This window comes from Eleutherodactylus coqui, chromosome 7, assembly GCF_035609145.1.
Source record: "Eleutherodactylus coqui strain aEleCoq1 chromosome 7, aEleCoq1.hap1, whole genome shotgun sequence".
In the NCBI taxonomy this organism is placed as follows: Eukaryota; Metazoa; Chordata; class Amphibia; order Anura; family Eleutherodactylidae; genus Eleutherodactylus; species Eleutherodactylus coqui.
The window spans coordinates 90,727,523-90,799,611 of NC_089843.1; the positions used below are offsets into that span (position 1 = coordinate 90,727,523).

Sequence of the window (72,089 nt, forward strand, 5' to 3'; positions counted from 1 at the left end):
TTTAGAAGGCAGGGACGACAACCCCCCCCCCCCCCCCCCCCCCCCCCCAAAAAAAAACAACTAAAAACACATCTGATCTTGAAAGGGTTATGAACACACACTCAGGTGTTTCCTTCAGTGTATAGTTGTCAAGCACTATGAAAACCTAGTATAAACATCCACAACCTGTTAGGCTGCCTGTCCACGGGCGATAATCCGGCTGCGGGGAATGCAGTGAACGCTTTCCATAGCGTTGCTATTGAGAGCGCAGCTCCCCCCTGTCCACCAGCGGAGAATCCTAGCGATTCTCTGCTCGCGGGCAGCAAATTGCAGCATGCTACGAATTGCTGCGATTCTGCGTGGTCAGCCTGTCAGATAGGCTCACCGCAGAGATCAGTCTGCAGGCTCCTGCTTCCCAGTGGCGGAGATCCTTCTTTACTTGATCATAAAACCTCCGGTATGGGATTATGTTAGCACCAAACTCATTTTAGCATTTAATTGCACCAACATAAAAACAAAAAAGTGCTTTATTGTCAGTTCTCCAAATCTTGCAAAACATAGAATGGAGCAGCACTGCACTGAATACACAAAGAGAATCCGCCAACGTTGGAGACAATGTACTGTACATTAAGAACCAAGTCCGGAAAGGGTCACTGATGCCGACGAAGATGCTGTCAGCAGCAGTCATTCAGCTAAAAATATAAATAAAACCAGTGCGATTGTCCACAGTAACCAGCAGAACTACGAAAGTCGGGCGAGTTCACACATGGCGGGGGATTTCTTTGGCAAAAGCCTCATGTGTTACAAAGTGTGAAGTCCGTGGCAAAACTCTCGAAACACACGGAGATTTTGCTGCTACTACTAATCCCCTTCATGTTGTAAAGGGTAAAATCCCACTGCATAAAAATGAGTATACATGCGCCAATTTCCACCCCCCAATAGCTGCGGTTTTGAAAACATCCACAGCAATTTACTGTACATTACAAGTGGATTAGTGGCATGGAAATCTGCCGTATTTAGGCTGGCTTCAGATGCTTCAATCTGCATAAAAGAAAATAAAAGAATTTCATTGGCTGCTATGGGGACACCTTACATCAGGTTCCATCACTGAGCCCCAATATAAGCTGGGATGTTCCCCCCCCCCTCCAATGGCAGCTGACATGACTTGGTGATGATCACCACTCCAGTTCCACCGGGTACTCTCCGGTAAGACAAGCCGTACAGTGGCCGTGAGAAGTGGGATGTGTGTTTGTGCCATTTAATCCATTCGGTTGGTCTTTGAAGTGTTTAATGCCTTCACGCACTGCAGAAGTGAGTCCTTCCACGGAGAGGTAAACCACACTGTTTGCACCTAAAATACAAAAATTACAAGTTAGGAGGAATAGGAAGTTCACTTTATTGAAGCTACAAGAAAAGTCACATCAGTGCAGTGTAGAAGGCTGATAGAAAAGGGCTTACCAATATACCCGGCCAGGTCGTTGAACTCCGGGCGGTTTGCAATCAGTTCTTCTTTCGTAGGAATATTAATTCCCATATAACAGGGATACCTTATTGGTGGGGAAGCCACTCTTATGTGAACCTGAGGAGAGAAGCCATGGCAATGAGGCCAAGAGAAACAACCATACACTTTTCCAACTCCCAGATAATCTGTAAGATGTAAAGTAGCAATAACCTGCTAAATTTCTTGCATCTGTGGAGTTTCCTGCCTTGGTCTGTGGCTGCTTATTGTTTCCGCCTCTATTAACCCTTTGCAATCCAGTATCAGACGACGTCCGACATTCAGATTTTCCTGCATAGAAACAGGTGTCGGATCTCGTCCGGCATCAGAACTAACACTATGCAGGACAGTGCAGCTCCGATGTCCGAGGCCGTTCGGTAGATGTATACTACAGTATGCAGGACAGTGCAGCTCCGATGTCAGAGGCCGTTCTGTAGATGTATACTGTACTATGCAGGACAGCACAGCTCCGGTGTCCGAGGCCGTTCTGTAGATGTATACTACACTATGCAGGACAGCACAGCTCTGATGCCCGAGGCCGTTCGGTAGACGTATACTACACTATGCAGGACAGCACAGTTTCGATGCCCGAGGCCGTTCTGTAGTCATATACTACACTATGCAGGATAGCGCAGCTCCGATGCCGTTCTGTAGACGCATACTACACTATGCAGGACAGCACAGCTCCAATGCCTGAGGCCGTTCTGTATATGTATACTACAGTATGCAGGACAGTGCAGCTCCGATGTCAGAGGCCGTTCCATAGATGTATACTGTACTATGCAGGACAGCACAGCTCCGATGTCCGAGGCCGTTCTGTAGATGTATACTACACTATGCAGGACAGCACAGTTTTGATGCCCGAGGCCGTTCTGTAGACATATACTACACTATGCAGGATAGCGCAGCTCCGATGCCGTTCTGTAGACGTATACTACACTATGCAGGACAGCACAGCTCCAATGCCTGAGGCCGTTCTGTATATGTATACTACACTATGCAGGACAACGCAGCTCCGATGCCTGAGGCCGTTCTGTAGATGTATACTACAGTATGCAGGACAGTGCAGCTCCGATGTCAGAGGCCGTTCCATAGATGTATACTGTACTATGCAGGACAGCACAGCTCTGATGCCCGAGGCCGTTCGGGAGACGTATACTACACTATGCAGGACAGCACAGTTTCGATGCCCGAGGCCGTTCTGTAGACATATACTACACTATGCAGGATAGCGCAGCTCCGATGCCGTTCTGTAGACGTATACTACACTATGCAGGACAGCACAGCTCCAATGCCTGAGGCCGTTCTGTATATGTATACTACACTATGCAGGACAGCGCAGCTCTAATGGCTCAGGCTGTTCTGTATATGTATACTACACTATGCAGGACAGCGCAGCTCCGATGCCTGAGGCAGTTCTGTAGATGTATACTACACTATGCAGGACCGCGCATACTAGCTTAATTATATACTGGGGCCTAGTTTAATGAATAAAAATCCACCAGAGTGGCCCTTTCAAGCTATCCGTCCGTTACAAGATTATGGAGACTAGTTATTTGTATGTTCCCTCACGATCACTAGATTAGAGATAACGTAAAGGTCTCTAGAACAGCAGTTTTACTAACTTTATGGCGGTAAATTGCAAATCCCCCTAATCTGGCAAGCTTCACATCACCGCTCAGTGTAGGTTTTCCTAACTACTGAAGCCACCATGTTGTGTGGATACCACAATCAGCACCAACCTCTTTCGCTCCAGAATCCTTCAGCAGTTTAATGATTGGAGAAATGGTGTTTCCTCGCACAATTGAATCGTCGATCAGAACTATTCTTTTGCCAGCGAAGTTGTCTGACAGGACTCCGAACTTTTTTGCAACACCAAGCTGCCGCAGCCTCACGTTCGGCTGAATAAAGGTTCGACCGACATATCGATTTTTGCAGAGCACTTCCACGTACTGAATACCACACTGTAAGGATGCAAGAATATTAGTTACCTACGTACATCTTCATTTTCTTAGTCATTAACCCCTTAGTGGCCGCCCTATAGTGTTTTTACATCCTGCAGCTGCAGGACATATACGGAGAGAGATAGCGCTGCTCCCTCCATAGATTGCTGGTGTCAGCTGTTTCTTAAAAGCTGTGCAGCCACGGCTGTCTTGGCAGTAAAGGAAAAGAGGGACTTGTTATTTGTATAGCGCCAACTTAATCCGCAGCGCTGTCAGGTAATTTAAAAAAAAAATGTATTAATAGATGAAATCTGGGTGCTCAAAAATAAAAAAAAAAAGCAAGATGGGTGCTCATTTTACCGACCTCGGAAGGATGCACCTTTTAAAAAGGGAAGGAAGGCTGGAGGGGGTGGAGGGGACAAATTGAAGAGAAAAAAAAAACAAAAAAAAAAAAAACACAACATCAGCTTTCCCCCCCAAGAGGTTAAATAGGTTAACAAGTTTTACCTTCTCCGCATAGCCCAGAGCTGCAGGTGTTGCAGATTCTGGCACGGTGCTGACCAGGTCAGCGTCTATCGGGGCCTCAATAGCCAGCTGCTGACCGCACCTTCTTCTGACCGAATACACCATTTGTCCTATGGAGAAAATGTAGTGAAATCATTAAACATCTAGAAGATGGTAAACCAAAAGGTGACATTTGTCTGAAGTTTTTCAATCAGCACAGCTGAGAGCAACAGTCATCAGTGAAAGAAAGTCCCGAAAATCCTCACATGTGGTGCTACAAAGTCACGGTAACACCATGGGAAACCGGCGCGATATCGCACGGACCAGCGATTCGATATTGCTGCAATTTTCTCACGGCGATGGCTTGATGCCCGTGTGAATGGGGCCTTAACGGGTTAACCTTAAGTTAAACTTTATATCCCAGTAGAGCCAACTGGAATTTGCTGCTTGAAAAGGAGGGATCTTATTGACAGGCCCCATCCTCGAAGGGAGGATCAATCACTTTCTTCTAACACATGTATGTAAGGTCTATGAAATGACAGGTTTAGTTTAGGTTTATAATGTCGATCAGCTAATACACGCGCTAGTGATTTAGGAAAGTTCTTAAATCCTAGTCTTTAATTTCAATAGTCAATGCAAATATCACGAGCTTTTATGGATAACATGGAACCCATGACAAGGCAATCTAGAACAAATAACGGTAAACTGGGTCATATTACACAGCAAGAAAATACCTTCAAATATGGAGTCTGGCCGAGCAAAATAAACATACTCAAAGATACAGAAGGCAGATGGGTCTCTCTCCCGATATCTGGGCACAATATCTAGAGTCTGTACTCCAGCACAAGAGATTTTAACTATTTCTCCAGGTAGGACTTCACGGTAGTATCTACAAAAACATAAAAGAAGAGAAACATGTCAGGATTCTAGTTTAGTACTTCATTGGTACATTGTAACACACATGCATATAAAATGTATTGGTGGCAACTCACTTAGAAAACTGGCAATTGATTTTGATGGACTGCACCCCATCATTTGAAGAAATGAAACCAGGACTAGACCTGTTTTTTTGCACCAGAAGTATTATTGCTACCGTAGTCTTGCATAAAATACAGTTCAGACTGGATGAATGGCCCATTTACACGCAAGTATATGTTCAGTGCGAATGTGGAAAAAATAAATAAATAACATTCGCTAGTTACTGTTTAAGCTGACTTCTGCCAGCTTTAAAAAAACTTGTTGGCTTCTCGCCCTGCGTAATTGCTCCCCGCTCAGTGATTCCCATAAAAAGGTGAAGCGCTGAGCGAGTAGCTAGCGAGCCGGTGGCAAGTCTTTAAATTTAATTGCGCCGATTACCTTAGCTGTGACGTCAGCACTCCTGCAGTTGCTCTAAAGTCTGTCGGCCCGTGTAAAAGGGCCTTAAGTTACAGCCCAAGGCGTTAAAAGGTTTTCTGGAGATATGGGGAAGATACTGACCAAAGGTGGTTTAACTGTTTTTGGGCAAAGTGTCCCATGGTTAGTGGTGAAAAACCCCTGTGGTCGGATGTTAGCTGCAGGTCAATGACACGTTTGTCATGCAGGATGTTGGGGGTCAGAGTGCTTTTCTTTGCATTTCCAGCAGGTTTTAGGTTTGGTGTCTTTCCTGGTATTTCTGTATGAGCTTTTCTATAGAACATGAAAGATGCAAACAAAAATGCACACTTTGGGACTACAAAAATTTTTTTTTTAAAATTCATCCCACACCACCTAGCTACGACAATGACATGCCCATCTACCCATTTAATCAGTGCAGCCAAGTAAAAAGTCCATCAGCAACTTGGGACATACCAGGTGAGCAATCTTTGTTTTGTTTTATGGCATTTCTTCCATTAAGCTAATTTTTTGCCAATCCCCGAAAACCCCTTAGAACACCGGGCACATATCTGATGCTGCATTCTTCATCAACTGTGACAATCCAATACTTACTCTGCACCTATGGAGAGGAAGCTACAAGACTCCGAGGACACCACCCAACCTTCTGTGTCCGATCGGTTCTTCTCTATTAGAAAATACAAAAGTGATGTTTATACAAACAATGAACACCCACATCTAATAGCGCCATAAAGTATGTTCGCACAGAGTTCATAGCTTCAGGTTATAGTGGATATCATAGGTCAGCGGGCTGTCGTGTCTCCTTAAGGAGAGCACCCAAAAAGGTTTGTGGAGACACCTAGGGGATGAGGGGGTCGGGGGATAATATAGTCTTCTCCCCAGGAAGAGCACCCAAAAGGGGGCATGGGGACACCTACAAGGTGAGTGAGGAGACATAACGCCATGCATGCTCTCCTGGGTAATTCATGCAAATAAGAAAGATGGAAAAGTTTGTAAGGAATGCTGCCATCCATGTGACTTTCTAACAAGTCTTAATGATTGGGATTAGGAAACCAAGCCAGTGAACCATGCACAGCTGTTTCGAGGAGCTTGTCCCTCATTAGTGTGCAGTAGGCTTCTGGCTTAGCTCATGACAGGTCTGTGACATGGGTCAGGAGGGGTATTGTATCTCCTTAAGGAGAGCACCCAAAGAGTGTGTGGAGACACCTATGGGGCGACTGGGGAGATGGATCAGTCCAAGAATGGATCCAAGTACAGACCGTCATACTACACAGTGCACTATTCTTGCTGTAAAGTGTTAATTTCCTACTTTTCCACTATAACTGAGGCATCCATAGGAGCCACAGTTACAGGGAAAATATCTGCAGTGACAATAGCCACTAACAGAGCTGATAAGGGTCTGCTAGGAACCTGCATTTCTGCTGTGACAGAGGGCACCCAGCGGTCATGTGATCGTCGGGTCGCATAGTGGAAGTAATACTTTCTCTTTCACTCCTTAGCACATAGAACTCATTTAGTGCTATGTAGCCTAGGAAGAAGAAGGCAGAAGCGGTTAAAAAAACACTTCTCTCTTGTCCTCCCTCAACTGTGTCTGACAGCCAAAGACCTGACCTGCTTCTGTCTGCTTGCAGGAGCAGAAGCTGTAAATTGCACGCTGTAGTTATGCTATGGGTGGGATTAAAGCAACATTTACGGCGCTTGGTCCTTAAGGGGTTAATAACTACAGATGAAAGTGTAGGAATCAGCCCAACCGTACACATTGTGGAGAACGTACTAGGTCTCCAGACTTCCTGCTATGAATGGAAACCTTTGTGCTTTTGCATGGCTGCATAACAGCACGAGGAAAGCTGGATGACATGTCTTGTGGAAAACTAATGATTGTCACTCCGCTCTCCCAGATACAATGAAGGAACTGCTAAATACCATTATATTGGCATCTGCTGGCAGTTTAATAAGGACTACTAGTTTTTTTGTCATATTTATCAGTTACCTCTACATAGAGTTTAACATGGGAAAAAACAAAAAAAACCTTTCAAACTAGTATAAAAACACGAGGTACACAAAGTGTGATTGCTGCCAATTATTGCAATATGTTGATGCCATCAATAGAGATGAGCGAGCACGCTCAGATAAAGCAGTTACTCGAGCGAGCATCGCTCTTCTCGAGTAACGGCTTACTGGTCCGAGCAGAGTTACTCTCGCTCGAGTAACTGCTTTATCCGAGTGTGCGCGCTCATCTCTAGCTATTAATTATCATATGTAGAAGATGAGATGTGGCCAGAGAAGGGAGATGTTCTCATGGTCACAGTGTTGCACTTTATTTTTGGTAGCGATTGTTTGTTTTACAGATTTATAATCTAATCTTCCCCAGTTGACACACATTTGTGAATACACTGTGGGAAAGTAGAAAACCTTGGAACTCATCAAATAGCCAAAAAAAATACTCAAAAGTAGAAAAGATAAAGAACCAGGTTTTAGCAAACTATTCCACATAATGTGGTGAACGTCAGGAGGATGAGGCAGTTGCCCAATTTGAACAAATACATGACCACCTTGGCCTCATGTAAGGGGCTTCTCTTCTTTTTGCACAAGTTCTTTCCCCCTGTATGAAACAGGACATTACATGTTCCCATTCTTGTAATTAGTGGTGATTGCCAAATTGCATCATAAAAGCGGAGGCATTTTAATTTTACTGACTATACTGTGGTCAAAGTACCTCTTTCTTCACTTGTCACGGGAATGAGTCGGCCAATGCAGAGAGGACGATTCCCATATGGATCCCGTACGGCGTATATAACACCGTTGTGCATGATGAGCAGGGAGTAGGAGGTTGGGGTCTCATTCATCAAGTTCTTTATTCTGCAGTGGAAATACAGAAGAAGTTACACAAAACTTTGCAGTTATGACGACAGGTCACAAGGTTGGCAACAATGGGTATATTGTTGGATATGGCTTATAACATCCCACAAGTTCGAGGGTAACGTTTTTGCATTAAAACTATAGGACGTTGTGTCTATGACTAGACCTCGTCCATGAGCGTGTCCAATGAAAACACTGCAATAAGAGAGTTTACATGCCAAGAATGAAAAACCAATGTGTTCATGTATGTTTACCTAGGATCATTGTTTACCAGTGCACATGCATAATATACATAGAAAAAGCTTTGTAAATGCATTTTGTACCGATACAAAGTAGCAGTCTATTGTAGGCCAGAGCAGCATTCATAATTCTGCACGCCTCAAAACAGAATTATGCCAACATTCTTTGCCAATATGTACATAGAGTTGCTCTGGTAATTTGCATTTTAACACAAGGCAGAGTGCATTTCTGAAGTTAGGCTAAGCACATGACGGGAAACCATCACATTGAACATGCAGCCCATTATGGAGATGGCGTTTAATAGAGCAGGATGAGCTGAGAAAATAAATAGTTCTGTGGGAAAAGATTCAATCTAACTTGTATTTTATTGATTTACACCTCTGCACTTCCTGTTCTTAATAGTCCAGTAGGTGGAGCCATCAGTGATTGGTAGCTGTCATTCACTGATAGCTCCGCCCACTGGACCATTCAGATCAGAAAGAGCAGAGATATAAATGAATATAATACAAGTTATACTGAATGTTTCCCCATAAAACTATATATCAACCTGCTCAGCTCCTCCTGCTCTATAACATGCCTGCCGTTTAGACTGTCGTCCGAGCTGACAGATTCCCTCTAACTCCGTCAAACAATAAGACATTATTATGGGATGTGCGTGGGGATAGTATGAAGTGGACTCGGGAACGCAGCCCACTTGACACCTGCCGTGTATCAGCTGTCAGACACAGATGACACCCCTATGCAGTGGCAGGGGGCAAAGATGGCTCCAATCCCAGCTGTTAAGCCTTTAAATGCTGCTGTCAGCACTAGCATCTGAATCCCTTGACAGAAAGCGTGCTCCCTCGATCCTCCAAACAGTTCTCTTACAACAAGATTGGAGTGCCATTCGACTGCAATGGGAGCGTAGGGCCTCTGACGGTTTCCAGAGCCATCATGGACTTAAGCCCATCATGCCCTGTCCATGGCTTAATAGCATGCTGACAAAATGTCAATATACTGCAAACAAACGAATTGTAGTATATGCAGTGAAAGCGAGCAAATAAGTGGACTAGGGGGAAAACAGCAAAAACACAGTTGGCATTGCTACACCTCTAAAAGGCCAATTTAGGCCTCCTCTCCACGGGCGTAGTGATATCCCACGGTAGATCTCCGCCACAGGAGCCGCCGGGGAGCAGGGGAGAGCTGACAGATAGGCCAACCATGGAGAATCACGGCAAATCGCCTAATGCTTCCTATCCACAGGTGATTTTTCACTGCGTTTCCTGTGGCGATAAACCAGCCATGGGAAACCTAGTGAACGCTTTCCATAGACTTACTATGGAAAGCACAGCAGCAGGCTACAAATTGCCATGATTCTCCTACTGCGGAAAGCTATCAGCTCTCCCTGGCGGCGATCTGCCGCGTGATATCGCTACACCCGTGGACAGGAGGCCTAACATTGTATTTATCCTACACTGTGACCAACTTTTTTTTCCCCAATTTATATGCATTGTCAGAAATGTGCTTTTTTTAGTCACTACTTTTAGTCTCTCTGGCTCCCCAAATTTTTTTTTAATAAAAAGCAATCAAAAAGCTTTTTGCACTCCAAAACCGTACCAATAGAAACTACAGCTCGAATCACAAAAAAAACAAAACAAAAAAAAAATACACAAGAAAATAAAAGTTGTGGGTTGTCTCAGAGGACAACAAAAGCAATTTCTGAAAATCATACTTTTTTTAAAAAGCAGACCAACATTAAAAATATATATTACTTATTCTATGGGTCAATATATATCCATCAGCCCATTTAAATGCTGCTGCTTATATTGCCAGGAGCATCTAAATGGCTATTTACAAGCTAGCAGGAGGAGGAGGAGACAGAGCCGAGCATCTGTGCAAGGGAGGGGGACTGTGCTGCAGCCAATTACAGGCTAGAATACGGAGAGACATAGCTGAGCATGTGGGACACACAGAAAGGTTCTGCACCTTTGAGGCGCATACAACTTCAGCTACTGTCACAACTATTGGCTAAATGACTGTTCGACTGACTTACTTCCCCCGGCTCCCCCATACTCCTGAACGTTTGGCTCGGCCGAGCATTCCAATATTTTGGGAGGTAAGCTGCAACTCAACTCTTGGGGAACAAGAGGACTTGGCGTGGAAATTGAATGCCCTCAAATCAGCTTTCCCTCGACATTATCTGATACAGTTGTCTGGCCCCACAGTTATCAGGGGGTTTGAACATTAATGCATTTGGGGGAACCTTTACTTGCAAAGACAAGAGAAGAGAAGAGAAAAAAAAAAGCAAAGGGAAGTAAAAAAATTGAGAGAAAGGGTCATGTGTGCTCAAATTTTGTATGTTGTGCTCCTTCAAAAAACAGATCCACAATAACTAAAACAGGACACCCCCAATCCAGATTCTATAGAACATAGAAACAAACATTTTTTCCTCTACATGAGACACAGTAAAAATTCCAGTCCAGCCAACCTTTGCTCAATGTACGGACATAGTAAATACCCCCCGCCTGGAACCATGCCAGGACATTTAGTTGTGCTGTGTATTCAGTAAATGGGCAAGGCGGTCACAAGCTTTTTTATCAAGATGCCTTCAATATGCAACAGTTATGTATGTGAAGGAAGAAGACACTGCGGGCATTATTACTACAAGGAGCTGAATGGCAGGGGAGTCTTTCTTGTGAATGGGTGTGAGCTGCAATACCGTACGCAGCTCACACCCAGTAGTGGCGCTGTTTCTTCCCAGCAACCAAGATTTAAAATTGTTAATCATATGCAACATTTGCAAGTCAGAAATGGCAGTAAAAGGCAGGACAGGAGATACAAAGGTGCTAATAAAAGTGGACAGGAGTCCCGTTAGTTTCTACAGAGCTCCAGAAGTCTGCCATTCCTACAAGCAATGTAAGTTTATGGGGAATCTTTTAGCAACTAAACCTAAATTATATTGCTTATAGTTGAGGTGATGTGGAGTCCGGGGAGCTGTGCGACGTACTCACCCGGTCCGGTTTCTGCGCTGTCCACCGGCGAAGTTAGCACGCCAACAGCTTGAATCTGAGTGCAAGTCCCATAGATATGTATGGGAGATGTGTGTGCAGAAAGTCAGCTGTTAGCGCGCCCTCTTAGCCAGGGTACAACACAGGAACTGGGTATTGGGCGAGTATATGACAGGTCCCCGTCACCTATGCTATAAGCAGCATAACATACATGGTGCTTATACATAACAGGTTCCCTTTAACAGAAAGAACAACTACGGTACTAATGGACAAGCTGTACATCTTCAGAAACTGCAAAGCGCTTCATTCCCCTTTACCTACCGTGCTACCCAGTCAGCAGCATGGTCTTCTTCCATAGGCGGCGTGAAGGCCAGGAGCTGTGTGATCAGCTCACTGTCAGAACTGGTGGACAGGCCAATACCATGACGCATCAGCTGTGGAAATGTAAAGGAAGAGAAGTGTGAAGTTGTCTGGGGATGAATTCTAACCCGTACACCTCCCTTATTGTGACCTATACCATATGCAAGTGGAAGCAATGGAGTCATTAAAGCTAGGCCAATAAGTCCAGGAAGCTCACAGCCATGCAGATTAGTGTATAGAAGTGTTACATTGATCTTTGTAGCTACAGAAGAACCAAACTAGAAAGTCAGGTGATTGGCATTCTCGCACATTAAAGGGGTTCTGACAGGAATAACGTTTTTATGCTTTAATAGCCATTGTTCCCTGGTCTGCCTAATGGACACAGGGAACCCACGATTTTTGGCTGTTAAAGCATAAAAACATAATACTTACCTTGTCTTCTGTTGTTGTCATCAGGGGGGGGGGGGCTGTCATCTCGCAGCAGGCTCTCCTTCCTACGACGAGCCGCCCCTCCCTCCAGGAATCCGCGCATGCGCAGAAGACAGGTGCCCTCTGACAGGAGTCAGGAGGGGCCGCCACTGCGCACGCGCAGAATCTCGGATTTCAGCCAGGACGGACGGGCCGCCCACAGCAAGCACTGCTTGTGACGTGCTTGCTGTGGGCAGCCCGTCCGTTCACCTTGGAAGTGGTTGATGGACGGAGTAGAGCAGGAAGCAGTCCTTTTGACCGCTCCTGCTCTACTTCTACAAGCCACAGATGAACAAGCCGGATGGAGGGGACATGCCTGGCGATCGGTCCGGCCAGGCAAGGAGAGTAAATTTTTTTTTTCCTTCATGTCAGAACCCCTTTAAATAAGTTGTCCAGGGGTCTGCTGATGGGAATCCCCACCGATCAGCTGATCCCGGAGCCCGCTCTCAGTACTGGCAGCACTGCAGTGGCCCGTTTGGTACTGTAGGCACAGATTCTATTCAATTCCAGATACTTTTCCTATGTACACATTTTCTGCTCATTGCTCCAGTGTTTCTTCTGGTACCCAGCTTTCCACAGAATGGTGCACTGATTTGTTTGCCCAATAGTGTCTCTCATCAGCATACATCACTATCTGAAATCTGATTCCACCCACATGAGCAGTACAGACTTACAGGAAGACATTATGCACAGATCAGATGTGACAAGCATATGTCCAGCCACGCTCAACTAATTTATCGCATAATATGCACGTCACAATTTGGGTCCATGGATCTTAACACCTTAATGGCTAGTTTTGAATATCGCGCCTTACAAAAAACCCCAAAAAAACACACCACCACAATTCAGGCGTGCGTTATTTTTTTTCTTCTGATGACCTTCACCGTGTTGGGTAAAATAACGCATTATTTTAATAGGTTGCAGACACGATACCATACGTTTGTTTTATTATTTAGATTCTTTTATTATAAGAAAGGCAAAAAGGTTTTTATTTTCTAAACTTTTATTTCATTATAAAACTCTTATAAATTTTAATTCGCCATCTTGGTTTCTCCAGGCCTAAAGGATCGCCTTAAACCTTATTTTTGAAATCATTCCTACTTTGAAAGCGTTTTAGGCTAGTGTGGAAAAAAATCATGCACAACTGTAATTGTCAAAAATCAAAAGACCTGATATAATGTAGTTCCTTAAGTGTTAAAGAAGCCGTCCCACTTAATTTTCTTGCAGTAAGCAGACCCCTCCGTACATTGCATGGTGGTCCGGATTGGTACTGCAGGCCGAGTCCTATTGAAGTGAATGGGACACCGCCAACTCAGCAGGTGCAACCAGGACCACCACACAATGTATAGAGTTGTCTGCTTCCTGTAGCAAGACTGCTAGGAGTGGAACAATTCCTTTAAGAGAAATGTAAGTTTGAAGCTTTGCAATGCAAATACCTTATTCACATTTTACAGTGGCCATCCCCGCAGTTTTCCAAGGTCAAAAGCCATATTGAAATGTGGCTCGTCTCCAAGTTAACTAAAGGGGTCCATCAATGTTTGATATATGGGAGGTCTGATCCCTAGGACCCAGCCCAATCAGCACACTTGAAGAGGAGCGAGTACCAGTTAGAGCAACCTGTACCAGAGGGTCCTGGAGGATGTACATGATGCAAAGTAGCATTATAATGAGCTCTGCCACCCTTTCATGTTGTGCCGCCCCATCATTAACCTTCTTTACGCAGCTCATGATTATACCTCTTGTCTAGGCGAGATCATGAGCAGCATTGGCCAATCACAGCACAGCCTTTGGCTACTAATGCAGTGTGCAACAGATAGTCAAAAGCGGTGCAACCATCTTAGTTTATGCTGGGACCAAAGGAGCCCTGTAACCAGTATGTGTTGTATTGTCCTTTGACAAGAATAGCTTAGACTACAATTGACTATTCTGAGAAATTGAATTGCACTTTAACTTGACCTTATCAAAGTGGTAAATAAAGAGCTGGAAGAGTGAAGACACCATTTCCAAGGTCTTCAAAGATTATTTTCTTCTTGCTTAGTTTATAGACGTTATTTTCTACAACGGGGCTGTATGCTTACCATGGAATACACGGTAAGCGCATGGTCCGAAACTACAGCTGCCCAAATAAGCCCCAAATCTGCAGTCACAAGGCAAAGCTGTTCACAATGTACAGATATAGAAGAGCTAGGGAGCTTGTATTCTGCATGACCAAATCTAAGATTAGCTGGAGAACCTCTTTAGGGCATAACCATTACAACGATGTATTATTTAACAGCTCCGGTAATGCAAATAAACACATCTTTCTTCTTCTAATAGACGGTCAGAAATGTGCAGAGTAAACCCTGGAACCCACAAAGGAAAGATGCAACATTTGAGCATCACATTCACAATTCTCTAAAATACGCCTCCAAGGTAAGACATGGCAAACATTCTGTAGGTCCACCAAGCATCAGAGCTTCCACACAGGACTCCATCCAGACTACTAAATTGTAAGCCTACATACAAACTATTGGGCAGATTTGCCACTTAGTATCTGAGGACCTTGCGAAACCTTTATGACCTTACCTTTCTCTTGAGCCGGGCTGCATTGACAAGCTCCCCGTTATGTGCGACTGCAATCTTTCCATGAAGGGTTTCAACCACAAATGGCTGGCAGTTTTCTAGAGCTGAATTTCCAGAAGTAGAATATCTTGTGTGGCCAATTCCTAGGTTGCTCATGTTCAACTTCTTAAGGCTCTCCTCATTGAACACGTGGTTGACTAGACCCATACCCTTAAAGAGTTAGAAGAATTGCAGACCATTAGGGTTGGCGTTACTCAAGTGGTGCTTCAAGCAATCCAATATTGAAGGCAAATTTTATGTTTGAAGCCTTCTCATGTTTAGAATTTGACATTATTAATCAATTCTCTAAAACCACAGTATTTAGGGTCTTTTACGCAGCCCCATTATTGGGCATGAAAGTTTGTCCAATTGGGCAGTGTAAAACGTCTATCAGTCAAACAAGCCAGCGCTCGCTTGTTTCCTGATCGTGGATTTTTAACTAGCATAAAAGTGCTCACTGGACAGCTTGTGTGAACAGGAAGATGCGCCCCTCAATGAAAGCTGTATGGGAACGATTGCATTAACCCCTTAGTGACAGGACCTTTTTTTGTTTTTCCATTTTCGTTTTTCTCTCCCCCCCCCCCCCCCCTTTAAAAAAACCATAACTCCTTTATTTATCCATCGACATGGCTGTATGAGGGCTTGTTTTTTGTGGGACGAGATGTATTTTTTAATGGTACTATTTAATGTACCATATAATGTACTGAAAAACGTAAAAAATTTTAAGCGGAGAGAATTCGAAAAAAAAAAATTAAATTCTGCCATCTTTCGGTGCATCTTGTTTCTACGGCCCACAAACTGCAACAAAATTGACATAATTTTATTCTATGGGTCAGTACGAATACTAAGATACCAAACTTGTATAGTTGTACTATTATTTTTTTTTCCCCCCAACGACTTTTAATTTTTTGAAATTATTTTCTGTCGCCATCTTCTGCGCGCAATAGCTTTTTTTTTTCTTTATTTCTCCCGACCCCCCCAAGGGCATGGCCTGATAGGCATTCTGCAATGACAGACCTGGGGCCTTTCAGAAGGCCCCTGGCTGCCATGACACTCACACAGCTCCCTGCAATCTCATGGTTCGGGGGATTTTAATGCTGCTGTCAGAATTGACAGCGGCACTTAAAAGGTTAACAGCTATAAGCATATGGCTGATCCCAGTCTGTTACCTTTCTTTCCTTCAAGTTATTCTTTATCATACTTTTTCTTCTTCTACATAGGGTTCTCTTTCCTATCTCTATTTCTATGTTCCCGGGTCCAACAGGGGGCAGTCATAGACAGGATATTTAATTAAAAACATTGCATGAATTGCTGCGTTTTAGTACAAATTAAAACAGTTAGTTTTATGCTAATGCTATCTTTATTGCAGTTTTATGGATATACTGTAAATGATGTGATGATGCAGTTTGAATAAAATACTTCTTGAACCATGAAAGGTTAACAGCTCCGATGAGCCGCGCAGCTCATCGGAGCTGTTGCCACCAAGTGTCAGCTGTAAGAAACAGCGCCCACGATGTACAGAGGGAGATCGCCGTGCAATCTCTTTTCATACATAGCCCACCGATCCAGGCTGCCAAAAGATGTATCGGCTGTCACTACGGGGTTAATGATTAATCATTATCATACAATTATTTACCATTTGAGAAAGGCAGTGAACAAGCGCCAATCTTACCTTGTGTGCTTTATATGTTGGCTCAGCGCCTCCATCACTAGTCACAATGCCAGCACTTTCTTGTCCTCTGTTAAAAAAAAACAAAGCATGCATTAAGTTGGATCCCCAAGTTTTGCTGCTACCATTAGTTATTTCCTATTGTATAGGGGTCTCGGCCCCCAAATGGATCTTACACTGGAGTAATAGGTTACTAATAGAGATGAGCGAACGTACTCGGATAGGCACTACTCGTCCGAGTAATGTGCCTTATCCGAGTACCGCTGTACTCGTGCTCAAAGATTCGGGACGCTCCGCTGCTGACAGGTGAGTCGGAGCGGGGAGCGGGCGGGAGAGAAGGAGAGAAAGATCTTCCCTCCGTTCCTCCCCGCTCTCCCCTGCAGCTCCCCGCTCCACAGCGCGTCCCGAATCTTTGAGCACGAGCACAGCGGTACTCGGATAAGGCACATTACTCGGACGAGTAGTGCCTATCCGAGTACGTTCGCTCATCTCTAGTTACTAAATAAAAGGACCCTCCAATTCCAGGTCAAAATTTCAAGTTAGATGGGAAAAATAGTAATTATTACCTGCTAGCCCACCCACTCTACCTCATTTACACCCCTCCTCTGCCTTGAATCTGCAGATTCCTAGCCCCCTCTACTGTCACCCAGGATAGCCACAGCGCTTCTCAGACTACCCAATGGAAGCTGTGCAGCTGCTGGTCAGTCACTTTACGCTGCTCTCCAATTAACCAATGCTACTCCCGTGAGCAGCGGTGGCCAACCCAAGAGCAGGTTTCTTTAGGGATTACATTTGCACTGGAGGCCAACTTAAACCCCTCAAAGCTATAGGATCTGCAGTTATGTCATGTTCGGGGTTCGTATGGAGCAGATTTGGGGTGATCCGACCCAACACAATGTAGGTTTTATCTAACAGCTAACACCCACCTGCAACAGCTGCGATCAGCGCTCACGCTGATCAAGGCTGTTGACTCTTTAAATGCTGCTGTGAATTCTGCCAGTGGCATTAAAGTGTCCTGATTGGAGTGGTAATCATAGGGTACTGTTCAGTTGCCATGGCAGCTGCGGCTTTGTGTGGCATGGCTTGATAGACTGCCTGACCGTTACATTGTACTGCAATCAAAGTTCAAGTCCCCTAATTGGACTCAAAAAAATACATAAAAAATTAATTAAAAAAAGAAGTTAAATAACAAAAACCCTTTTTGCCATTTTTATAATAAATATAAACCACAGATCTGGTGTCTTTGTGTATGTAAAAGTCTGATCTATATAAAGTAACGCATCATCAGGCACAGTGAACGTAGTCCCCCAAAAAAAAGCGATCAAAAAGCCTATGTAGTCTGAAATGGTGCCAACAGAAACTACAGGACATCCCACAAAAAAGGGAGTCCTCATACAACTGTGTTAACACGAAAAGGAAAAAAAAAAAAAAAGTTATGGCTGTCAGATGGCTATAGAAAAATTTATTTATTTTTTTTTCTTCTTAGTAGTGCAGCAAAAAAAAAAAAAAAAAAAATCAATCAAATCATACACAATCGTACTGGCCCATAGAATAAAGTAATCATGTCAGTTTTGGTGCAGTGTGTACACCGCAGAAACCCTCCCACATATAATTGAATTGTGTCTTCCTTCATTTCACTCCACTTAGAATTTTTCTTTACTTTTTCCGTGCGTGAAATCGTATCGTTGAAAATTACAGCTAGTTCTGCAAAAAACAAGCCCTCCGACCGGTACGATGATGGATTTTATTTTTATTGAATGTGGCAGAGGAGCCTGCAGAGGTGGCGGACAGGCTGCGAAAGGCAATGCCCATGCCCAGGATTATGATGTCATGCACATTTGCAGGGTGAATTTTTTCTTCAAATCCCTTGCTCTGTGCAGAGCGAGGCTCCGTACTAAACGCTGTCCATTCGCAGGCATCGCGAGGGGGAAGCGCTTCAATTTGGAACCCTCAAAGGCTGCAAATGAAACAGAGCGTGTTGCGATTTATTCCTCCTGCGTTTTATACGGATGTCCCCTCGCAGCTCCATCACAGGTGTGAATGGAAGATTGAAAGTCCATAGGCTTTCATTGCCTCCATTCACCGCGTTACGCACGGGAAAGCCGCATGCGTAATATGCAGTGACAATACGCCCATGTGAATGGAGCCCTAGTGGGGTGAAGTGAATGGAGCACTTGTGCATGACCACGGCTCCATTTCTTCTGGGACACCGAGGACCCCTGATCTTGTGATCAGTGAGGGGCCCAGCAGGCAGATACTTATCCCCTCATTACATTCTACATAGGCCAAGGCTGCCATAAACATGGCGTCAGCACATCTGCTCTGCAGACCCAGTGTACAAGGCATAAATCCTCCAGATGGTATTATCCATTTAATTTCCCATGGATTAGATGGAGCCAACGTACAGAGACGGTGATACAGGGCGGCCACAGAAAAGTAGGCCGGCACCACACTCTTCTCAGAGCTGCCTAAAGAAAACCTGTTGCCCATAGCAACCAATCCCAGCGCAGCTTTCATTTTACCTCAGCAGTATAAGAAATGAAAGCTGTGCTAGGATTGCTGTGGGCAACAAAGACAAAAGAAAATCTGTCTTTGTTGCCCATAGCAACCAATCACAGCACCGCTTTCATTTCTTATACTGTTGAGGTAAAATGAAAGCTGCGCTGAGATTGGTTGCTATGGGCAACAGGTTTTCTTTTAGCCAGCTTTCATAAGAGTGTTGTTCTGGGGTAATTCTCCATGGCCACCCTGTAATTACAAGGGTTTTGTGCTTTAGACAAACCCTACTACATGACCCCCCAGAAATGAGCTGTAATTGACGCCCTTTGCTTCCTTGCAGCGCCACCACTGGAGTAACTAAACGTCATAGGAGGATAAGGAGTAATCCTCCTTCATGGGAGGATATGGATTTGAATCCAGGCCGCAGTGCCAAAAAAATTAAGCCACCATACTGTCAAAGGGTCACACAAATCCAGAAATATTAGCGATGGCCAAGGGCTCAGAGAGGGCTTCATCTGTGCAATCACTGGCACAACTTGTGAAATTCATGTCCCCCGACTTGTTGTTACTCTTTAGATAGACCGCCATCCACTCATACCTCAATAAGCTAAGCTTACCATCTGAAAGTAGGTGAGCCGCTGAGTCCGGACATGTAAGGGTCGTACTTACCTCCCCCGTTCCCCCAGTGTGAGCGCTGAAAACCGCCGCTGAATATATTGGGCAGCACTGCTAAGTACTATAATCTGAGGAACACTCAGCGGTGGCTTTCAGCGCTGGCACTGGGGGTACAACGGGGAAGGTAAGTATACACATCTCCGGACTCAGTAGGTTACCTACTCTCAGTCCACAAGTCTTAAAGTAGGTCTCTTCAAGGCTTTCTACGCATGGGTGATATCATGGGTGAAGTTCAGCCCGATATCACGTTCATCAACATGTGATTTACCTGCGGATGTGAGGCGTTTCTCTTAAAATGCCTCCCATCACTTCAGGTAAAGTAGCGAACCTCCGGCGCAGCTTTCAGCCACACTGGAGGATTGGCAAGGGTTACCCATTGTTGTCAATGGGCAACCTCATATCACACTTGCTTGCGCAGCGTATGTGTTTTTTGGACCCATTGAAAAAAAACGAGTGATGCGTTCTGATGGACCGCCCAAAGATAGGACATGCTGTGATTTTTTTCCCCCGCACCGCAATGCAGGTGAAAAAAAAAAAAAAAAACAAGAACAAAATACATATATGACCCCATTCAAAAATAATGAGGTTCATATTCGCACGTCTCGCAATACACAAATCTTGCGTGATTTTCTTAGCCTTGTGAGAGTGGCACAAGGGTGAATTCACTCAACTCATTTGCAGCTGGTCAGCAGCAGACTTCATCCCTTCAGTACTGGTGCATTATGTCTCCACCGGAACTAGGGGTGGAGACAGGAGTTGGCTAGCAGGAGTGAAAAGGAACACCCACGTAACGCCCCCCGGGTTAGGGTTGTCCTTACTAACACTCCCAGGCTTTGGGTTAGTGTTAGGGATGTGCTCCCCACCCCCTCTAGCGCTGTCCTGTCGGGCTCTGGCGAGGACTCACAGCTGCTGTTCGGCTGGAGCGCATGGCGAATGGCGGGGAGAGACAGACAGCAGGCCCGGTTTAAGCTGTGCCAGCAGAGGGCTTGAGAGATACCTGCGCTGATGGGAGGCCAGTGGGGAACATGACACTGGGGGATGGACAGCGCCGGAGGGGGGAGGTGAGAAGGCAGAGCCAGGGACAGTGACATGTGCCAGAGAGAGATTGCAGTGCTTATGGGAGGCAGCCGGAGAGAGCACAGCAACAGGAGCCGCTAGGGCAGATGATGTTACGGCAGCAATGGGAGTTATAGAGTGGGAAATACAGCGTCGGAGCTGGGACGGGAGAGCACCGGGGACACTGACAGGAGCCGAGAGGGGAGATGACCCGCGTCCATTGTGACAGCGGGGTCAGAAGGTGAGATACATGGCACGGCACCAAGGACACACTGGCAGCGCTGCTAGCAACGATGTGGCTGTGGGCGTTCCCTATAACTCAACCAAGACAAACCCATTACTCCACCCACAGTTCCGGTGGAGACAAGATGCACCAGTACCCATCTCTTCAATTTAAATTAAAAGCATGAAATCTGCTGCAGATTCGCATAACGATCTGCCACGTGGGAAGTTCCTGTTGACTGTGGCAACTTTTATAGAGTGGAAGTGGTTAAAAAGGTCACGTGCGCTCAGGGTGCAACCTCCCCTGTTGGGGGGGGGGGGGGGGAGCAGGGTGGATACCCATAGATGCCCCCCTCACACATGGTCCGAGGTGACAAAATGTTGTGAACAGGTAGTGGAGGAGTCCAATGCAGTGATTACTTGGGTAAAAAATCAATTTATTGGTAAAAAAAACAAGCCACACGATTACAAATGCATAAGATGAGGTGCAACGCATTTCAGAGCCTACAGTGACTCCTTTATTAGGCACATATCTTTGATTCAAGTTTGGGATGTTCACGCCAGATGAGGACTTTTCTTCTGTAAATTCATGCCTGCTATCAGCACCCCACGTCATCGGCAGAGGAGCTGTCCTGATAACTTGTCAGCTTTTATAGAGTGCAACTGTTCTCTTCTACCTGCAGCATATCTACTGTCACTGGGGGCTCCTGTACAACCTTACCTCCTTGTGACAACCAAAGAAATATCATATAAAAATCGTAAAAGTATTCAAAAAGTTCAGGAAACCTGTGCAGAAAGTAATAAGCTGCCAGACCTAGAAAGGTTTGGTCCTCCCCGATCCTCAGATATTTTTAGCCACAGCCTTTGTCCAACATGTTCTAATTCTGGAAGACCATGACTTGCATGGCCAGCTCCATTTTGGCACAGGAGGTGGTCATCAACATATGGAAGGAAGCAAACTGTAACCTGATGCCCCCAAACAGGAACTAAAACCCTTCTACACAGCAGGTGGGAACATTCCCTTACAGTGGCATCCTACATGTCCTGGGGCAACACTGGGCACAACTTTTGGAGCCACCAAGAATCTCATGTCGTCCCCAATCTGGTGGCATTTTTCTTTATATTACCAAAAATCAAACAGGGGTGCAGAGAAAGACCCCTGGCCTATTCATGTTCACCATTGTTGCTAGAATGCCTGGGTCAAACAAGTAATAGCGGATGGGACGCAATCAGGACAGACATCTGAAGGACAAACAAGTTGGAAGGGACAAAAATCAGCAGCTAAAGAACAAAAGGTCAAACAAGGATACTGATAAGAATCAAGTGTGCGACTCATCAAAATTAGCACCGCTGTACAACCTGCAGGGTTTAGGTTACAACTTTACATGATCCCAGGCAGGACGTGGCAGGCATACTTCTGCTCTCAGAAAAAAATTTGAGATCCAAATCCTAATCCTCCCCCTACTCCAAACTCACATGGCAACAAGTTAGTAGGATGAGCATTTAAACTTACAGCTTAACTATTGTAGCAACTTCCCAAGAGATCCCTCTGGGGGACAACACAGATCTATGGGGGCTGCACTTCTTCCAGGACAGCCGGTGAGTGCAGGTTACTTTTGCCTCAACTACATCTAAAATAAAACTATTAATATGCCAAAATTGGTCAGTTCTCAGCCCTATACGCCAATGCATCTATAGCCAACTTTACAAGGATTTCCTTACTTTACTGCAAGATTTTGCAGCAGAAAGGAAGCTACAAGACATAAGAGCATCTCTGCAGTTAGGTAACAGAGACTCCTCTCCTTGCTGCTGGTTAGACCAGGGGGCCACACAGCCCCCCTGCTGCACCCCTCTCTGGTTAAAACCAGGGGGCCACACAGCCCCCCTCTCTGGTTACACCAGGGGGCCACATAGCCCCCCTGCTGCACCCCTCTCTGGTTAAACCAGGGGCCACACAGCACCAGCTCCCCTGCTGCACCCTACACCACGTGCCCTCCTACTAATACACTTACCTATGTTGCAAGCCCACCAGCCCCAATGTGATAACATGGGGCACATCCAGCTGGGTGGGCCAGGCGCCCGATGCGATGCAGCCGAACACCCCGCACTCCTCCCGGATCCCCAGCTCCTCCAGCTCCATGCTCACACACGTGGACCTCCGCGGCGGCAGCAGCGAGCACTTCCTGGGCTAGAGGACAGCGAAGCCCGGCCGGGGATTTAAACTACAGGCGGCAAACTCCACCCCGGTGCCTGGAGTGAGATGGCCGAGGGAGCACGGGTAACGGGAGCAGTCAGCAGGGGGAAAGCGTACAATGCACGGAGGCCATGTGAGGAGCGGGGGGCGTGGCTTACACGGAGGGGACGGGCTGTGTTTGGGAGGTCCGTGCACTCATGACCTGCTCCTAGTGCTGGGAGGGGCGGGGCTTACGCGGAGGGGAGGGGCCGTGCACTCATGACCTGCTTCTAGTGCTGAGAGGGGGCGGTACCGCCCACAGGACGAGCACGCTGCTGGTCTGCTCTCCTGGGGTTTGGAAAATAAAAGCAGCAATCTGATTGGTTGCTATGGTGAATTGGCCTTTTTTTGACCATAGCAACCACAGCTTCTTGTCCTGGGCAAACCAAAATGGCCACACTGCTACCCTGATTACCTGATGCACTTTGTTGATTGGTAGTCTAAGACACTACATATTGTTTCGATTGGCCAGTGCTGCTCACCATAAGCAGGGTGGACCAATCAAAGCAGGCATTAGAGAAGCCATGCAGCTGTCTTAATTTGCGCAAGATCGGAGAGGGGTTTCTACATGTGTTGGCAGATGGCTAAATAACTAGCCAATTATATGTTTTTGCCAACTGTCTAAAGATCACATTTTTACATAACTGCTATGAGGTAAAGCTGTGATTGCACTGCTTCGTAGACTCTGTTAATAGACCCCATTTTTGAAAGAAAATTAGCGCTGCGTGCCGTATATTACTGCACTTTACATGAACGATTTACTATTCTAGAATCCATAATCGGATTGCGCACAAATGATCCGCAGCAAATTGCACGCATTGAAAGGCATGCGCTTTCATTTTTTTGTTCACACTTACGGAAACGAATTACGTATTCGTATTCTAAGAATGGCTGTCTGTTCACAGTGAATGGAGGTGGCTGGAAGAGATCCCTAGCGCACACCGCCTCCATTCACTGAACAACTCGCTTCTGTGTGAAAGCATCGGACAAGATTGTGTGTATTTGCGCACACCTGAGCGCAGCGTATTTGCAGACTAAACGATTTTTTTCACACTCATCAGCATATTTTACTGCACTTTTTGCACCTGCAAATGTAGCATCCAAGGTGCAGGCCCACAACCGAGGAGACAGTGGGGTAGAGAAAGGCCCTGACTCGGGACACTACCATCTCCTCCGCCGGGGGTAGCTCGGGATCCAACCTCGTTAATGCTGGGGGAGATCACAGGGATGGTAACCGGGGGTTACCTTAGGTCTGGTTGTCATTCGTGACACCACCGTTCCTTCTCCAGGGCTGGATCTTGCAGATGAATAAAATAGTCCACCACCAGAAGAGTATACTTTGGAACAAACTGGGAATGGTCGATCTTGTCCATTTACTTAAATGTTTCAATAAAGTCAATCACAGTTTCAGAAATAACAGCTTACAAGAATTACATCTCGGCGTAGCTTACGGGGTATTTGTACAATCCACAGTCCAAGTTATCTGCAGGTTTCTTCATTCCCGGTACTCACTGTCTTCACCGGCAAAGCATTCACACTTTCTCCCTCCTCTCGCTCTGAAGCCGTTCCTTTTTCTCAGTACTCAGCGATAGTACCGAGGATTCCTGCGTTGGATGGGCCCAGGCTGAGCATCAAGTTATCGCTCGGCCTTTACCATGCTTCACACACAGACTGATCTCTGTAGTGTCTGTGTGGCTGATCCTTACTCAACTCTCCAGACTGACTTACTGCCCTCACATTGTATTCTGCAAACACATTTAACATGCAAAATCACATACTTACAATTGACACACACACAGAATGATACATATTCCAGACAGGACAGAACATACCAGACAGTAACCCTTTCAGTCCTGCCGCCATCCAATACACATAAATCAAAAGCACTCCACAAACAAGACATTGACATATGTCTCCACCAGAATAATGGGTGAAGACATGGTTTGGCAGTCCTGAGTATAAGGAAACGCCCCCAGGGGCTGATTGGCTGTCGCAGACGTGCCCTCCTGAGCTCAGCCTTCTGCCTCATCCTCCCATTCCCCACGAACACATGCCGCTGGAAGCAGCACCAGCATTGAAGCTGCACCTGCTACTGCTGCTGGCCGGCTCCTGCAGCAAACCCCCCTACCCTGCCGACCAAGAACACATGCCGCTGGAAGCAGCGCCGGCACTCTGCAGCCACTACTGCTGCTGGCCGCCCAGCTCCTCCAACATCCCTCCCAGACCCCATCAACACATGCCACTGGAAACGGCTTCTGTGCTCCTGGCCCCACCGTGACTCTCCCCACCGATGCCCTCCCAGCTCCAGTGTCACTGTCATCTTCCCTGGCGCCCTCCTATCTCTACTCACGGCCCTGCTGTCACAGTCCCTGGACATTCTCTGCCGCTGTGTACAGCTATCACAATGCCTTTTCATACCTCCGTCGCCCGCTGGGTCTCTGCCACTGTGTGCTGTGCTATGTGCTGGGTGTCAGCTGCTGCTACTGTCTTGTAGGTTGATGGATCCATGGAGAAGTCAGCTGTGGAGACGGGACAGCCAGACCAGCAGCCAATTGGCAGCTAGGGGCGTGACCGGGGCTTAACCTCCAGCTAAGGCCGGTCAACCCCTAGCTTCCGTTGGAGACATAATACACCAGCGCCGCATCATTAAGGGGTTAAAAAACAATTATTTTTGTATAAATAATACATTTTATAAACAGGTGTACCGAACGGCAATGGGCACAAAATGTGCCCCAAATTTCGCTAACTTATTGATGAGGGCGTATGAAAAAAACAAGTTTGAGGACCCACAAATTATTTTATAGAAGAGAGTGTGATTGTTCCCAGCAAGAGAAACCACGTAATCTTGTAGATCTGATACCTTTTAATGGCCAACAAAAATACATGATGTTATAGCGAGCTTTCAGGATATCCCCTTCCTCAGGCCGATGAATAAAATTCGTAGACGACATCCTAATTATTTGGAATGGGGAACAAACAGAATTGAAAACATTTATTCAAAACCTCAATATGAACGAATATAATCTCCACTTCACAGATACTATGGACTCTCCCCCAAAATTTTTTTAAATCTGGAATTATCCTCCAAAACTGGGAATATAGAAACAAAAACGCACCTTAAACAAGTGGATACAAATAGTTATTTAGAATTTCAAAGTTGTCATGCCAAAAATTGAAAGCCTAATATACCCTATGGACAACTCAAGAGGATCAAGAGAAGTTGCTCCTCCCTAACAACTTTTGTAGGACAAGCCATTATTCTAAACAAATGCTTCAGGGGAAAAGGATACCAGAATGCTTTAATAGAGTTGGCATATGTACTTAAGTACTGAAAGAAGAACGACCGATTAGAAATAGAAACAAAAATAATGAGGATTTATCTATAAGGGAGATCAATAATGGAGAAGAAAAGGACAGAAAGAAAGAACAAAGAAAATCAGTTTTTATTACTAAATATAGTACCCAGCACGGTCAAATTAGAAAAATTCTAAAAAATTATTGGAATATTTTGAAAAATGATCCGTATTTCAACAAAGAAATCACAAATTACTAGAGATTTGCGAGCATACTCGCTAAAGCAAACTACTCGAGCGAGTAGTGCCTTATTCGAGTAGCTGCCCAACCTCTCTGAAAATTCGGCTGCCGGCGCGGGAGAGCGGTGAGTTGCGGAAGTGAGCGGGGGAGGGGGGGGGGGAGAGTGAGATCTCCTCCCCCCCTATTCCTCACTGCTCTCCCCCGCCGCTCCCCGCCCCCAGACGAATCTTTAGAGACGAGCGGGCAGGTACTCGCATAAGGCACTGCTCGCTCGAGTAGTTTGCCTTAGCGAGTATGCTCGCTCATCTCTACAAATTACCCTACCCTACTTTTTCGGAAAAACAGGACATTGAAGAATATTCTAGCCCCCTCCCTCATATAGAAAAAAAACAAAGGATCAAGGTAACCAAAACGATATATACAGGTGCCATAAAACTGTGAAAGAAAACCAGTGCAAGTGCTGTACGCATATAGAACATGGAAGGAAGGGAATTAAAGGACTTCAAGGTGGGGAACCAATCAAATTACAACAAACCCTGAACTGGAGCACAGACTAGGTAATCTAATAGAGTGCCCTTACGGCTTGCAGTATGTGGGAAGAACAATTAACCCTTTAAGAACTCATAACGAAGCATCGATCCAACATCAAGAATGGTTTTACGAAACATAGCGTCTCACAGCATTTCTGAACCTCCCATAACTGTGATGCCGCCCAATTGTGTGTTACCCCACTTAAACATCACCACTCAATCTTTTGCGGATTTATGGTCTAAAGAAATGTAGTGGATATTTAGACTGAACACACTGATTCCAAATGAGTTAAATGAAATATAAGAAAATTTTTTATATATTCTGTTTCATATAGAATCATAAGAACGTACATGTGATATGATGGACAAGCCACTGCACTATTGTCGTGACGTCATCTACCTTCGCTACATAAAAGTATGTACCTAAGGTAGATGACGTCACGGCAATAGTGCAGTGAATATTCTGTATTCATTTAAAAGTACAACATTTTTTCACACAATAAAACTTCAGAGGACAATGTGGATACATTTTATAACTGTATGGGTACATGTCTTTTGGATAGATAATAAATAGAGATGAGCGAGCGTACTCGGAAAAGCACTACTCGCTCGAGTAATTTGCTTTATCCGAGTATCGCTGTGCTCGTCCCTGAAGATTCAGGTGCCGCTGCAGCTGACAGGTGAGTCGCAGCGGGGAGCAGGGGAGAGCGGGCGGGAGAGAGGGAGAGAAAGATCTTACCTCCGTTCCTCCCCGCTCTCCCCTGCAGCTCCCCGCTCCGTGCCGGCACCCGAATCTTCAGGGACGAGCACAGCGATACTCGGATAAAGCAAATTACTCGAGCGAGTAGTGCTTTTCCGAGTACGCTCGCTCATCTCTAATAATAAATAATTTTATTTGAAAGAATTTCTTTAGCTTTTATATACATTTATACAGATATATTCTTTTTTAAATAATAACTTTTTGTATTGTTACAAAAATGATTAGGTACACGATCCCTACGGCTAATTTGTTTTTTTATGTAAAATGATTTTATTTTAAATTTTGTAGAAATACATATATTACTGCTATTTATGCTATCATGATAAGTGTAATAGTGCACCGCGTAATTGTTTGTGGTTTTTTTTTTATGCAGAAAATTATTGTATTAGCAGCAATAAAGCTTTTTTTCATTTTGAAACAGGCGCCGAGACCTTGCAGTGACGTCACGGCGCACTAAATGGAGCGAACACTACGTTCCAGTTTGTATCTAGTTGTACTATACTATAAAGTGCATTATATGTTCCAAGACATGCTGTACGTGCTGACACTCCCATTACCCCTGGTGAACCTGGAAGATGACGTCGCGGCAATAATCCGGCGGCTCGTCCATCATATCACATGTAAGTTCTTATGATTCTATATAAATGTATGCTGTTAGTAATTGTACTTTATGCTGGAAAAAGATGCAGGTAAGCGTCAAACTGCGTTGCAGATCATCTGAACCCCTTTTATATATTCAGAGTAAATAATAATCTTTTTTGTATAGCGCCAACATATTCTGCAGCGCTTACATAGACAGGGGAATACAGAGACAAAAGTACAAAAATTACAGAACCACGGTTACATAGTAATCAGTTGATAGGAACAGTAGGGGTGCGGGTCCTGCTCCAACGAGCTTACATACTACAAGTAATGGGGTGATACAGAAGGTAAAGGGCTGGAGATGTGCACGGTATGGCGAGGTGGAGAGTGAGGGATTCTATACACATAGACAATGGTCAGACACTTAGCCTTGTGACGGCAGAAACAGTATGACTGCAAGAGCGGTTTATGATGGCTAGCAGAGATTGCAGTCAGTAGGACAGAGAGCATGTTATCTGGCGGAGTACAGAGGGGTTTGTTTAGGGAATGCGGTATGCCTCCCTGAAGAGGTGCGTTTTTAGAGCACGCCTGAAGTTCTGCGAGTCCTGGATTGCTCGGGTAGCCTTTGGTAGTGCGTTCCAGAGGACCAGTGCTGTTCTGGAGAAGTCTTGGAGGCGGGAATGAGAAGTTTGAATTAGAGGGGTGCGCAGTCTAGTTTCGTTAGCAGAATGGAGAGCCCGGGCTGGGTGATGGATTGCGATGAGGGAGGCAATATAGGGGGACGCTGCGCTGTGAAGGGCTTTGTGGATGAAGGTAGCGAGCTTAAATTAAATTCTGTATTTAACGGGCAGCCAGTGCAGTGACTGGCACAGGGCAGAGGCGTCCGAGTAGCGGCTGGACAGGAAGATGAGCCTGGCTGCCGCATTTAGGATGGATTGGAGAGGGTAAAGTCTGGTGCAGGGGAGGCCGATCAGCAACGAGTTGCAATAATCGAGCCGGGAGTGGATGAGGGCAACAGTGAGCATTTTTAACGTGTCCACAATGAGAAAAGAGCGGCTTCTTGCAATGTTCTTGAGGTGCAGCTGACTTGTTCGGGCGAGCGATTGGATGTAGGGGGTAAAAGAGTTTTTTCACTGGTGGCAAGTAAAGTCCAAAATGTTATGTGCAACTCTTCACTGTTAGGACTTTAAAACATAACCTTTAATAAAGCAATTAAAATTTAAAATAGTACTCACAAAGACTGACAAACAAAATACATCAAGAAAAAAATGTTTATAACTCTGGAATTATATCTGAGAGTTTTTGAATATGTAGATGCCATTATCATGCTTTCTAGATATAGTGTGATTCCCAACTGATATCTATTAGAGGCAGCAAATGACCATTTTAGGATGGTGGTACACCCCCCAACGGGGTATCTATTGTCAAGGGGAACTGATAATACCCAAGACAGAGGCTATTTGTGCTTGGTATTATCACCAAGAAAATTCAATCAATATCTGGTCCTTGGTCCGACGCGTTTCGCTCAACTTGAGCTCTTCAGGGACCTCTAGTAAATATTAACATATGCCTCTCAGAGTATAACCTTAAGTGCTTGATAACAAGATGGTAAGTATTAAGTTAATCACAGGTAAATATATATTTTGCAGATCAGATGTTATCTGCGATGAAATATATAATACCTCTTGGTGTGGCAGAAAGTTCTGAACAATTCAGAGTTGGCCATGTATCGTAATCTCGTATGGTAAATGAGACAATACTACATGGAATTTACACACCCATCCCTTGCATCTACCTTTATAGCTTGCTGATCCCTATATATAATTACTAATTCCTGTCTTCCAGTGGTAAAGATGTTGCCTAATAGTTTTTTAGGTCACACACTGGAGATTTTCTATCTGCTATCTACCTCCGCTAGTTAGATTCTATTAGTGCATATTCCTGATTGCAAGATAAATATCCTAAAATATCGCACTAAGTAGCAGGTAGATCAATAAAATAAAAAAGGATAGAGCAGCAGCAAGCCAACCACCCTGATGGTGAGTGATTGGTATCAATGAGCAAAGTGAAAGGAGCTCTCTTAAATAGGAGCTAAAGTGCCCGCCTAGGAGATGGTGTGTGTCTCCAAAATCCAACCAGTGTGCAGAGCTTGACTGCTATAGGAAATGTTACCAAGGCAACCTACAATGCTATCTTACGCTGATGATTCAGTCACAACAATCGTGATTGATTAGAAGTGGATCAATCATTCCATTAATCAAAGGGTGTATTGCTAAATTATACCTCATCCGATTGCATCATATTAGAAACTATGTACATAATAGATCCGCTTGTTCAATAGAGCCGAAGCAGGGCCGCCGCCCCCAAGGGGGACGTCACCAATGACGCGTTCAGTCCCGCCCCTACGTGATGACATCACTGGGATGCGGCGTTATGCTGTCTGCCGGTGTCCACGCAAGCGCACTGATATGTTAGTCTGGAACGCAGCGTCGGCCCTACGTGTCGTCGCTGCGTCGTCACGTTAGTCAGCGTCATCGACGTGCCTGCGCATGCGCTCTAGAGCCGATTCGATCCATAGAAGGATATCTCCCCACGCAGGCGTACTGGTGTAAGTTTTAAGATGCAACGCGACGTTCCCAACGTCACTGCGTCATTACGTTCTAATGTGAACGGCACTTCCTTGGGCATGCGTGATAGATCGTGGATCAACCCGACCAGGACACAAGCATCTGTAGAGATGTAGATATAGTGCTACCCCAAGTATCAATGGCGCATAAAACCCACGTAGTATACATCGGTGGTAGTGCACTATCAGTTCTTAATGCTCTATTAGTAAAAGTACATGTAATACATCCCATTTCTCCTCACTTATGCTGTAATCAGAGGTATATAAGAATGGAGCGTAATAGATGAGGCTTATATATGGAAACATGATCCACAAAGATAGAACAGTAGTGTATCAAATCAAGTTTATGACAATAGTGTAGATGATAATGATGATACCCAAGTTATATTGGGGAAAGGACGGTCCCTTACGATTGGTCTCCTCAAATAAAACAATTAAATGACAGGTTTTCATTAAGTCCAGTCGAGTGAGTTGAATTAAATCTGTAAATCCAGCTCGCTTCTTTTTGAAGAAGTCGTCTAACAATATTACCTTTACGACCAAAGGTGCGAATAGTTTCAATTCCTTGAAATTTTAGTTGAGTCTCGTCTCCCTGATGTTTATCCCACATGTGATTGGCGACTGGAGTATTTTCCTTCCTCTGTATCGTGCCAATATGCCCCAAAATACGTCGGCGGAATTGTTGTACCGTCTTGCCTACGTAGTTTAGTGGGCAACTGCAGGTTGCCAAATATACAACGTTTGTGCTCCTACAATTGATAAATTCACAGTTTGTGTATATTTTGGATGTTGATACACATTTAAAGGAGGAGCTCTTGAGTATAAAAGGGCAAGCCATGCAGTTAGAGCATGGATACGTACCGATGAAGTTATGTCGCCCTAGCCACATCGTGTCTGGGAGTGTTGGTTGGAGGTGGCTTTTTACTAGTCTGTCACGTAAATTACGTCCACGTCTGAATGTGAAAGTAGGATATTCGGATAGATATCCCTTGACGTCAGCGTCCTCAGTAAGAAGATCCCAATATTGTCCAACAATTTTTTGAATTTCACTGGCACCTGAATCGTATGTACCTATAATTCTCATTTTTTCTGTTTCTGTTCGTTTACGTGTCTGGAGTAGTTCGGTCCTATTTTGTCTGGACGAGAATTCCTGAGCTTCATTAATAATCATGTCAGGATATCCACATTCCCTGAATCTGCTGGCTAGTTTGGCACTTTCGGATTTAAATTCATCCATATCGGAACAGTTCCGACATATTCTCAGGAACTGTCCCTTAGGAATGGATTTCTTAAGGGAGTAAGGATGAAAGCTCTCCCATGCCAATAAGGAATTAGTGGCTGTTTCCTTCCTAAATAATGTTGTAGATAGTGTGCCATCTATTTGTTTCTGAATTTTCAAATCCAGGAAAGAAACAGAGAACTCATCACATACAGTTGTGAATTTGAGATTTAAATCATTGTGGTTCAATGAGTCCACAAATTCCTCCAGAGATCTTCGGGTGCCGGACCAGAGCAGAAAGATGTAATCAATAAAATGTATCCAGAGGGTGATGGATCTGGACCAGAGAGAATTGTGCTCAGTGAAGACGTGGTGTTCCTCCCACCAGCCCAGGTAGAGATTGGCGTAGGATGGGGCACATGGGGTCCCCATCGCTGTCCCCCTGAGCTGGTGGAAGTACTGACCGTTGAAAAGGAAATAGTTATGGGTAAGTATGTAAGATAAGAGTTCCATTACAAAGGAGTTGTGTTTGGACAAATATATTCCTCTTTGTTTTAGGAAGTAGTCTACAGCTTTCAAACCACCAAGATGGGGTATCGAGCTGTACCAGGATTCCACATCAAGTGACACTAGTAATGTATCTGGTTCAACACAAATTCCTTCTATTTGTCTGAGAGTGTCCATAGTGTCCTCTATGGGGGAAGGGAGGGATGAGACAAAAGGCCGTAAAATTTGGTCTACGTAGGTACTAATATTTTGACATAGATTGTCCACACCTGAGACAATTGGACGACCACGTAATGGATTGGTACCTTTGTGAATCTTAGGTAGTGTATAAAATGTGGCGATTTTCGGGCATTTTGGAGTCAGGAATTTTAATTCAGATGTTCCGATCAAATTATCTTCACGTGCTCTATTCAAGATGGATATCATCTCTTTTAGGAAGGTATTAGTAGGATCCACCGAGATCACTGAGTACGTATCTGTGTCACTCAGTAGATCCATGCACGTTTTAATGTAGTCGTCACGGTTCATGACGACCACATTACCACCTTTGTCAGACGGTTTTATAATCACTTTCTCATCAGATTCCAGACCCCGTAATGCTAACATTTCCCCATGAGACATATTCTGGCACCTCCTAAGATTTTTCTCATCAAGATTTTTAATTTCCTTGAGAACAACTTTCTTGAATACATCAAGGAGTGGACATGATAATGACGGTGGATTACTAGAACTTTTCAGTCTTAGTGTGGTAAATGGTCCCTCCCCTGGATTACGTAGCCCCTCACTTTCAAGGTCTCGTAGAGCGTTATGGATCTGCATATCCTCAATATTTAATCCAAGGTCGGAGGCTTGTGTTCTATCCAGTTGGGCAAAATATTTTTTCCACCTCAGTTTGCGCGTGAAGAGGGAGATGTCCTTCGCCCAGGCGAAGCGGTCAAACCGCGCCGCCGGGACGAAGGACAGCCCCCTCTCCAACACGCAGATTTCATCCTCAGAAAGTTGTCTCTGGGAGAGATTAACAACTGACATTTTGTCTCTTGTTGGCTCCACCCCAAGTGATTCGGGGTGCGGCCTCCCAGTTCCCCCAGTGATTTTTTACTGTGGGTTTTTCGATCTCTTAGTGAGTAAGGGTTCGATTGCTGGCCTAAAAAATTGTTGTTGTTAATCCCACTGACAATGGTCAGGCACTTAGCCGTGTGACAGCAGAAACAGTATGACTGCAGGAGCGGTTTATGATGGCTAGCAGGGATTGCAGTCACTAGGACAGAGAGCATGTTATCAGGCAGAGTACAGAGGGGTTTGTTTAGGGAATGCGGTATGCCTCCCTGAAGAGGTGCGTTTTTAGAGCACACCTGAAGCTCTGCGAGTCCTGGATTGCTCGGGTAGCCTTTGGTAGTGCGTTCCAGAGGACCGGTGCTGCTCTGGAGAAGTCTTGGAGGCAGGAATGAGAAGTTTGAGTTAGAGGGGCGCGCAGTCTAGTTTCGTTAGCAGAGTGGAGAGCCCTGGGTGGGTGATGGATTGAGATGAGGGAAGCAATAGAGGGGGGCGCTGCGCTGTGGAGGGCTTTGTGGATGAAGGTAGCGAGTTTAAATTAAATTCTGTATTTAACGGGCAGCCAGTGCAGTGACTGGCATAGGGCAGAGGCGTCCGAGTAGCGACTAGACAGGAAGATGAGCCTGGCTGCTGCATTTAGGATGGATTGGAGAGGGTAGAGTCTGGTGCAGGGGAGGCCGATCAGCAACGAGTTGCAATAATAGAGCCGGGAGTGGATGAGGGCAACAGTAAGCGTTTTTAACATGTACACAATGAGAAAAGAGAGGATTCTTGCGATGTTCTTGAGGTGCAGCTGACTTGTTCGGGCGAGCGATTGGATGTAGGGGGTAAAAGAGAGATCAGAATCGAATATGACCCCAAGGCAGCGGGGATGTTGTCTAGGAGTTATGGTGGTGCCACACACTGAGATAGAGATGTTAGGATGAGATCGGTTAGTGGAGGGTGGAAATACCAGTAAGTCAGTTTTAGAGAGGTTTAGTTTTAGGTGGAGAGAGGACATGGTGTTAGATACAGCAGACAGACAGTTGGTGATGTTTTGGAGTAAAGGTGCAGAGATGTCCCGGGAAGAGGTGTATAGCTGGGTGTCATCAGCATACAGGTGGTATTGGAGGCCAAATCTCCTGATGGTTTGTCCAATAGGGGCTGTGTAGATAGAGAAAAGAAGGGGGCCGAGGACTGAGCCCTGGGGGACCCCAACAGCAAGGGGAAGGAAAGGGGAGGTAGAGCCAGCAAAGGAGACACTGAAAGAGCGGTCAGATAGGTAGGAGGAGAACCAGGAGAGGGCAGTGTCCTTTAGGCCAATGGAGCGTGGCATACTGAGGAGGAGTTTATGGTCAACAGTGTCAAATGCTGCGGAGAGGTCGAGGAGGATCAGTAGGGAGTCATAGCCCCTCGATTTGGCTGTCAGTAGGTCATTGGATACCCTTGTAAGGGCAGTTTCTGTTGAGTGTTGAGGTCGGAAGCCAGACTGTAGGGGGTCTAGGAGTGAGTGCTCGGATAGGTAGCTTACAAGGCGGGAGTAAACCAGGCATTCTAGTAGTTTGGAGATGAAGGGGAGGTTTGAGATGGGTCGGTAATTGGCAGCATCAGTCGCGTCCAGAGTCGGCTTCTTTAGCAGTGGGGATATGATGGCGTGTTTGAAAGAAGAGAGAGAGATGCCAGAGGTCAGAGAGAGGTTGAATATAGTGGTGAGATGGGAGATGACCACTGGGGAGAAGGAACGGAGGAGGTGTGAGGGGAGGGGGGTCGCTAGCGCAGGTGGTGGGGCGAGCAGAGAAGAGCAATTTGGAGACTTCTTCCTCTGTCACTGGTCTGAGTACAGACAGTGAGCAGGAGCTAGGTGCAGTGCTGACAAGACTAGGGTCAGGGCTAGTCAGGGATTGGGAAGTTATTTCCTGACGGATGCCATCAATTTTCTTTTTGAAGTAAGCAGCCAGCTCTACAGCACTGAGATTTGTCACAGGGGGCTACGGTTTAGGGCTGAGAAGGGAGTGAAAAGTATCAAAGATACTTTTTTTTTAGATTGGTCCCTATGTTCCATCACGGGGCTGTCCTTATGGGGATGATCGCCCTGCTTGCAGGCAGATTTCATGTGGTGGTCGTCTCATTAGGGGAGGGATTTTATGTCTGCCGGTGAGTGCAGTTTGCAGTCCTACTGTTGGTATCCGGAACTAGTGCGTCCATGCTGAGGCGTGATACGCCTATCGGAAGCAAATTTCATTCAGGACACATTGATTACTTTCCCTTATCCGGTGGATAGTGAATAAGTTCTTCCTGTGGGACAACCTCTAATTTAAAAAAAAAAAATCAATCGTTTTTATTTCTGTGCTAGACAAGGGGAGCTTAACATGCACCCTTTTGTCTACAGTCTGCAGGACAATAAGCAATATATGATCTCTTAAAACACAGTAACAAAGGACACAAAAAATATAGAGATGGAAATGCACAGCTACCACCCCATATCGCTGATCCCTTTTGTAACAAAACTCCTGGAACAGCAGGTGCACCTTGAACTGTCCTCCTAGCTCTCCTCCAACTCGCTGTTCAACTAACTATAGTCCAATGTCCAACCCCACCACTTTACCATTGAATTCAACAGGACCTGGGCCTGCAATACCAACCTGGGCCACTGCACTATAGTTAGCGCTCTCAGCTTCCTACGCTGCCTGCACTGACGGCAACCCTGAAAATCAGCTGATTGGCGGGAATCCCAAGTTGCAGATTCCTGTTGGTAATCTATAGAAAAAATAAAAGTCGCTTAACACCCTTTTAGGCTGCTTTCAGACAATCATATAAAACAGATCCATAATGCGGATATAAATAATATTAATTAAAACCCACTATATTATAGTAGGCAACAGGATATACTATATATATATATATAAATAATCACACACACACTACACAAGGCATGTAGTTAGGTCGTATATAGTTGCATGTATGGCTCGAAAGGGTTAAACAATGATCTCAGCTACACAAAATCTTTTATGTACAGTATACCCCCCCACACAAGCCTCCTGTTATGTGAAAGCAGCTTTTATTCAGGGAATTACCATATAACACCAGGGGCGTATGCAGGATTTTCTCAGGGGAAGTTGGTTTAAAAAAAAAAAAAAAAAAAATTATTCTAAAGCTTTGACCAGACTATTGAGTGTTGCACAGAGAGCACTTTCCTCCATTCTCATGATTGTGACTTCTGCTGGTAGTGTAGATGATGTGGCTGCTACCCCCTATTTCCCTAGAACTAAGACAGGTTCTTACTAATTTTTGCTCCAAAAGATTTTACTTTACATGCTGCTTGGACACTATTTAAATTGATTATTAACTGTAATTAGGGCTTATATTTGGAATAGGGCTTATATTTCAAGCATCCTTGAAAACCCTGAAAAAAAAAATCATTCTAGGTTTTATTTTTGGAGTAGGTCTTATTTTCAGGGAAACTAGTTAGTTATTGGGAAGAAAGATTCTCAGTCTCCTCTTTTGGAGAAGAGACCGGAATCTTCTCTCTAGCAGCCACATCCTCTAGTCAGAATCCGCTGTACCACCACATGGGGACTGAATATCACCATACTGATACCAAATAAAAACCACTATACAAAGACAAATCTATCGTATATACCGGCGTATAAGGCGACGGGGCGTATAAGACGACCCCCCCAACTTTCACCTTATACGCCGGTAATACAGTGGAGAAAAAAAAAATCATTACTCACCTCCCCCAGCGTTCTGCGGCACAGCTGCAGGCTGTCGCTCCCTCCTGGTCCCGGCCGAGCACTGCTTTCTGAATGCGGGGCTTGAAATCCCCGCCTCCAGAAAGCTAATACACACGCCGTCAGCCAGTTACAGCCATTCAATGGCATCATTGAATGGCTGTGATTGGCTAAAACACACGTGGCTTCAGCCAATCACACTATTCAATGACATCATTGAATGGGTGTGATTACTAACACACGTGCGCCTTCAGCCAATCACAGCCATTCAATGATGTCATTGAATGGCTGTAACTGGCTGACGGTGTGTATATTAGCTTTCTGGAGGCGGGGATTTCAAGCCCCGCATTCAGAAAGCAATGCTCTGCCGGAGACCAGGAGGGAGCGACAGCCTGCCGGAGCGCGACAGAACGCCGGGGGAGGTGAGTACTGATTTTTTTTTTTTTGACACTTTTTTTTTTGTATTACCGGCGTATAAGACGACCCCCGTCTTCAGAGCAGATTTTTTGGGGTTCAAAAGTCGTCTTATACGCCGGTATATACGGTAACCAGCCCTAAACAGGCCCTGTAAACTGTATAAAGACAATACAGAACAGTTAAATCCGGTGACTTACACTTGAGGTCTCCTCTCAGTCAAGTCATTTACTTTCTTGTTTCTTCTCCATCCGCCCCGGACCTCTATGACGACATCTTTTGGTCAGAGCTCATCTCTGCAGAGTTTGCTGCCCAGACATCTCTGGCTTCTTGCTTTTCTAACACCCTACCCACATTTGAGATATAGAACACAAAATGTCCCCATGCTGCGGCTTCTGCCAATACATTGCTTATTGCTGCCACAGATATCTACATATTTATAGTGTATTTTTCTGCTTAAAAAAAACAAAACAAGAAAACACCCGAAGCTCCCTGGGTTTAAGCGCAATTATGCAGTGAATACACAGGCTTCCTGCTTATTTACACAAGCCCATTGATTTTGGTGTGTAATACGTACCAAAATAGGACAAGCCGCGTGAAAAATATACAGCTGTGAATTAACCCATTGAAATGAATGGGTTCTTTTCACTGCATATTGCATGTGTAATATGCAGCATATTGTGGCTATGGGAAGGAGCCCTTACAGTGATTGTGTTCCTCACACACTTTAAGCACCCCATAAAAATATCAAAATTGATATTCACCTAACCCTATTCCCACAATAAATAGAGCAGTACAGGCTACAGACTTCTTTTGGTCTGCCCTGTCAGCAGAATGGCACAGACGGAGGCAATGACGTCACTACACTAGGCCGGCCTATGTTGAGTTCCCTGTACCAGGTAGGCTACAGGCCATTTCAGGCTGATTGCCCCCCTGCACCATAATGTTAAATAGTATCGCTGAAGATGAAAATTTAGGTGAAAGGTGTACAAGGATGTGGTCTTCAACTGTAACACACATTACCCTTCCTATCCTGCCATGGACAGTCTTTCTATACATTACTAAATGCTTGCTAGTAGACCTTGGCATACATTATGCAGCCCAACAGTTTCAGGAATTCTATTCTTGCCAGTTACATATTTTTGGAGTGCTTTCTATTATTTAACAACTAGCTGATATACCCGACTTCGCCCGAGTTAATTTGATACAGGTGTTTACGTGTTGTTCGCACGGAAAATTTTATGAAGTCAAGGCTACTTTAGAGGAACCGAGAAATAAAATATGTATACATACAGAGGAGCGTTAGATTCTCCTCAGACTGCATGTTCCGATGTCCCTTTACAGAATGTGCCACCCCTCCCACTCTCATTTATTACCTAAAGAATGATCATCCCAAATTTCATGTCAGTGCAACATCGAGAGGTTAGAGAATTAGATTTGGTACATTACATAGGGGTGCCAATATTTTTACACTTACCGGTAGTATTGAATAAGCGAGTTGTGACCCCTGTACTTTTCCTATTTAGGACCTAAAGAAAAGAATGGACGTGCCAAATTTTTATGTTTGTACAACACCGGGAAGTTAGAGAATTAGATTAGGTACATTACATAGGGGTGCTAATACTTTTGCACTTAGCTTTGAATAATTAAGTGGTGACCCCTTTACTTTTCCTATTTAGGACATAAAGAATGCTCCTGCCACATTTCATGTTTGTACAACACCGGGAAGTTAGAGAATGAGTGGCGAGTCAGTTAGTGAGGGCTTTTAATCTTTTTATATAGTAATATCATTAGTCGTTTTTCATATCTGCGCTCGGGGTTCCGCTTTCCTACTCAGAAAGGACGGAACCGAACAAACCTAATTGACCATAATAACGTCTGTTCAGTTTCTGCTCTGTTGCCCGGCTTTTAGATGGAAGAAAAGGTGCTGCATGCACTTACAAGCGCTGCATACTGTCACAAATCGAGTGTTTTGAGCCGGAACTCCAACGCAGATGTGAAACCGGCCTAACCTATAATTCAATAACTATCATAAATTTTACCTACTCCAATATGTAATATTAGAATCTCCAGGATTCAAACCATAGGTCCTCTTAACAATAAGGGGGCCTTCACACTTGCGATAAAAATCGCGCAATTGCGAGAGCAAGTGAAAACGCAGAATTATGAAACCAATAATTTTCAATGTTTTTTTTCACATTTTTGATGTTTTTACTCATGCTATGTTGCGAGAAACAAAATCGCAGCATGCCCTATCTTCCTGTGTTTTGCATTTTTTTTAATCTGCCATGTTTCCCTATGGAGCCTCCTTTTTGTGTCATAGCAAAACAAGAACTTGCAATTTTCTCATGATACTTACAAAGTAAGACACTTAAAAAAAAAACAAAAACAAACAAAAAAAAACACACACCACAAAAACATAAAATCAGGATATTCTGATATAATGTAGGTGTGTTACTACAACCTAAAAAGGTTTTGTTTGCTTCAGCTCTTTTCACTATAACAAAGACGCAGCACTTGGGGAAACAATATTTCCTACAGTGAAACCTCGCTGGGCAAGGAGTGCAGCCTCCTATATGTGGGCTTTAGGACTCGAGCTCTAAGGGACACATCCAGAATCCTGGGTCCCGCAGCATGTCCTGTTCAGAAGAGAAGCCATACGAGACCTCCCATCAGGGCATTTAAATGGTTAACAGTTGAAATCCAAGTGAACTCTGACTGTGGCTGATGTGTGTGGAGCGATCTCAGCTTCTGAGTTCACATCATATAAAGCCACCCCATGGTATAAAAGTACATCTTGGGGACTTCAGGGGTTAAACTCATGAAATGAAGCTTTACATTGTTCACTGGACCAAGTGTTGGACTTTTCTACGTGGAATTTAGATGCAAGTCTTCCCTGCTTTTCCACTGCTGTGTGCGATCCAACCCACTGCCGAAGGCATCTGGCGGACTACTTGGTGCTCACACTGAATGGGAGGACTAGTTATCACATTCTATGCACATGCCATGTAGTCTGCCACAATTCACAGCAGGACAGCGGCAGGGAAGGTAACGTTCAGTACCTATAATCTCGTGAGTTTAGCTTATGGGGCTCATAGGAGCTGACAGAGTCCCTTTAACACGAGAGCAGCTGATTTTGCCAAGGGCAAGAGGACCTCCCCTGAAGAGGCAGCTGCAGGAGAAATGTGCTATTGCATGGCAGACATTTAAATGGATCGGCATTTGTGTAATACATGAATTGGACCGACCAACCAGAATGATAGCTGCCGTTTGTTAGCAGATCTGGCTCAGGCTAACGGTCATAACAGGCTGACCCCCTTCCTCATGAGGTCCATATGGCCAAATATTGGACATACTAAACCTTTTATAGAGAACAGTATGGTTTCTAGTGGAGAGATTCACAGGTTGCAGCCTGAATCATAGAACGGGTATATATGATATAGTACAACGAATGCTCCGATTCACTGGAAAAGAAGAGATCTGGATGCTGGAACACAAATACTGCATAGATTTATAAGTGAAAAATAAGTTACAGAGATAGCCAAGTGGAGGATTCCCCCCCCCCCCCACTATGTCCCTTATATTTCATTCACAATGTAGTCCTAGTTCTATAAAACACTTGATCCGAGCAGCAGTACACAAACACGCACATCTGGAGGTCTTCAATTCATATGTAATTAATTTACAGTATTTAAAATACAAATAACTTTACATAGTGCAATATGTTTGTAGTAACAAAGAAAAGCAGATTGCCACACTTTCTACAGTTAGAAGCAATTTTCATGTGGTAGGCATAGTCCAGAAATCCATTCAAACCAATGCCATATGTGCAAAAACAGCAAAGACTCCAGCGGTGATTAGAGCCAGGATTGGATGACTCTTAAGGAAGCTCCAGGCGGTTAGTCATTTGGACTGGTCTCTAGAAAAATACGTCAGTATGTGCTGGATTTTAAGGAGACGATCTTTTAAGGATCTCTTCGAGAGGACAGAGAGCTGATACCTGGTATCCACAGGTAACACAGCCAGCAGCCACCAGCACCAGGCAGGTCCACTTGGAGAAACCTGAAATTGGGGAGTTCATCATCAGGTTACAGCTTAAAATACTGGATTCAAGAGTCTAAAACAGCATGTAATAGTAGTAAGAAAAAAAAAAAAAAAAGTCCATACGTAAATGAGCTTTATAGAGTGCCAACATATTCTACAGCACTTTACGATAGGAGACATTTTAATAAGCTTTAATCCAGAATAAGAGCTGGAATCTTATTGGTTGCAATGAGCAAAGCAATTATGATTTGCATTCTGTGTTATATAGCCAGTGTATTAGTGATAATTAAAAGTGCGGTAAGCTTGTTTAGGTGAATATAGAAGGCAATAATAAAACTGTCGCCCCAGCAGGCAGAGCGGTACAGCCTCAGGCAGTGCATCATGGGACTGATGAAGATTTTACACATCAGTTCTCAGCTCTTAATTGGAGAGTTGCTTTAAATGTGAAGATTGTAATGAAACAAATACTGTCATAGTCTGAGAAAAAAAAAATCTAAAGTGTTTACGCAGTAAATTACACTTTATGTAGACAAGGCGGTTTGGCACGTACCTGTATATTATGCTCCCTTTCTGGCATAGAACCAAAATGATGAAGGATCTGGCTTTTAAACCTGTATCTAAGGTTCTGAAACCAAAAACAAGCCTGAGTGTAGACGGCATCATGAAGTTCTTGGAGCTGTTGTAGCTCTTCATCAGCAACCTGTCCACAAAATTATAATGAAGATTTAGAGAATTGTTTTTTTTTTTTTTTTTTTTTTTTTTAAACATCAACTAAAAACGACTGGATTTGTAATTCTGCATTACACACACGCACAGCCAGCAAGGATTTCAAGTAGAAAAAAAAAATTACCTTCTGGTCAGTCAAGTACTCAATGTCAGCAGTGCAATAACCGTCCCTCATTCCTCTATTCAGAACCCGAAATCTTTTCCCTCCTATTGTATCAACTACAGAACGACCATCAGGTAAGAAATGAACGTTACGGATCTGCAGCATGCAACCAAATTCTGCAAAGCTAAAAAGGAGAATACAGGGTTACACAAATGTACTGGTGGCAACATAGTCCAAAATACATGGAACGGAATACATGGAACGGATTTCTTCAGGATAACATTAAAGGGTTTTTTCCCGTGGAACTACTATTGATGACCCATCCTCAGAATAGATCATCAGTAGTTGATCAGTCAGGGTCTGCCACTTGGGACCACATCCGATCACCTGAGCGGGTATATGCGGTCAGCGCCGCAATAACTGCACCGACCTCCCATGTAGTGGCCGGCATGGCTCAGATTGACTTCCGAGTGGACCTCTTTTGCCTCGTGTAGAGCTTGTTGACCACTAGACACCTCTACAATACAATCAAAAGATTTTGCCCAGTTAATAGAGTTTGAGAGGGGGCACATTATTGGAATGCAAGAAGTTGGATTGTCGTATCAACGAATGGCCCGTCACCTGGGCCATTCTGACCAGACTGTTAGGAAGTGTTGGGACCAGTGTTGGGAGAGAATTGTCTGATCATCCAACAAGAATGAGCAACATCAACGGTTTCATTTCCAGTCACTTGGCTGAAGTGTGAGTAGTAGGAGTTTGCACGATCTAAAAGCTCAGTTACAGCAAATGTGGACCAATATGTTGCAGGATACCATAGGGAAGCTGTATGCCTCCATGCCTGCACGTATTACATCTTGCATCCATGTTAGAGGCGGTACAACAGGGTACTAGAGCCTCCATGCTGGCCAGTATCACATCTTGTATCCAAGCTAGAGGTGGTACAACAGGGTACTAGAGCCTCCATGCCCGCCCGTATCACATCCTACATCCAAGCTAGAGGCGGTACACCAGGGTACTAGAGACTCCCTTCATCTGTTCAGTTTTCCACAATTCTCCTTTTGCTCTGATATTGTAATCACTTCTATCAATGGTACAATCACACAGTTTAATTTGATTTGAACAACTTCTAGAGGAGGGTTTGATTTTATTTTGGATGATGAGTGTAGATTGTATTCGATGCCAACCTTTGTGTATTCATTCATCCTTTGGAAACCATATTTATTACATTTTTAATACTCACAGGCACAACTTACCCCATTTCTGGATCACTGATGCACATCCCAAATTGCTTTGTACCAGTTTCCATACATCTCCGAATCATAAGTCGATATCGTGGCTCAAACACATGAAGAGGACAAGGCACGGTTGGGTAGGCCATTGTGCATACAAACATAGGCACGTTTTTTGTTAAGCTAAATTAGAGAGAAGAAAAATAAAGATAAATAGTACGAATATAGAATACAAGCAATGTTACATATTATCCCATAGGCAAGATGGAACAATGCCTCTACAGCACCACCTATTAGAAGGCAGCATTCCTGCAAGCCAATGTAAGAGCCTTTAACCGGCCCTATGAAGAGGACCCTGGCTTATATTATTAGTCATTGTTACAAGGCTGGTGAAAAGGTCTGACAGCAACTTGCAGGAACACTGCCCTCTAATAGGTGGCGCTGTAGAGGCATTGTTCTATCTTCCTTATTTGCAAAAATTTCCTAGAGAAGCATGCGTGGCCTAAGAAGTCTCCTCACACTTTCTAGGTGCTCTCCATAAGGAGAAATTTTACCCCTTCTGACTAACATTTGTCTACATTGCATTAATGCTTCCTGGTCTGGATATCAGTGTGTGATGCAGTCTGTTCAAAAAGGGAAGGACAAGGTAGTGTTTTTTTTCTGTTTGGAATAGATTAAAATTCACACTTTTTTTCAAATTCTTAACATGGGTAAATTAAGTTTCCGCTCCCCAGAAAATGTTCTCGTTATGCATTGGACTTTGGTTAAAAGTAAAGAAATATAATTACTTTGATAGTTCAACAGTTTCTTCTTCATGGAGTCGTTTCCTCTCAGAAAGCTCCTCGGGGAGATATTGCTTAATTAGTTCTTCCAATAAGGTTGTGACATTGTAGGTTCTGTGTGCTAAATACTAAAAGCAAAGAAATAATGTTAAAAGCAGGAATTCCAATTTTGCAACGAACACTGGAGTTCATTTATCAGTGTGCAGAACGCTGCTACAGGAGGAGTGTGTACCTGAAACTTAGCAACACTGTCAAGGAGAATTCAGTCTCCTCTTTTTAGTTTGTCTAGCTTTAGGGGTCTGGCTCGTCAGTCACACTACAGATTTCTGTATCAGAAAACCAGCACTAACTCTACTACAGCGCTTCCCCGAAAGTAAGCCCTACCCGTGGTTTCGGGAAAGGCTTGAAATATAAGCACCCCCCCCAAAAAAATAAGCCCTAGCTAAAGTACATGGGAAAAAAAACAATATACTCACTTGGCCCGCAGCGTCTGCGGCAGGCTGCCGTGTCCTCTGTGCTGAGAAATTCTCTTCCTTCTGGTGATGGTGCTTTGAAAACCCCGCCTTCAGCAAAGTGAGCGGTGTGATTGGATTGAGTGCCAGCCAATCAGAGCTGGCAAGCGATCATTCACAGCCATTTAGTCAATGACATCATTGAATGGCTGTGATTGGCTCATTGAGCACCAGCTGCGATTGGCTGGCGCTCGATCAAATCACAGAGCTCGCTTTGCTGGAGACGGGGTATTCAAAGCCCCATCATCAGAAAGATGATATCTCAGTGCAGAGGACACAGCAGACTGCCGCATTGCTGCCGGAGACCAGCAGCGCGAGGCACCTGGATGCCGCGGACCAGGAGAGTATAAGCCCCACCCCGAAAATAAGAAACTGTGCCTCTTTTGGGGCAAAAAATTAATATAAGACAGTGTCTTATTTTGGGGGAAACAGGGTACTACTCATTACTTCAGACAGCATTTAAACTTCGGTAACTAAACTCAGTGAATACCCAAGAGGTATTTCTACAGAGGCAAAAAAAAATTAAAAAAAAAATTTATAGATAAAACATAAGAGAAAATTATTCTAAAGCCAACATGAAATACCCAAATATAACAATTTATAGCGAAGGGGGTGGGTGGGGGTTATGAGTTTTATACTCTTGCACCATAAGTAACTGAGGGAGTCACCGGCCGGCAAAGGATCCGATTCCGCTGCAGAATCTGACCCGGCCGTGCGCATGCGGCCTACCAGTGTTAAATAAGCTGGATCGTCTCAGCAGATGTCCATATAGAGCCATGTGATGCCAGCAATTATACCATGATATAGAATGCCGAACTCACCTCTGTTAAGCTCTGCTTACATAGAGGACATTGAGGTGTGTGATCCAAACAACGCTCCAAGCACTTCTTGCAGAAAGTGTGCCCACAAGGTGTTGTAACTGGCTCATAGAATAACCTGCAAATATAATAATTCAGTCATTCACTTAATACCACAGAGAAACCGCTATGCCCAAACAATAGCCGACACTAATCCACTTTTCGCCATCAATGACATCTGTTGTCACAAAGCATCAGTAGAATTACAGATAAACAGATCAAAAAGCACCACTCTTGTCCACAGACTATATTATTGCAGCTCAGTTCCATTCATTTAAAAGTGCAGCCGAGATGCAATACCAGACAGCCTATGATAATCTTTTCTACGGGACAAACTGGCGAGTAAACGATGCCCAGTGGCTCGTCCCAGTGATGCTGTTACATTACAGTATCATTCGCATCGCTCACAATGCCGCGCCGGCATGGAGCGCTCTCCCCCTGCCCGCCTGAAGGACTGCAGTGTAAACAGAAGTCCTTCATTCAAAAGTGAAGGACTGCTGTTTACACTGAACGACACGTCATTTCCGGGACATTCATCATTCAAATTCTCATAGCATTCCGAATGATAATTGTCCCGTGTAAAAGGGCCATAAGCGATATCAAAGTGTTGCAGAACAGTTACTAACCTCATGCAAAGGGAACACTCAAAGTCACCTCCATCAATCAGCTTATGTAGGATGGACGGGTCTGCTATTAAATTGGAGGAGTCACCAGAAGATTCTAGAACAGAGCAGAAATTATGATTGTTCACAGACACTAGCAAGCAGCAACAATCCTAAAAGACACTGTGACAATTAATGATCCGGTCTAATATTAAGACTCTAAACCAAGTAGTCTGAACTCACGCCAAAATATATTTCTCAGTGGCTCATACAACATGACACATTTGGTGCATCTTGCTAGACAAGTTAGATACTTTAACTTTACAGGAAAGCGGAAAATATAAAAGTTACTACATAGTTGAGTTCTTACCTCCATGCCTTAAATGCTTCTTCCGACCATCTTCACATACATTTGCATCTTGCTCAAAGAGGGAGAATTTTCTTTTGAGCAATAAGCCATTTTGCTGACTGGGTAAGAAGGGTTCTGAAGCCACCCTCTTCAGGCCTTCCTCAGGATCAGTCTTCTCCACACAATGCAGAGCATGCACAGACTGTGTGCGCTGCAAGCCACTACTGCTCGGGCTCTTCATTTGTTTTGGCGTGTCCTTAATCTGTCATTGAACACAAAAATTAGTCACCGATACATGGTATAACTTGCCTTCATACAAGCAAATGGATTTAAAAGGGGTTTTCCTGCCAGCTACTAATGATGAGCTAGTCTCAGCATAGGTCATTAATAGTTAATCAGCTGGTGTCCACCCTTCAGGATCCCGGTTGATCGGGCCCCCTGGGTGTATATGGATTTTTTTCCTCCTTTTTCAGTTCTAGCCATTTGCAAGTCCACAAACAAATCTGCTCGTTTTACAGTTTTGATACAATGAGCATACAGTAATGCCCCTTTAACACTGAACGAGAATAGTTTGCAGGAGTGAAGGAGCTGGTGATGTCATTGCTAGATTGTCTGCGCTCGTGCAGCCTGTCCAGACAGGCAGAATCATCCTTGAGAATCATTTATGTCTCGTCAGGGTTTTACATTCCTACGTGAAGCACTGAACGATCAGCGTTTAAACGCAACGACAAGTGAACGAGCCAACGATTATTTTTATGCCGGCTGACACTGAACGAGAAGCGGGCGATTACAGTTTGTGATTGGCTCGTTTATTGCGCACTATCGCTTGTTTTTTTGAACGATAATCGTTCAGTCTAGAACGAAGCCTAAATCATTTACATAATTCAAATAGAAGGATAAGCAGACTTTGGACCTGACAGTTACCTGTTCCAGGCTGGTGTGCAAATGGTACGGAGTTTCTTTCCTTTCTGATCCCAATACAAAAGGTTTCAATGGCAGATTTGGCAAAGGTTTTATTTCACAGTCTTTCAGAATACCTTCTACGGTCTCCGGGACATGAAAAAGGAAGTCATGTAGAATCTGCAAGGCAGGGATTAAAGGAAACTTAATCACAACTCTCTATAAAAGGCCAATGTCACAGGTTCACAAGGAAATGGTCACACCTGCAGCACCTTTCCTTATAATTTAGGTTTTCATTCAGCCATTTTTTTCCCCCCTCTCTTCTGAACAATTTTTTTATGGAAAGAAACGGATATACAAACCAAAAGATTCAGCCAATTTTATCCCTTACACTGTTTTTTTAATTTTGCACCTCTACTAGACAGGACAATTTTCCCATTTTTTCAATGTAACAGACAAAATCTAAAATTATGAAAATAATAAAAATTCTAAACCCCAATGATCACATATTTTCTGAAGTTCGACATCTGGCACAAATTGTCAAAACGCCACGGGACACTAAAAACAAACAGGCGTCTTCATGCAATTTTGCATCAAAGTCTATATTGCTTAAAAATTGATATGAGTGGCTAAAAAGGATAGATCAAGTACAAAATAGGTTTAGGACGTGCAGGGGTCATGTATACCACATGCACAGGTCTTCACCAAAAAATAAATAAATATCACAACTGCAAATAAATCATAGATCTGCGAGGACACATCACAGAAACCATTGCATTAGTCAATGGGAATCCTCCACAACGTGTATGGCACGAACACACTACAGGCTTGATATGTGTTGAGTGACAAAGGAGGTTCACATTGACCACCTCTGATGTGGAAAACATTTTTGGTGCAGCAAAACGTTTTTTGAGTTGGTTTCCATTAATAATAAATGTATGTATCTGAGTGTCATAAAACGTGAGTTATGAGGGGTTCAAATTGGGAAGCTAGTCTGTAATAACCCTGTATAGAACTACAATTCAGACCCGTGTGCTAGTAATTGTGGGGTGCCAGTGATCGAATATATATCCCGTGGATAGGAGATAGCTGATGTTTCCCTTGAAATAATAGTACATCAAATGTTGTAGAAATAGTAGTAATAAGTTATTTATCCAGCTCAGAAACTTCATCTCACTGTAGGTTCCCCGTGTTATTGGATGTTACGTGAGGGTCAATTAAATGTTGAAATCAACCAACATCTGTTTCTATCAATAGACAGCAGCCATCTAGCCTTGTGTGTTACAGAGTACGAGCGCTATATGGGCTTACACATTATAAGGTCATACTCTGAGGCCATAAATGGATCTTTCTTAGTCCTTGGCTGAATACTAGTTCTCTATCCTATCGTGATCCTATGCTGCAGCAGGGGATTCCTTCGGCCCACAGGGATGTGAGGCTGTAAATCCAGGGGTTTAACAGTGCCCTCAATGGGGCTGGTAGCAGCAGTGCTGGCCCCATTGAAAACTAAGGGAGAACACCAGGATCCCCTGTCGCTGCTGTGACAGCAGTAGATTCCTTCATCCCTGCGGGGAGTCCCATCATCACTAAACACCAATAGCAGCGGCAGGGTGTTCAGTAATGAGGCGACCCCCTGCATGGATGAAGGAATGCTGTCACAACAGCTGCAGGAGATTGCAAAGTTCCACCATTGCTTTCAATGGGGCCGATGCTGCTGCCGCCCCATTGAAAGCAATGGGTTGAAGGGATTCCCCGCAGTGATGCAAGGCCATTTTCACATGAAAACATCTCGCATCCAGGGGTTTTTAGAAGGTTTGCGAGAGTGATATCGGGCAGTGAATCCCAGCCAGATATCGCCCTCTCCAGTGTGCAGAAGCCCTAAAGTTATTAATGTCTATGAAAAACTACTTTGAACAGCAGCTTTCCTATCAGCGATGCAATACTGCTATATACTGGGCAATAAGGATGAAGGAAAAAAGAAATGGAGACTTTACAGAAGCTACTAGGGAAGCAGCATGCAATGCTCAGGTACCTTTTCTGTCTCGACCCTGGCGGATGTAAACTCCTCATCCAAGGCCAGGCACTGTAGGTAAAATGTTAAAGATTCATAGAGGTTCCCAGTCTCCTGCAGTACTTTGGCTTTTCTGAAGTAGACCTATGAAAATAAACAGGGTTTGGATGGTCATGTAGCCAAGGAGCTTTCATAGTACATTAGTATAAAGCGAGCAACACAAGAGCCCCTTTTACATGGCACAATTAAATGTGTCTAACGAGTGATTTGCACCTTAATCTACTGATTTGACATCTCCCATTTTAAGAACTGATGCCAGACAACTACAACACGGCTTTAGGCCGGGTTTCACACGGACGAGAAAAATCACGTGATTTTCGCTCGATGCAAGAGTGAGTGAAAACACAAAATTATGAAAGCAATGATTTTCAGTGGTTTCCTTTACATTTGCAATGTTTTCACTCATGCAATGTTGCCCAAAAAAAAAAAAAAAAAAAAAAAGCAGCATGTTCCATCTTTTTACAATATCGCCCACTGTTTTCAATGGAGCCGATATTGAAAGCAACGGGAGAACTCCGCGATCCTCTGCCGCGGCTGTATCTTTTGAGCCGTGGCTGGGGGAATCCCTTCATCCCCACAGGGATGAGGAGATTCCTCGTAGTGATGTGAGGTTGTTTTCACATGAAAAAAAAAACTCGCATCCATGGGGCTGTCACATGGTATAAAGTGCAATATCAGGCCATGAATCATGGCTCAATATCGCCCTCACCCATATGAAACTAGTTTAGGGGTCTGTTAACACCAACTGGTTTTTCATTTGAACGAATGACGTCAGGAGATCATTCTGGCAGCCCGTTTATACAGGCAGATAGGTCGTTGGCTCATTCAAATTAGAAATCATTCAATGAATGAAAACGACGGAATGATCGGTATTTAAACCAAATGATTAGTGAAGAAGCCAACGATTTTTTTTCTGCCTGCATAAAATGAACGAAAAACAAAATGATTTATCAGTCGTCGTTTGTTGCGTTTATACAGAATGATTATCGCTCATTATGCTCGTTTGAACGAACCATTCTGTGTAGAAGGCCTGCAAATGGAGTCAAAAATTTTGGTGCAATTTTTTGGCGTAAACTAAGCCAACTAAAGAGATGCTCTAAACTTAAGACAGTATTAAAATTCAACAGACTTATCATTCAGCAAACTACCATGGTGAATCTGGTGCATTTTAAGACTGTCCAGTCCAGGGGTGTCAAACTCAATTTTCACGGAGGCCCACATCAGCCTTATAGTTGTCTTCAAAGAGCCAACTGAAATTGTATACTAAGGGCTCGTTCATATTGCGTAAAACATTACACACTGCAAAAGGCCATTAAAGGGAATGAGTGGACACAAATACACGTTTCAATAAACCTGTCGAGTTCTTTTTTGCATGCGCAAATACGTAGCGTGGCGCCCGAAAAACAGGGGTGTAAGCAATTTTTAGTCGCACAAATATGCATGGTATTTGCATGACCGAAATGCGCTTATGCCCATGTGAATGAGCCCTAATAGTGGCCCGGTAGTGATAGTTACCCCTGTAGTAATACTGTCCCCCATAGTAATCCTAGGGGTGCTGCCCGGCCAGAGGCCAATTGCAACACTTACAGGCTTTACACTCGCCCTGCCTGCAGCACCGTTCCAGCGGCAGGAGCAGACGCTGCTGAGCCAGTTGAACACTTCTCTTGGAGCAGAAATCAGTGGTCAGACTGCACTGCGGCACCGGACTGGAGCTGCAGGTGGGGTGGGTAGAATTTCTCTATTGGGGTTAGACAAGCAGCGCCCAGATACCTCAGCGGCTTGGACCGCTGTGTTGTGGCTGGCACTCATAACTGCAAGAGAATCGCTCATTGAAATCAATGGGAGCTGCGCCTGTAATTGCAGGCTGGCGTCCCATTGATTTCAATGAGAGCTACACCAGCCACTATATAGGAGTCGAGGCAGCGCTTTTGCTCTAACCCCAGTGTATCTTGGCATGTGCTACCTGGATTATCCCTTTAAGGTTCAATGCATAAAATGAGGTGCCGCACCGGATTCGGCCTGTGGGCTTTGTGTTCGACATGTGTGGTCTAGTCTAAAAGCCCATTTACACCAGCCAATGACCGCTAAAGGAAAAAGTTAAAAAAAAGCTAATCGGCGATCGTTTTAGCGATCATTGGTGCGTCTAAACGCGTGCCCATTGTGCGCTTGTCGGGCACTGCTAGCTGATCGTTAAATTCAGTCTAACCTAAAAATCGTCCTTCACTTTTATCAGCAGTTCTCCACGGGGAATGCTGATAGCATTGTTTCCCCATGGAGAACAAAGGATCCGAGCGCAGATAAGAGCCCTTTAACTGCATTCAGCAAAGGCTTCATTTGCACACTTAATTGCTCTTAAGTAGCTGCTTAATAGTTTATGTAAAATGATCGCTCAAAGCTGTCACTTAAACTGTCTTTTGAGCGATCGTCGGCTGGTGTAAAAGAGCCTTTAGCTTGCACTGTCTAATGTTCAGACAGTATTAGTAAATAGGCCCCAGTATACTGTTCTTACCTCTGGCCAGTTGCGTTGCTGTGAGAGAACGAAGTCCAGTTCCTCATGAGCTTTCCTATAGTCACATAGTGCAGCATAGGACTCTGCTCTGTAAACATGTAGTAGCAAGTCACTGGGATCTGCAAGAGTCAAACACAGTCAGACTTAAACGGTGCCAACAATACAAGTCAATTATTAAACAATCCATCTAAGCAGATAGATGGTGCATAATGGCTACCAATTAGCTCAAGACTAATTAACTGTGCCAGAAAACCCTATTCTTACGGATTGCCCTTCCCATGTGTTAATATTACAGCTAGTGGGTTTATTATCCATATTTTAGGGGGTCTTCACATCTGCTGCACATTTTCATGCATGAACGTTCCCAGAATGATCTTTTGTCCGTCATTGACTACGTTTGGCCGGCTTGAACGAGTGCAATGGCCAAAATGGACTAAAATGCGGATGGTTCTTCAATCAGCAACCTGCTTCTAACTAAGGTATGCCTGCTTAACTCCTCTGACAGCGCCCTTTTCAATCTCTGAACATGAAGCCTGCTGCAGCCAGTCCTACACAGAGGCAGGAGAGGTCTGCTCCCTCCTCCGTAGCCCCGATGCCAGTTGTATAACGTCTGACATCACAAGAGGATTGTTTCATAAGCAGCAGTCACGTGAGCCGGGAGCCGCGGCTAACCACATGCTTATCAGATTACTAATTGACTGGGCACAAAGTGATGATATATACACATTTTTTTTGCCTTCGTCTTTCATTGCAGAGTCTGGTGCAGTACTCTATATATGCACATACTGCACACCTTCTTGGTTTGTGGCGACCGTACCTGAAGTATATTCCCATTGCGAGTTAGGGTGCGTTCAAGTAAAAAAAAAACTGCTTGCGGCAGGGACTCTATCCTGTTGTGTCTGCCAATGGCTGCAGATCGTGCCAACCTTATCGACAAGATCATGGTTCCACTGGCTGCACGGAGTCTCAGTCGCAAGCGGTTCTTGTAACATGGGAATGCACTATTTGGCCGGTTTCAAACATGGTTGGATTCCGCATATGGAGCCCACAGCGGAATACGGACCTGACCGCGAACAGCGACTAATGACAGGTACGGTCATTAATCTTTCTGTACTGCGGATTGTCTGGACGGCTCGCCGTTGGACATGCGCAGTTCAGATTTTTAATTTTAAATATTTTTCCCCTGCCGTCGCTAGGCGATGATATGGAGTCCATGACCTTTTCACAATGGCAATTGCGGAAGGGCTGTGGGTTGAACAGCTTCCATTGCCTTCAATGGAAGCCATAGAGCATGCTGCGATTTCTGCTCCGCTCGCAGGAACCACAATTGTTTCCGTAAGTGTGCAGGAAAAAGCGGTTTCCCATAGCATGCAATAAACGGCATTTGCTGCGAACCAATGGTGCAGACACCCACCGCGGATTCCGCAATACAACAGCGGTTGTGTGTAGGCGACCTTACAGGGCTAAAGCCACAACAGAGGTTTGTGGCATAGCCATGGATTTCTCCTGCGGATTCTGCCATATGAACATACCCTTATTCCATCGGTGCGCCTCTAGGTGTAGCTTTGCCCGCTCTTCCTGCCTGTGTTGGATTCGCTCAGTTTGCAGCTAAACTATAAACCCGATGACCATCGCCCCGTGTAAACAGCAGCCGCTCAACCTACAAATGACTCCCATTTACAGCGAATGTTGACGGGCAGCCAGAATGATCCCTGGCCCACTCGCCTCCATTCTCAGAACGGCCATCACGCCTGTGTAAAAGCAGAGGAGCAATACTCGCTGGGACAGCACTGGGGCGCCGGTGTGCCCAGGAGTCCTTTACACAACTGCACCTTGAGTGGGACATTTGCCAAGATGCCCAGTGGGCATCACACATGCTATTCTACTTAATGGGACCCATGCAGGATATGAAGTGCTCATGTAGGTGGAGTGCATATCATCACCGCAAAACTAAAAAATGCAAGATGAGTAGAAACTACCAGAGTTCTCACCATTGTCAATCTAGAGAAGCGGCTTGGGTGAGCAGTTTGTAGCTCGGCCATGCTGATCGTGGTCTTAGAAAGACCATGAAAGATTGGATTCAAGAGACGGCCAAATGCTATCCACTAATACATATAAGACTTCTGTCTACGTGCCCCAAGGCAGCGATAAGACAGCGCTAGGAACTCCCTGTATACTGAGGCTACACGGCTTTAGAAGATACGTTCGGTGCCAATTAGCTATCACCTTAAGGTGGCATAACACAGGAGCGATAGCCGATCAGTGAACGGAGGTGGAGATCTTAGATCAGCGGCTTCCTGCTTACACCGCATGCGAACTCGGTCACTGGTCGCTTTGTTTCATTGAGCCCAATGCGCTGGCGGATCCAGAGTGTACATAACTAAAACTGGAGGGAAATCGCTCGCCCCTACTTGTCCCATGGAAATCCACTCTTACACTACAGGAGGTAAAGGAGTTTAGGTTTGCCTCCTATTAAAGTGAAGGGAGCGGAGGCGTGCATGGCCTCCTTTGTCCGTATTTCTGAGATTTCTGCCCCGGTAGGTCCTGAATTAAGGAGATCCCAGCAGTCATGATAAAGTTATTCTCATCTCGAAAACGTAAGCCTCTGGGAAGGTCTACGGTGAAACTAGGGGTCTGGACACACATGGTGGATTTGCCACAGCAAGAAATGATGCAATTTTTGGGACAGCTTTTGGTGCAGCTCTGTAGTGGTGGAAAATCCACCACGTCTGAACAGACCCCAAAAGAAAGACACTGGCCATAGCTTAAAGAACTCTTTGGAATTACTTAAAAATGTATCAGTTGCTAACTGACTACTAAAACTGCAGCTAGGAAGGTGTCATCAGGACAGCGGAGACGTACATCCGCCCGCACACAAGGTATACGCTGGCTGAAGCGCAGTTATCACCATTTCTGCAGACCAGTTTAAGGACTACAGGTGAGGAGTGACGGAGGATACTGTCTGCCAAAAATTGTCAGGTCTGGTTTCTTTCCCCTTTAAAAGGTCATTGTTGGCCAAAAACTAGATGTTTACAGCACAACTGGTCAAATATGGCCGACCATTTACCACTTTGGACAAACATTTACGTTTCCATCTACCCGATTTGCCACTTTAGGGTGTCTTTACAGGGGACCACTATTGGGCACAGAAGCATCTGACAGTCATCCTGCCAACTATCGCTCCTATGCATTCACATAGCAGGGAGTCATTCAGTGAATGGAGATCTCTCCCAGTCGCCCGCCTCCACTGACTGTGAACAGGCAGTCATTCATAGATGAACGACTGCCTGTTTATACCAGACGAGAACTCGCTCACTAGTCGCTATGCTTCAGCAAGGTGAATGGAAGCAACTCGCGACTACTGAGCCATTGGCCACTGTGGCCTGTAAAGCCACTTTCAGTCTGGCAAGCTGATGGTGGGATCGTTCATACCAACGATCGATTGCACTTCAGGCCATACTAGTCTTATACAAGCAGGCTTGCTATGGCGCCATTCCATTGGGATAGAAACATACTCCTTGCTTTAGGGCTAATGCCTACGGACGGATTTCTTCCACGTTTCATGCGGCGTTATCCCGCAGCTATCAGGTTCTATTGAACCCAATAGCTCAATGTTTACGCTGGGGGAATTCCACCGCGTGAAAGAAATCACACGTGTGCCCTCTTGTACCACTCTTTTGAATGGAGACACATACAAGCGATTTTTTTCCCCCCGCATTCAGATGCCGGAAAAGAAACCAAAAAGGTTAAAAAAAAAAATAATAAAATCGCGGCATGTCCAATTATAGATTAGCGTCCCTAACACCAGAAATGATTACCGTTAACAAGCATGTCTGTTGGCACCCATTAAGGATGTTGTGCCAAGTTCTAAAGTTCCACAGGGCAGGGGTGAATTGATTGGTGAATCCAACCGCTGGCACCCCCACTAATCCTGAGAACGGGGTCCCGTCGGGCCCTTGATGACTGGAGCGGAGGTCCCGCAGGTGTGATGCTTCACTTCAATGACAGCGCCGCAGATTTCAAGCACTTTGGCAATCTCCAACACGGTCATTGACACAAATGGTGCAACCATGCGCCTGCGTGACCTCCGCGCAATTCACTCAGGGACCTGCCCATCAACCAGGCGGCACATGGATAGGTGGTGTATGAGGAATCACTTGCCAGCATACACCCTAGGGTGTATTTACATGGGTGATGTGAGTCGCTCGCTATAATCTACACTTTTGCTGGATTGTCTGAGCGCAGTATAGTCACGCAGGCTGGTGACCGGGCACACAGGTGCCATCAGGCCACTTAAGAGGGTCTTACGGTCCCACGTAGCAGAAAACAATGCGACCAAATCTGCATGATTCCCACTGATGCGGATCCGCAGCCACCCTCACCCCATCAGCACCAAATGACCCAGAATCTACACTGGGCAAACAAAGTAAGAAAGTTCTGGAAGAGTTGGGGCGCCCGTCCTGCTGTGCCCACAGGTAGGTGGGCAGCCCGCTACAGGGCAGGGTGCATATAGTTACCCGCTTCCATGGCCGGGCGGATCCTGCCCAGCGCCTCCCGGTGCTCTCCGGCTTCCAGCAGCTCAGCGATGTCCCGGTGCTGCCCGCTCCTCCCGGGGAGACACTTGTCGGCCAGCTGCTGCAGCAGCACGCACGCCCGGCGGGGCGGACGCCCCACGTCCCTCTGGCACAGCCTGCAGCGCCTCCTCGGCTCCCAGCGTAGGCACGGCCAGCAGTACGTGTGTCCGCACTGCACGGTCACCGGGTCACGGAGGAAGCCGCCACAGCCCGGGCACCGCAGCGTGCAAGCCTCCTCCTGCCGGACCACGACCGAGCCCCGGTACTGCCGCAGTAAACAGTCCAGCAGAGGCTCCAGCTGCACCGGCGGCGACATGTCCAGCGAGTCTATGAGCGCACAGCGCGGGGCGGCCAGAGACGACATGGCCAGCAGCGCCACATACTCCTCCACTCACTACCTGCTATTACATAAAGCGCCGGTCAGCTGACAGCAGGCGACACTTCTGATTGGCTGCGGCGCGGGAGAAGGTTACAAAACACGTCGTGGCTGATGCCCAGTTTCATAACAAGACATAATAGGGGCCGGGCTGTGAGGAGGCGGCTATGTAACATGTCACCTCCTCGGCAGCACGTCACCGCCGCTCCACGGCTGCCCTGTACAAACCACGACAAGCAGGCTTATGTAACGAACTGGCTGAGGGGAAAACACGACTGGTTGCCCATAGCAACCAACTGGGGTCACCATGATCAGGCGGCGGTCCTCCTGTCATTACTGTCATTAATGTGGCAGAAGAGTGTTGTTTCTCCATAAATAGAGGCATAAGCTACAAGTTCTGTATTTATCAGACCTGTGTGACATTGTGAACTGAGGCCGGGCGGGTCAGATTCTGCATAAACCGCCCCCGCCCGCGGCCGAGGACCCGCTTAACCAGACGGGTCTTTTTTCTCTACTGCGGATGTGTACGGAAGCGCCGGCCACCGCACATGCACAGTAAAGGGTTCTTTTCTTAAAATCCTGCTTCCCCGTGGAGTCTGCGGCCGGCCAATACACGCGACCCTCTGAGGCATTGGTTTCCAATGCATTCGTTCACACGGGCAGATTTATGGCGCGTAAAACCGTTGCACCGTAAAAATGGAACATATACCACGGATTTTAGTTGCATATGTTCCATTTTTACGGTGCAATGTTTAATATATCAGTCAAAAGATAGTTCTGGTTCTATCTTTCGACTGATATATTCCGGCGGCTCCCATAGACTCCTATGGGAGCTGGAGAAAAAGGGAGGGGAGTTTTGCAGCATCCAATGCAGCGAAAAGCTTACAGGTGCCTCTATTTGGGCTTTTGAAGTCATTCCGAGGATTTAAGCAGAGCAAGGGTTTTCCGGATGGCGACATATTTTTGCGCTTTAACGTCGCGCCCGATTGTGTGAATGGACGAGAAAACGCTGATTATCTCTGGCCGTCACTGCAGAAAACATCCTTCCATGTGATTTAACGGCGTGCCCGAGCGATCGTGAAAATGCATACGCTCGTGTGAAAGAGCGCTAAGCCTGAGGCTGCATTCACACAAACGTATATCGGCTCGGTTTTCACGCCCAGCCGATATACGTCATCCTCATGTGCAGGGGGGGAGCCTGGAAGAGCCAGGAGCAGTGCTCTGAGCTCCCGCCCCCTCTCTGCCTCCTCTCCGCTCCCCTGAACTATTTGCAATGAAAGGAGGCGGGACAGGGGCGGGGCTAATTTGCGCTATTTAGCCCCACCCCTGTCCCGCCTTCTTTCATTGCAAATAGTGCAGAGGGGCGGAGAGGAGGCAGAGAGGGGGCGGTAGCTCAGACCACTGCTTCGGGCTCTTCCATCCTCCCCCCCTGCAGAGAGAGACGACGTATATCAGCTCGGCGTGAAAACCCAGCCGATATACGTTTGTGTGAATCCAGCCTCAGGAAGGACCCTGAGAGGTTGGAAAGCTCACTATGACATCATGTATTTTTGTTAGCCATTAAAAGCTATCATATCTACAAGATTACTTGGTTTCTATTACTGAGAACAATCACAGTTTGGGATCACAAACACATATATATTTTACAATCAAAATAGTATAAAAATTGCGGATGGGGGACGTCTTCCTCAGCGTCCCATTTAGACCTCGTTCACACGGGCGACACGGTATTCCTACGATAAATTGCAGCGATATCGCATCGCTGGCCAGTGCGATATCGCTGCGACTTATAGTAGTGATACTGCGACTTTGTAGCACTACATGCGAGGATTTTTGAAGGAGGCTTGAAATATAAGCCCTTCTCTGAAAATACGCCATAGGTGAAGAAGAAACAAATACAAAACATGCATACATCACCTCTCCCGCGCTGTCAGTCCGGCCGCATCTTCTCCCCAGGTCCCTGACAGTGATCCTCTTCTTCTCTTCTGGTCTGGGATTCAAAAATCTCTGCCTCCTGGAAGCGCTGGCTGTGATTGGCTGACGCTTAGCCAATCACAGCCAGCGCTCAATGAATTGCAGTGATTGAACCAATCACAGTCGTGAAAATCGCGTTTTAATGCGATGCGATAGAGAGGAAGGCTCCATAGGGAAACATGGACTACAAAACCTCATGAGTCGCATGCATATAGCGGGACCCGCAAGGCATGCTACACAATATCGCATGTGTGAAGTAACCCATAGGAAAGCATGGGCTTCACATATATGCAAATTGTAGCAACACTACAAAATCGACTTTGTAACTAATTACACCCCTTTCATTAAAGTGATGTTGGAGCTGCCATACTGTATGCGTCCTCAACAATGATGTAACAGTTTTTTAGTATAGCTTTTCTTGCCAGCATTGCTTTTTTCTGTCAGACTTACACAGGTGTTTGGAGTGCAGCATATTGTTACGTATATCCCACAATGTAAACACATGATCATATGTGATAAAATATTATGTAAGTGTTCTGTACACTGAGCGAAATGGAGGCAGGGGGTTTACAAAAGCTTGTACAAACAATGCAACACAAAACTGTGCAGTTTTTTGTACCCTACTTAATATTTTCCTTTGGTATATTCACATGCTGTTGTCATATTGGTGGTTTGGCTATGATTAAATACTAAAATTGTAGCAAAAAAACATAATTTCAGGGTGGATTCAGACGACCGTATATCGGCTCGGTTTTCACGCCCAGCCAATATACGTCGTCCTCATCTGCAGGGGGGGAGGGGGGGGGATGGAAGAGCCAGGAGCAGGAACTGAGCTCCTGCCCCCTCTCTGCCTCCTCTTCACTCCATCTCCGGCCCTCTGCTCTATTTGCAATGAAAGGAGGTGGGACGGGGCGGGGCTAAGTTCTGAGAATTAGCCCTGCCTCGCCTCTCCCCATTGCAAATAGTGCAGAGGGGCGGAGAGAAGGCAGAGAGGGGGTGGGAGCTCAGAGCACTGCTCCTGGCTCTTCCAGGCTCCCCCCCTGCAGAAAGAGACAACGTATATCGGCTAGGCGTGAAAACCCAGCCGATATACGTTTGTCTTAATCCAGCCTCAGTCTGTGATCTATTAGTATACCCAAGTCTTTTTCACATGTGCTGCTTAGCCCAATTCCTCCCATTCTGTATGTGCTTTTTCCATTTTTCTTGCTCAGATGTAGGACTTTGCATTTCTCCCTGTTAAATACCATTTTGTTAGTCGCCACCCACTGTTCAAGCTTTTCTTAATCTTTTTAAATTCTCTCTCTTCTTTAGTATTAGCTGTTCCTCCTAGCTTTGTGTTGTCAACAGCCTTGTGGTACCCCACTTGATACATTCTTCCACTTGGATGTGCAGCCATTTTTGACCACTCTTTGAGTACGATCACTCAGCCAGTTCTGAATCCACCTAACAGCTGACTTGTCGATCCCATGTTTGGTCATTTTTTCAATAAGTATGGTATGAGATACTTTATCAAATGTTTTACTAAAGTCAAGATATACTATATCTACCGCATTTCCCTGATCAACCCAGTTGGTCATAGAAGGAAATTAGATTAGTCTGGCATGACTTGTTTATTACAAACCCATGCTGGCTCTGGTTAATTACTCCATTCTCATCCAACTACTTGCATACATGCTGTTTAATTTGTTTAAAGATCTTTCCCAGTATAGAAGTCAGGCTCACAGGCCTGTAGGTTCCTGGGTCTACCTTCTTTCTTTTTTGAAGATGGGGACAACATTTGCCCTTCTCCAATCTTCTGGGACTCCTCCTGTTCTCCAGGAATTTTCAAAGATTATGGCAAGTGGTTCAGCAATTACCTCTGCCATCTCCTTCAGTACCCTGGGATGTAATTCATCTGGACCTGGAGACTTGGATTCATTTACGTTATCTAAGTGTTCTCTGACCATCTCTCCATTTATAGATAGCCTGTATTTTTTTAATTCCCCCAATAGCACAGGGAAGATTAGTAAATGTTACATTTACTTTCTGAGAGAAAACAGATACAAAATGAGAATTCTAAAGTTCAGCCTTCTCAACATAGTTTTTAACCATTTCTCAATTTTCATCCTGTAAACATCCTATAGCACCTTCAACTTTTTTTTTTGCTTTTGATATACCCCCAAATTCTTGTTTCTCCTGTTATAGATCATCAGGGGAGAGTTGAGATGTGATGGTAATTTTTTATATTGTTTTCTGTTTTTCTGCTGCACACACCAAAAACTGATCAAATTGATTCTGATTATTAACTCAGAGCCTGCATTCACATACCAGCTCCATAAGTGCCATAAATGTTAATATCTAACCAGAGAAGGGACAATAGGGTAGAGAAGAATAACCTGAAACTACTAACTCTATCATAGCCTTACATATGCACCCTCATAAACAGTCACCCTGAATAGAGCAGCCCTGCATGGAACCTTCTGTTGACACCTGTTAAACTCTCAAACAAAAATGGCGATAATTATCTATGGACAACCCAGGTGTCATGTTTGTGCTCTTGGGACCTGCGATTCTGTTGGGTTTCCAGGAGCATACTGGTGTAGTTGTGGTTGATTTGGCTGGCTGATGGTGTGGAGTTCTCCAGCCAGCCAAGCACCACCGGTCTGCTGCACATGAATACCAGCCCCTCTTACTAGAGGGTGTTGGTCATTTATTCTTCCTATCTCATTCCCACTCAGAGCTTGGTGTTATGCATGTTAGTCTGAAGTGTTTCTCCCACCTTCCATGAGGACAGTCTGGACATCTGTATTCCCCATTTGCATCTTATGCGGACCCCCTCTCCCTTCTCCTTTGACAGTTGGGGCCTCAAGACATCCAATGTCATGTGTGTTGTCAGGTGGGTGATGCCTGACACTGTTCCCTTTTGGTCAGTTTGGTGTCCGACTCTCTTTTCCCTTGCGATGTTGACACTTGCACTAGCTATTGTTTAATATTATTATGCACGAGTGTTGTGAGTGGGGTTGCTGTCGTTTGTTGATGTGAACCGCAATGTGTTCAGTGTCTGTGTAGGTGACCAGACAGGAGATGGGACTAGTCCTGTTCAGTGTGTTACGTATTTCTCTTGTCGTTTGTTGGTGAGAACAGCAACGTGTTCAATGTCTGTGTAAGTGACCGGACATGAGGTTTGAATAGTTACCTGTTCAGGATGGATGTCTGCGTGTGAATGCTGTCCTGTCTCTTACCATCTAGGGCAATCCAGGCCCCTGGGTTCCTGCGTTGGGCCGTCCCTATTGCGACGATCACCTGGATTGTAGGCAGGACTCCTAGAGTTAAGTTGTCTTGTTAAAATAGGGACTCACAAAACAATGAGGACCCTTGTTGCGGGCTTATGAGCTTAAGTATCTTGGCCAAAATATGAACGAATACCTCATACGTACTTTAGCAATTCCATCTGCTTATGCATGTTGGTATCATAGGTAAGTATTTTGGCATTTGTCAGTTGTTTTTGGATGTCTGCTTGCAAGTCCCGTTTGCAGTTCACTTTGTTATGGTGTTCAGCCTGTATGCACGTTCCCATCTCTCAATCCTTTCCTTCCAGTCTTATTCGCTTTTGTCCTGGGCGTGGTGTGCATTACGTTCAGGTCGGACGCAATACCAGGGTCAACAAATAAATAATACCTGATGACCCAACCAAAGCTAAGACAAGATAATCAGCACCGTGGTCACCTTAAAAACAGGCACTTATGCTACTACCAAATTTCATCATAATATACTGTTCACCAGATTATGAAGTGCAGTGTAGAGAGAGATTTGTGCTGCTCGCTGTGAAGCATTACAGGGGATGACGCCCCCTGTGCTGACACAAGAAACTAATGGCAATGGACTGATGACCTGGGATTTTTAAAAGCTTGGCACTAGGCCTGTTATTAAGGGCAATGCCAAGTGTTCGGTTAGAAACCAGACTGCTAGGGTTTTTGTATCTGTGCAGTGTGACAATGTTTTAGACAATGTGAGCATTGCTTGTGCTGTGAGAAGCAATAAAGGTTGGTGAAGGCCAGATTTTAAGAGAAATCTATTTTTTGGAGTGACTACATACATGTGTGCCAACCATCTTGCACTGGAGATGATGTTCTAGTGAGTGGACTAACCCCCAAGTTATTACAATATCCATAAGTAAGATACTGATATGAACTCATTCCCCTCATTTACCGTGAACCGTAAAATGATGAAAACTTCAGTCCTAATAATCTGCTCAACTACCACCAGCCTCAAAAAATTCATGGATGCAGGAAAAATGTGTCCTTCTGACTGCAGGAAATTCTGGATGTTGGCAACCTTGCATATAGCCCCAATTCATACAAATAGGGCCACTACCCACAATACATGTCTGCACTAGAAGAAAAAACATACATGGTGTAAAAGCAGTGTGGATCAATAGATACAACTTAATCCAAATGTGCTGGGCAGAATAGCTTAGTCCCTATACAGAACCCTGGCATAAAATAATGCAGTGTGAGCACAGCCTAAAGAACAGCTGTAGCACTGTTACAAGACATTAATACTTCCCTGCAATCAGCTATATAAACATTTTAGTAGTTAAAAAGCTTACCAGTATAACCCAATTAGTGGATTGCTGTAAGCAGGAAATCCTTTGTGTTAAAGCTGAATGAGCTAAAAGTCATTCAGACAAAGTATTACTCTTTTTATACAAGGAGATACATCGTTTTCTCGTTCAAACGAGAAATTGTTCAGAATTATTTAAGGCTCATTTACACGCAAAGAAATCTTTCAAAGGACTGAAAGATTGACAGCTTTAACGATCATTTTGCCTAAAGTGCTAATGGACACCAATAGCAGCTTCATTTGCGTGTAAATGAGCCTCCAGGAGCTGTTTGCAGAACACAGCAGATAGTCTAAGCTCTGCACACAGCTCCTTTGCTTTGGCATGGGCTGTCCACTGAATACAGTGTGATCTCCGACAGCTCATGGAGAACACAGTGTGCGGTCTGTGTTATCTACTCTCCAGCTGAACGATGAATTTAAGCACAGGAAACTAATGGTTGAGGATACATGCCTTCTGGAGAAAGTCTCCGCAATATGGGGCCCATGGATTCTTTTTCAGCAATCCTCTGACTTACAAACATTATTTGCTTGAAAACGTTTTCTATATTTCTACAACTCCCCTCTCTTCTCCCTTCTCTGTTTCTCCTTCTCTCCACCTGTCTCTTTATCTCCCATGTCTTACCTTTATATTGTTCTTCCTCCTTACATGTTTGTCAGTAACTTGTCACACCTTGTAATGACACTATTTATCAGAATTTAATTAACTATTGATTCTTATTACAGAAATCTATACTCTCATCTGTAACACACCGTGAGTCGGCCAGTATTATTCTATGTACATGGGTCTACCTATATTACTCTCTGTGTTTGCCTGTTTTTAGTTTTTTACTTCATGCTAAATACCAATAAACTTTGATTAAGCATAAAGAGAATGGAGCCTGACCTATAACTGCATTCACTGAAAAAGGAGCCAATAATGAAACACCTGATAGACCACGGGCCAGGCTCAATCGTTGTAGACCCTAGTAGAATGCAGAGAGCCATGCTATAATATGGAGGAGCTACTTGTTCCATGCAGACTAACAGTGTAGCCACTCACTCAACCCAGCCCAGATTGGGGAGGAGTGACTGCAAACATACATAGTCTGCACATGTGAACGGATACCAAAGACGTCAACCACTGATAGGTGCGCCACACTATACAGGAGTGCAAATAATGTTCTATTAGAAAAAAACGTCTCTGTGCTTCACGATACTGTGGTATGAGAAAGCTACTTGTCAATATTATACAGCAGAACGGCACTTACTGGACAGGAGGGGGGTATGATGTTCAGAAACCCCCTCCTTGAAGTGTAGATTCCAGCATCAAAGGGGAAGTACACTCTAGTCCACAGAGGTACAATCCAAAGCTTTAATATAACAGGCAACGCGTTTCGGTGCTTACAGGTTAGCACCTTTTTCAAGCCAACATAAAATAACACATACATATGATCACATTTATAGTAAAACAAATAATACATCATGTTTCATCCTATATAGCGCCATCTTGGAGGCGGGACTGATGACGTCGGCGTGTCGCGTCATCATGGGGGGTGTGATTGATGACGCCGGCACGTCGCATCGACACACCGCATCATCGTGGAGGCAGGGTTGATGACATCGGCACACTGCCTCAGTGTGTTGCGTCATCATGTGGGCAGGACTAATAATGTCCGTGCGCCTCGTCGACAGGGAGATCACGCCGCATCGACACACTGCATCATCGTGAAGACGGGGTTGATGACGTCGGCACACTGCCTCAGTGTGTCGCGTCATCATGTGGGTGGGAATAATGACGTTTGCTCGCCACGTCGACAGGGAGATCACATGTCCCAAAATCACAGAGGTGAGAAAAAAATAGAGAGGATTATTCACTGAAAAGGAAGCCTATATGCAACACCTGATAGACCACAGGCCAGGCACAACTGTCGTAGACCCCAGTAGAATGCAGAGAGCCATACTATAATATGGAGGAGCTACTTGTTCCATGCAGACTAATAGTGTAGCCACTCACTCAACCCAGCCCAGATTAGGAAGGAGTGACTGCAAACATACATAGTCTGCACATGTGAATGGATACCAACCACTGATAGGTGTGCTACACTATACAGGAGTGCGACCCCTACTGGTAAAGCAGTGGATCACCCTGTATCTCCACGGTGGGTCACACTGGCCAACATCTTGGGCTCCCCCAAATGTATAGAAAACTGCATACACAAGAACCTGATAAATGCGAGTGTTAGTTCTGCATTTTGGCCAAGACACATAAACTGACAGACCAACGGTAAGGCCACGACGCGTCCATCAGAACCTACGCTATCTCACTGTTAGCTAAAATAAAATCACAGGGGTGAGAGAAAAAATAAGGACATTATTGACTGAAAAGGAAACCAATAATGCAACACCTGATAGACTGCAGGCCAGGCTCAACTGCCCTAGACCCTCAGTATTTTTTGCTATACATTTGGGGGAGCCCAAGATGTTGGCCAGTGTGACCCACTGTGGAGATACAGGGTGATCCACTGCTTTACCAGTAGGGGTCACACTCCTGTATAGTGTGGCGCACCTATCAGTGGTTGACGTCTTTGGTATCCGTTCACATGTGCGGACTATGTATGTTTGCAGTCGCTCCTCCCCAATCTGGGCTGGGTCGACTGAGTGGCTGCACTATTACTCTACACTGAACAAGTAGCTCCTCCATATTATAGTATGGCTCTCTGTATTCTACTGGGGTCTACAAGGATTGAGCCTGGCCTGTGGTCTATCAGGTGTTGCATTATTGGCTTCCTTTTCAGTGAATAATCCTCTTGTTTTTTTTTTTCTCTCCTCTGTGATTTTAACCCATAACTTCCAAACTAATGTTAATACCGTAATCCTTGTCCTTTTTAAACAAGGTTATATAATTCCTGGAAGCATTGTTCTCTTTTTATGCAGATTGATTTAGTACCATAGGAAGCATGTGATAGAGAACATTGTATGTATTAGGCAACCAAGACAGAGGAGCATTTTACATAATACTGTGCTTCCAGACATTGTCATGTAGGACCGTTGTGGCATAGAAAAGCTAATTATATAAATAAACAATTTTACGTAATCTGCACTTATATAACCATCTTTCTAAACAGTGAAGCTATAGAGAGAGAGATACAAGTTGAAACCTGATTTCCACACAGTCAGTTATGTAAACTGTTACATTTCTCTCTTCCTTAAAAAGACTTTTTAACTAAAACTCCTACATGCCTTTGAGTTTTTTTGGGCAATAGGCTTTTTTAGATATTTACCTTTTTGAAATGATGTATTAAGAGTTAATTGTAGGCTTCCAGTAGCTTATAGACTGATAATAATCATAGGTTAGACTCTGTTCATGCTTGCATCGTGGTTTTCATTTAGAATGAAACCATGACAAATAGCCAATCCATTGTATGATTGATGCCGATGATGCCAGCAATGTGAACAGAACCTTAATAGAGAAATTTTCATAAAGGGCAAGACCAAATAAAAGACCGACTCTAATTAGCTTCTATTTAGTTAATTTACATATTTTAATGTTCACTCTTCAAGACAATGGGTCCAACTTAGGAAATTGGTGGTGGCTGCCTGTTGTTATATGGTCACTATAGCAGTGTTAGGCCTCATGTCCATGGCATAAAAAAATCCGTGCAGGTCTCCCACGCGTGCGATCTGCGCCCATAGGGAATCATTTGGCACCCGCAGGTAATTAAATACCTGCGCATGTCATTTTCCCCCAGCGTTCGGATCGCATGTGCGGGAAAACAACCGCAGCATGCTCCATTTTTATGCCGTTTTCTCACACGAACGGCTCCTGCAGCTTCCTTTGAAACCAATGGATCCGGATCCGCGGCACGTCCGTAGCTTTCACTGCAGGAGTTTAAAAAAAATAAAAGAAGGCATGGTGCAGTGGCATGTCGCCGGCGTCCCGAGCGCATCATAGTAACATAGCATGTTAGGCTGAATGAAGACAATGTCCTTCTAGTTCAGCCTGTTTCAACTCCCTTGTTGATCCAGAGGCATCGGCTGTGCAGAAGAAAGAAGATCCATCCGCGACAGAGGAGAGCCCTGCAGCGTCTGGACAGGTGAGCAAAATATATTTTTTGGCCTCAGGTCAGCGGGCTGTTTGGAATCCACTGCAGGATTCTGCACGGGGAAACCGTGGGGGCCCGTGGACATGAGGCCTTATGAGGGCACCACATAGATAGCCAATGCTCCTAGAAATTTGCTCTTGACCCCTTACTTCAGTTTGCTTTGTTATCTGTGTCAGTTTTTATTACCTTACTATTAAAAACATCTCTTACTAGAGGTATAATTGAATTCTAAGGTTTATAGCAATTTTACTGCTTTTCCTTGTAGCTCAAATTGGAGAAGCAAATTGAATGTTTAATGGTCCTTTCTCACAAGCGGAATATTTACACAAATCGCACTTAAAGACGCAGCTTAATCTGCTGCTGTGGATTTCCACTCCATAGCCCACATGTATTTTATGTGGATTTTAGTTCTGAATTTCTGTGTCTTAAGGTGCATATTGCTGAAATCTTCCACTCATGTCAAAGTACCCTAAAAGGGTTCTCTAGAATTGAAAAAAGTCTACAGGTGGTGTGTGGTATTGCAGTTCAGTTCCTGTCACTTCAGTGAAACGGAGATTCAATGCTGGGCAGAACCCATGTACAGGTATTGTGCTGTTTTGGGAAGAAAAATAAGTATGTTGTTCGAATCTTGGGACAACCCCTGAAATTTAAGGTAGCTTTACACAGGACTATTTCGTTTCAGCTTACCAAAAAGTAGTCACTGGTTCATCAAAAGTCATTAGGTGTAAAGTCATGGAGATCCCCTTTAAGTGATATAAAAGCAAAAGAATGACAGTCATTTATACGTTTTAACAACTTTTCTGAGCAATAGTTGCTTGGTATTAAGGTACCTTTAAGTGTACACCTTATTACAGCTCCTGGTTTCCTATCTGTCCGTCTTTACTGGAGAGGACTAATCAAGCCGCACACTCTGTTAGCCTCTTAGTTTAAAGGCGTATTCAGATGGCTGAGAGCGAGTTGAGGCCGAGATTCTTGGTTGCAACTCGCATCATACAGCACACTGACACCCCATCCATGTGCTGTATGGGACACTGCACATTACATGTCCCATTATTGTGTGAGACTCGCATAAAAATAGGAAATGCAGAAATTTTTCAAACTTGGACCATCTGTGAATGGGTTAACTGTTCATGCGAGTTCTCGGACACAGAAAGATGTCATGCAAGAATATCAGCCCTATGTCAATATGGCCTAACGAAAAAAAAAAAAGGTTTGGTATCGTGGGTATTATTGTATCTTGTCACCACCGGAAGCTAAGGGTTTGACAACCCTTACATGGAGGAATGCCCCTGTCACGCCCCTAGCTCCCAATTGGCTGTAATGTTGTAGCGTTGAGATGACCCTGGCGCCACCGGCCACAGTGTCCTCCCCTGTGCTATAGCGCTGAGATGCGTCCACTAAAGGCTACTCCACTCCCCATCTGACTTTGAGCAGCGGTGCCGGTGCCAGCTGCTGAAGAGAGAGGAGGCAGGGGAGCGGAGTAGCCGTCAGCGGCTGCATCCCGGCCCTGTAGGCTGGCAGCCCTGTCACTTTCCTCCCCGCTCTGTTGCCGCGCTCGCACTTCTGCTCACCGCTGTCATCCTCAAGCCCTCCGCGGTCTGTTCCTCCATGGCACAGCCGCCGACAGTGAAGCAGGGAGTGAGCCGGTGGAGGCCACACTGACAGCAGGGACAGCAGCACAGAAAGCGCTGACGTCAGGGGTAGCAGCCACACTGACACCGCGGTCGGGAGCAAGCAGAACAGTGGGGGATCTTCTGCCTCATCTGTAGATGGGAGGCAGTCACTCACTTCTACGCCGGGGAGACGGAGGACCGCAGCACATCGCCAATAGGATAGCAGGGCCGGCACAGACACCCAAATACCAGAGCAGGTTCAGGGATAGTGAGCAACTACATTAGCCAATCAGCTCTTGGGGGCATCACCAACCGCCTGTCAAGCAGCCTAACTCTTGTCTCCACCCCTACTTCCAGTGGTGACAAGATACCGGTATCGTGTTAGCCAGTAGAGCAAAGTGTGATTGTTCTCAGTAAGAGAAACCAAGTAATCTTGTAGATATGATACATTTTAATGGCTAACAAAAATACATGATGTTATAGCAAACTTTCGGATCTTCTATGGACCCTTCTTCAGGTTTACTGAAACTGATTTGGGTCATGGACAAAGCATAGAGCAGATGAAAGTTATCATACTGAAGGGACGACTTCAAGTCGCAGCGTCACAGAAAAATTTGGGAGTATAAATTTATGGCCATTTTTGATACCCTCAAGAACGGAATGAACCTTAGAGTGGGATTCTTGTGTTAGTGGAGAATATGAAAGGTCTGAGAGAGGTCAAGAGGGATGTCCTCTTCCCATTGTTTTTTATAAAAAAAACTTCATAAAAATTCATACATTGATTTGAAGGAATGCTGCCATCCAATAGGTGGTGCTGCAGAGGTATTGTTCCATCTCTCTTATGTGCAAGTCTGAAAGAGAGAGAACACATCATAAAACTGTCACATTTCTTAGTAGTGGACTGATGAAGTATTTACCTCCCTGCTCATCTTGTCTAGTATTGCTTTAAGTGCAAATCAGTCTCAAATTTATGTGTGTGAACATTTGTATTTAGGCCAAGGGGGGTGTCGTCTCTTCATTTGGATATATATCCCATCCAAATCAGTTTCTTTAAGCCTGAGGAAGGGTCCATAGTAGATCCGAAAGCTTGCTATGAAATCATGTATTTTTGTTAGCCGGTAAAAGGTAACATCTCTACAAGATTACTTGGTTTCTCTCACTGAGAACAATCACAATATGGCCTAATAAACATAAATGAAATCCAATGACTGCTGGAGGGAAAGGGCAAAAGCATTCAGGTGAGCCTTGTGCCCCTTTAGCTGTGTTTATGAGTCTGTGTACTGGTATACAAAGAGCCAGGAATCAAACACAGCCAGAGTAGTACAGCGCTCAGCTTAATTTTTCTTTTCCTTCTTTTCAACATTTAGTGCAGTATTAACACCCTCATCAATAAAAACTTCTGAAATGAGAAGTCAGAAGTTTTCTAAAACTAGAAGTACACTTGGTATTTGTGTATCTTGATGCAACCAGAAGCTAGGGGTTTGACAGGACTTCCATGAGGAACACCCCCTGTCATACCCCTGATTGGCTCAAGAGCTGAAGGACCTGCTACCGTGAATTTAGACCTGAAGCAGCCGGCGCTCTGATCCACCGATGTGACTGCAGGTACCCTGGCATTCCTCTTGCCCAGCACGCTGCCCTCCCCCCTGAAGCTGTGGCCCCCTGACGCTCATTACCGCTCACCGCTCCAGCACATGCACCCCTGTCCCTCTTCTGCATGCAAACAGGCCCACTCATTAAACAGGGTCCCCCCCTCCACTCTGTCCGACCTCTCGGCTTACTAGTTTCCAATGTTGGCTCTCTGTGCAGCGCTCACCTCTCCCTGGCACTGCACCGCTGTAAAGTTCCAACCGCCGGCTCACTGTGCACCGTTCACCACTGCATCCCACTACTGCCCTCAGAAGTCCTGACCGTCAGCTCTGTCAGCAGCACTCACCGCTCCATCCCACAGCACCGCTCACAAGTGCATACCGCCATCTCTCTCTGCAGCACTCACCACTGCGTCCCACAGCAACACTGACAAGTCCTGCACTCCAGCTCTGTCCGCAGCGCCCATCCGACGCCTCTCACCTTCCTTCACGTCCA

General features: G+C 45.0%; 2 protein-coding genes across 2 annotated transcripts; both read right to left on the reverse strand.

The window, feature by feature from the left end:
* Nucleotides 1-488: 488 nt before the first annotated feature.
* Nucleotides 489-23,290, reverse strand: PPAT (phosphoribosyl pyrophosphate amidotransferase). The gene is made up of 11 exons (XM_066573374.1): nt 22,944-23,290; nt 16,483-16,549; nt 14,775-14,981; nt 11,703-11,815; nt 8,012-8,154; nt 5,890-5,962; nt 4,659-4,813; nt 3,928-4,055; nt 3,220-3,441; nt 1,438-1,558; nt 489-1,330 (listed from the first exon to the last, which is right to left on the reverse strand). The coding sequence occupies exons 1-11, from the start codon at nt 23,069-23,071 to the stop codon at nt 1,155-1,157; spliced, it is 1,533 nt and encodes a 510-aa protein (XP_066429471.1). The 5' UTR covers nt 23,072-23,290; the 3' UTR covers nt 489-1,154.
* Nucleotides 23,291-41,752: 18,462 nt separating this feature from the next.
* Nucleotides 41,753-57,776, reverse strand: LONRF1 (LON peptidase N-terminal domain and ring finger 1). Its single transcript, XM_066573375.1, has 12 exons — nt 57,301-57,776; nt 52,784-52,902; nt 50,236-50,358; nt 48,228-48,383; nt 47,325-47,565; nt 46,979-47,072; nt 46,317-46,431; nt 44,990-45,111; nt 44,226-44,384; nt 42,994-43,156; nt 42,694-42,843; nt 41,753-42,161 (listed from the first exon to the last, which is right to left on the reverse strand). Exons 1-12 carry the CDS (start codon nt 57,719-57,721, stop codon nt 42,003-42,005), a joined length of 2,022 nt encoding a protein of 673 aa, XP_066429472.1. The 5' UTR covers nt 57,722-57,776; the 3' UTR covers nt 41,753-42,002.
* Between the last annotated feature and the right edge of the window lie 14,313 nt (nt 57,777-72,089).

Bases quoted from the DNA above. Each gene is read 5' to 3' on its own strand.
- PPAT (XM_066573374.1), bottom strand. From the start codon at position 23,071: ATGGAGCTGGAGGAGCTGGGGATCCGGGAGGAGTGCGGGGTGTTCGGC. The intron at 8,155-11,702 runs GTAGGTAAAGGG...TTTCCACTGCAG, and splicing joins GCTGCTGACTGGGTAGCACG to AATAAAGAACTTGATGAATG. The intron at 3,442-3,927 runs GTAAAACTTGTT...GCATCCTTACAG, and splicing joins CTCTGGGCTATGCGGAGAAG to TGTGGTATTCAGTACGTGGA.
- LONRF1 (XM_066573375.1), bottom strand. From the start codon at position 57,721: ATGTCGTCTCTGGCCGCCCCGCGCTGTGCGCTCATAGACTCGCTGGAC. The intron at 45,112-46,316 runs GTGAGTTCGGCA...CTTTGCTTTTAG, and splicing joins GTAAGCAGAGCTTAACAGAG to TATTTAGCACACAGAACCTA. The intron at 44,385-44,989 runs GTAATTATATTT...TCTCTAATTTAG, and splicing joins GAAACTGTTGAACTATCAAA to CTTAACAAAAAACGTGCCTA.